Raw genomic sequence first — 72,089 nt, 5'->3', positions numbered from 1 at the left:
TTCCTAATCTTGATCTAACTCCCCCCCCTCCCTGTCTTTGTGTTCTCCTTATGACAACAAAACATGGGTGTCTGTGGGGACGGACAGTGATCCGGGCATGGTCAACATAGAATACAATCGTCTCGTGTGGTGTGGACGAGGAATACCACACACAGCACAACACTCTCTCTTCTGGGATCTGGGTCCCACAGACTCTGCAGGCCCATCACAGGGTGGCAGACTTACTTTTTCCTCACTTCAATGAGGTGTTTGACATCAGGGCTGTAGCAATGCCAAAGGAACACTACCTATGGTTGGCACCACTGAACCACCCAATGCCGCTTGATGTTACTCTGCATTTTGGCTTACAGAAGTATCCAACTTTCCCTATCGCGGAATTAATAGACTGGAAAACAAAACAGGACTTCTCATCTTCCATGGGAGTGTCTTATAACTAGGGGATGGACACAAGGGCTGTCGTTGTCTGTAACGTCCACCCCTATCCTCCTCCCTCCGCTCTGAGTCATCTAAGGGCTCTTTCACACTTGCGTTCTTTTCTTCCGGCATAGAGTTCCGTCGTCGGGGCTCTATGCCGGAAGAATCCTGATCAGTTTTATCCTAATGCATTCTGAATGGAGAGAAATCCGTTCAGGATGCATTAGGATGTCTTCAATTCCGGACCGGAACGTTTTTAGGCCGGAGAAAATACAGCAGCATGCTGCGCTTTTTGCTCCTGCCAAAAATCCTGAACACTTGCCGCAAGGCCGGATCCGGAATTAATGCCCATTGAAAGGCATTAATCTGGATCCGGCGTTAAGCTAAACGTCGTTTCGGCGCATTGCCGGATCCGTTGTTTAGCTTTTTCTGAATGGTTACCATGGCAGCCATGGTAAAGTGTAGTGGGGAGCGGGGGAGCAGTATACTTACCGTCCGTGCGGCTCCCCGGGCGCTCCAGAGTGACGTCAGGGCGCCCCACGCGCATGGGTGACGTGATCACATGGATCACGTCATCCATGCGCATGGGGCGCTCTGATGTCATTCTGGAGCGCCCCGGGAGCCGCACGGACTGTAAGTATACTGCTCCCCCGCTCCCCACTACTACTATGGCAACCAGGACTTTAATAGCGTCCTGGCTGCCATAGTAACACTGAACGCATTTTGAAGACGGATCCGTCTTCAAATGCTTTCAGTTCACTTGCGTTTTTCCGGATCCGGCGGGCACCTCCGGCAAATGGAGTGCACGACGGATCCGGACAACGCAAGTGAGAAAGAGCCCTAAGTCCACCCCCTTCAGTCAGACGCTGTGGTCCCCCTTTTGTCCATCAGTAATGTGGCAGCTATCCATTAGAACAGAGCTCTGATGTTTAGCACAACACTTAACATGTAACACGTAACTTCAAACATTGAAACAAACAGATCTGACAATACAGACATGAACACACAAAGGGCCCATAAAAACTTTTCATTGACTTCGATATAAAAAAATGTACAGCTTGATCAATGCTGTTGGCACCAATAAAAACCCCAAAACTTCCAAGAAAAATAAAATAAAATCCTCAATGCGCATATTATTTAAAAAAAACAAATACCGTACTCCATACGCATTCATATACATTTTCATGTACTCATTTTCATTAACAGCTCATAATCAGTCTTCACACATATTCGCCTCAATTACAACTCAAAGCCACACCCATTCACATTCCACTGAATCATTTATGTCTTCCAACCCACATTGTTTCATCCCAAAACTTGCAGCACAGACAAACACAGCTTTCCTGGAAACAGATAACCACACCACACCCAGAATTGCTGATGGTCTGTCGCTGTAAGACAATATACATGTTATAATCATACAGTCATTTTGTTAAAAGCTGGATTCCCACAGTACACTGCTTGGGAAAGAATAAAGAAGATTATTGAACAATTCTTTGTCTTCTATAATAATATTACACATATAACATCACTTACTCTGCATGATTCCCTGCCCCCATGATTCCCTCCCCCCTTTCCCTGCTCCTCTTATCTCAGGAATGTTTCTGTGTGAAGGTGGGGGGGAAATGAATTTCTCCATTTCACAGTTCCTGACCATCTTTTTGTCCCTCCAGTTGCCATGCCTGTGCTGCACCTAATATAGGAATCTCGTGGTGATCACAGCACTCTATCAATAACTGACTGGTTTGGGTGCACGTCTCGGTGTGTTCCTAGCTCCACCTCTTGGAACGTATAAATCTTCAACAATTTAGACAGCACTCCAAGTTTAGTTAATTGATTTTTATTTTGTTTTAGCCGGACATAGTGGTCCTTTTTTCAGACTGAAGCAACGTTTCGGGCAACAGGTATGCCCTTCATCAGGCAGTAATGTGCTCATACGGGTGTGTGGCCGGCATGGTGTGCTGCACCTAATAATCCTTCATCATTCAGCTTTCCCTGACACTGCTCTGTTTTCTCACTCGTTAAAACTCCCCCTTCAACATCACCGGAGTTCTGATGCCCTCAATCTGTAAGCTCTAACTTCACAGTTTCTTACAGATTTTCATCCCTGTTGCCAGCCGGGCGACTTTCTGTCCGGGGCCACACTTTCTCTAACATTCTTTGTCACATTTTAACTTTCAATTCTCCATATCACATCCTATAATCTTCATCTTTCCTCGCTACTAGCTAGGGGCTGTATTTTCTCCTTCTTCATACACCTGGGACTGGCCCCTCTTAAAACAACAGTATTTCAAACTGACACACACACAAAACAGAGGAGTGATCAGCACATTTAGCCCTTTCTTCCGCAGACAAAGGATTCACCCTCCCCACTGGTTTGCTCAAATCTGACTATCACATGTGACTAGTCAGCTGGGACTCCCCGCACGTCTTCCCCAAAACCAGGGGTCAGGCGGGCTCCGTCACGTCTTCCTGGGGTCAGGTCAGGTAGAGAATATCACCGCAGTCTTCCCCTAGATCAAAAGGTCATGAGAGGTTCTACCGTCTTCTTAGAAAGGTCAGGTCAGGTAGTCTCCGCAGTCTTCCATTAGATCAAAAGGTCATACGGCTCTACGCGTCTTCCTGGTCAGGTCAGCCAGAGTTTCTTTGTCCCACACCTCGGCGCTACAGCGCCCCCTTCCAAACCAGGAGGTTACTGTCCCCTCCCTTTGTCTGTGGTTTTACCATCTGTGCTCAACTCACTCCTCACATAAATCGCAGACACACACAAAACATATACACACCAGAGTAATCTATAATTTCAGACTATTGGTTCAATAGACTCTAAGCTTTCAGCATTACAGCCGACTACTATACTTACATCAGTACCACCCCACAGCGGACTGAGCTATCTGAGCATGACGAAGTAAATAGCAGAAAGGCAGATGAGACAAAGTTTTCTCACCTTTCTTTGAAGTTGCAATCCTCTCCCCTCTGCCGTTTATCAAGCTCAGGGGCCCGTCTTGTCAGCTGTTTGATGCTACATTCGCTCAGAGTCCCATCTGGGGTGCCATTTTGATAAAGACGCCCTAAATTAGGGCATTTTAGATACACTCTGGTGTTCCAGATCAATGTACCCCCCAGGGGTTAATATCCACGCGTGGCTGAGAGACTAGACGCTGACACAGAAGTTGGTCAAAGCAATCTCTAACTTTTATTACATGGGATAAGCCGTATATACATCTTCAGAAGAGGGCAGTCCTCTCTGAGGCTAAAACATTGTTTGATTGGTCAAAAAGGAAGAACAGATAAGAGAGAGGAGATAATAAACCTGCATCTGCGCACTGGGCCCTACTTTGAAATGTGAACTAATGTAAACATCTGGTTACCATTGCCATTTTGTAATGGCTTCTATTCTAACAATAATACTGCATACGTCATATGTGACACTTCAAAGAGGTGCTTCTCTAAAGGCAGTGAATAATATATATCATCAAGTCATATTATTGGCTTACGCAATTCTACCACACTCTATGGGACACCTGTAGAAAGATGAGAAATCAGACACTTCTCACAGCACAGCACTTTGCCCCCCTCTCTCTCCTCTCCAGCCTTGAAACAAAGAGAAGGGTGGGGGGGAGGCACTTGGAGAAGAAAAAGTTTAACTCATTACAGTCCTAGATATACAAAAAATATAGAATAAAATTCACACATCTTTAACAACACTAAATACTACCCTTTCCTTTATGTGCCATGACGGCTACCATACAATTCAGGGAGTGTAGGTCCCACATGCATGCTGGGCCTGCTTTAGTTTTATGGCACATAAAGGGTAGTATTTAGTGTTAGGACAGTGTTTTGTACAAAATGTATTTGCCAAGCATCTCTAATTTATAAGTATAGCATTAGCAATTATTATGCACTTTTGGACTTTATTTGGTTTGCAGAGAGCTGTTGCATTGCATGTTTTGTTTCACAGTGTTGTTTTCAGCCACAGCAATGTGCCCCTGCAAATTGGGATGTGCTGACTGACCCCATTTTTTCTTTGCACATTATCTTCTCAGATGTTAAAGCTGCCCATTCTTCCTGGCAAAAAGCCTCCAGTTCCCCTAAATTCTTGGGCTGTCTTGCATGAACTGCATGTTTGAGGTCTCCCCAGAATGGCTCAATGAAATTGAGGTCTGGAGACTGAGATGGCCACTCCAGAACCTTCACTTTATTTTGCTGTAGCCAATGACAGGTCGAATTGGCCTTGTGTTTTGGATCATTGTCATGTTGGAATGTCCAAGTACGTCCCATGGCAGCTTCCAGGATGATGAGTGCAAATTTCCTCCAGTATTTGTTGATACATTACTGGATTCATATTGCCATCAATTCTGACCAAATTTCCTGTGCCTTTTTTAGCTCACACATCCCCAAAACATCAGCGATCCACCACCATGTTTCACAGTAGGAAGGGCGTACCTTTCACCATAGGCCTTGTTGGCTCCTCTCCAAATGTAGAGTTTATGGTTGTGTCCAAACAGTTCAATTTTAGTCTCAGCACTCCAAATGACTTTGTGCCGGAAGGTTTGAGGCTTGTCTCTGTGCTGTTTGTCATATTGTAAGTGGGATACTTTGTGGAATTTGCGTAGTAATGGCTTTCTCTGGCAACTCGACCATACAGCCCATCTTTCTTCAAGTGCCTTCTTATTGTGCATCTTGAAACAGCCACACCACATTCTTTCAGAGAGTCCACATAGTTATTTGTGGGTTTTTCCTTGCATCCGAAACAATTTTTCTGGCAGTTGTGGCTGAACGATTAGTTGGTCTACCTGACCGTGGTTTGGTTTCAACAGAACCTCTACTTTTCCACTTCTTAATTAAAGTTTGAACACTGCTGATCATTCTCAAGTCCTTTGATATTTTCTTATATCCCTTTCCTGTTTTATACAGTTTAACTACCTTTTCCCACAGATCCTTTGACAATTCTTTTGATTTTCCCATGACTTAGAATCCAAACAACATCAGTGCAAAAGGTCATTGACCTTTTATACACACCCACTAATTACAAGCAAACAGATCACAGGTGAAGATGGTTACCTTTAATAGCCATTGTAACCCTTTTGTGTCAAGTTGTGTGCATGTTATAAGGCCAAATCACCAGGGTATGTAAACTTTTGATCAGGGTCATTTGGGTAGTTTGTGTTGTAATTATGATTTAAAAAGAGCAAACACAGTTGTTTGACAATAAATGGCTTCAGCCAACCACTAACCATGAGTGAAAGAAAAGTTTTTGTGTTATCATTCATGTTCTCTGAACAATGGTTAAGAAATCATAAATTCTGCAAGGGTATGTAAACTTATGAGCACAACTGTATATTAGCAGAAATGGGTCTTCCAATCCCTGAGTGGCCCTCCAGAAAGCAGTAGATGAAATGGAGAGGTGGCCATAAATCCATTTGGCCGTCTTCATTGTAGTTTATGGGTTTAGTGAAACACTTCGCTGTTTCAGCGTATAAACTACAATGGGGACACACTTTCTAAAGTGCAAACTGGGGGAGAAAAGGAACCAATTCTCCCAATAGGTAACAATCCAAGAAGTGAAGCCAGCATGCAGATTTTTTTTATATGCCATAAATGTCTCAGATGGTAATACCTCTGGTTTCTTGTGGCCCTTAGAAGAGCTCAGTCTGAAAATGTGGCCCTCAGACAAGAAAATGTTGTGCTGCATTGCTGTGGCAGATGTATCTTACAATAGATTTAAAATCAGCTAAAAGCAATTGCAGCGATGCAGATCTTTAGTACAATGTCTGGTAGGTCTTGGGAATCCCTTGTATTTTATGTTCCATGCCAGCTCATATTTACATCTGCTAAGTGGCATGTGGCCCACTCACTCTTTGTACTGCCAAATCGAATAGCAGAGATCTGCTAAACAGCCATAGGTTAAGATGGAACTGGCATCAAATAGTTCTTCCAGTGGCAATTAATTGTCATTGTTTACAAACAATAAATAGACAAGAAATGTTACCGCTCGGCCTCCTCCTTTAATCTAGTACAGGGTGTTTTACATTATTGTACATCATTACAGATATTGATATCGTCATATGGCAATACATTGTAGTAATAGAATTGTGCATATAGTATTAGATAACTCTTTATTCGCGAAAAGCTCCAGAGGTAAAGAACTATTTTCCGTTAAACATATCAAGATATAGCTAAAATGTAACACAAAACTGGACAGTAGTATTATTTCCACAATGCAAACATAATCTAATAACTTGGAATTCAAGTAAAACTTTGTTAAAGGGGTTCTCCAAGAGGTTTTCAACACTGGAGATGAGCGAAAAAAAATTTAACACTGGAGAAAAGCTTCTACATCGAATTTGTTACAAATTTTCCTAAAGATTCTAATTTCAGTGAGTTGCTTAAAATGGCAGCCACCACTTTCCAGATCATAAGACAGAGAAAAACACCAAAAAGGTAACATTTTTGGACAATTTTTTTAATAAAAAATAAAATAAAAAATCTGACAATGATTGTTTTGTTTGTTACCATCCATTTACTCATAGAGATATATGTCCCTGTCACTTTGTCATTACTAACACTGTCTTGGTGTTAAAGAGCTTGAAAGGGGTTGGATTCAGTCCTAAGAGAACTTTTCAGGACTATTAGGGCCCTTTTGATTCTGGTTGAATTTCTTTATAGCTATCAAATCTGGCAGCTGATTCGACCGAATTAGACCTGAAATGAGTTTTGGTTAAAATCCAACACCCAAATGAGGTGTGAACCTAACCTAAGACTAGTTGAAAATACCTAGAGGTATAATCTTTATTGAGTAAATAGCATATAAGAAAAGAGTGACTCTTAAAATTTACCTTTATTAAATATTTAAGTGGGTATAGGTATGTATATACCGACAGTGAAAAAACTACAATTACTGAAATTACTCAGTGGGGGAGTAGTGACCCCCAAGACGAAAAACAAACATGGTGACAGGGTAAGCACTCAAATTGATGGGTACGGGGAGACAATTCTAACCCGATGGATTACAGGGTTAGAGACAGGAACCAGCTTCCCCTAGAGGCCCTAGAGGTCTGCTGTGCCCAGGGCGACCCCCTGATGGTGGAGGTTCCCTGTCCCTGAACCTAGTGCTATCCGGTCCCTAGAAATCCCTACATAAAAAATGCTCCAGGATGATACGGTGAAGAGTAAATGGTGCTCTTTATAAATGAGTGTCACCCTTATTCTCTTAAACCAAAGAAATGATTAATAAAAATCCCCGACGCGTTTCACCTAATATTTATCAGGTTCATCAGGGGGTAACATAATGGATGGGTACTGTGTGATACAATTTATGGTACTTAGCTTTGCGGCCAGATATCAAAACCACGATATGTTTTTTGACGGTCCCCAAGAGAAAGAAATAGACCTCTTTATCCCGCTCAAGGTGCCTAAAGATAAGTAAATAAATAAAAGCGTAACTAAAAAAGAGAGGCCTGTCAGTGGAAGGCAAAAAATGCCTAAACGCTGCACAAAAGACACACACAGGTAACTCCGATATGGCCCACAGCATTAAATATATCACATAATTACACAGGCTGGACCATTGAGTTAGACAAGTTGATAAAGAAGTATAACAGTACCAAAGTAAAGCATGCCTACGGACAGTATTTAAAAGTATACGTCGTTTCTAGTGAGGGCCCACAGACTTACATATATAAAGTAATTAGAAAAAGGAAAAACAGTTACACTTACAAGCGGGAGAAGTAGGGGTTTGTCCAAACAAAAAATCCGGCTTTGCAGGTCCAGAGGTGACCATTTGCTATGGAGGAGCTGGCTATTTATAGATCGCGCTATCCTGAGCTAGTTTCCGGACGCTCAGGAGCCAGTTCCGGCTTTTGGAACGCATAATGGAACGCAAATCACTGTAGAAGAGTCACTTCCGGTATCGTGAAACGCAAGGTGAAGCGCACAGCAAAACCGGAAGTGACGCAACGTCAGTTCCTAGTGCCGGGTGGAACGCAGCAATGGAACGCATCATCAGGAGAGATGCTCCCTTGATGCTCACAGTCGCTTCAAAACCCTCTCAGATGGCCCTTCAGCAATTGGGACCATCTAATTAGGTATAGAAACAGCTAATAATGATAATTAATGGCTCTCCACCCTCCAGCAAGGGTCATATTGTAAAAGAAGGAGGGGCAAAGGGACCTCATCAAATCGGTCTTTCTTGCTAGGAAAAATATACAGGATCATGTTTAAAGGAATTGATTAGTAGTCGTTTGTGTCAACCCTTAAATGATAGGTACCAAACAGAGGGAAGGAGATGACACAAAGCTCGATAAAGATGAGGTGATCAGATACTACAGGGTGGGCCATTTATATGGATACACCTTAATAAAATGGGAATGGTTGGCGATATTAACTTCCTGTTTGTTTTTTCAATAGGAAGAGGGTCATGTGACACATCAAACTTATTGGGAATTTCACAAGAAAAACAATGGTTTTAACGTAACTTTATTCTTTCATGAGTTATTTACAAGTTTCTGACTACTTATAAAATGTGTTCAATGTGCTGCCCATTGTGTTGGATTGTCAATGCAACCCTCTTCTCCCACTCTTCACACACTGATAGCAACACCGCAGGAGAAATGCTAGCACAGGCTTCCAGTATCCGTAGTTTCAGGTGCTGCACATCTCGTATCTTCACAGCATAGACGATTGCCTTCAGATGATACGAGATGTGCAGCACCTGAAACTACGGATACTGGAAGCCTGTGCTAGCATTTCTCCTGCGGTGTTGCTATCAGTGTGTGAAGAGTGGGAGAAGAGGGTTGCATTGACAATCCAACACAATGGGCAGCACATTGAACACATTTTATAAGTGGTCAGAAACTTGTAAATAACTCATGAAAGAATAAAGTTACATTAAAACCAAGCACACCATTGTTTTTCTTGTGAAATTCCCAATAAGTTTGATGTGTCACATGACCCTCTTCCTATTGAAAAAACAAAAGTTGGATTCAAAATGGCCGACTTCAAAATGGCCGCCATGGTCACCACCCATCTTGAAAAGTTTCCCCCCTCACATATACTAATGTGCCACAAACAGGAAGTTAATATCACCAACCATTCCCATTTTATTAAGGTGTATCCATATAAATGGCCCACCCTGTAGAATCACCTAAATGAAAGGTTGCTTTACGCATCGATTTTTCCAGTTAAAGGGCTACATACCAAAAGATAATTACAACTTACTACCGACGGAAGAAAAATACTAGAAGGACAGGAAAAAACATTAGATGAAGCATGTAAAATTTAGTCTTTCGTTCAGACCCAATGGAGATTGGGACTGAAACCGATAAATTCAGGAGGCCTCTTTTTTCAGAATCTTTTTGTCCCAATCACCTTTTCTTTCAGGTAATGGGAGTACCTCAAGTACAGAAAAGCGAGCAGAGGCCACATCCCCCCTATGACAATTATTAAAATGATGGGCCACCTGTGTATCTTTTTGTTTTTTAATGTCGTTTATGTGCTCGCAAATCCTTCTTCTGAATTCCCTCTTGGTCTTGCCAATGTAGTCTAAAGGACAGTTACATTGGCAAATGTACGTACACAACACCTTTTGCTCTACAGTTGACAAAGTCCCGGATGACATAGGGACGTTGTGTCACGGAACAAGTTACTATTTTAGAGGTATTAATGAAATTACAGGCTTTGCATGATCCGCACCTAAAAACACCCAGGGGCTTTCGGTCCAGCCAAGTGCCTTCTTTTTTGGGGCCCTCATAGTGGCTATGGACTAGACGGTAAAGTTTTGGTTAAAATCCAACACCCAAATGAGGTGTGAACCTAACCTACCTGTAAGACTAGTTGAAAATACCTAGAGGTATAATCTTTATTGTCAAATGTCAACCAGCCACTAGAGATGAGTGATGATTTGAAAAATTGAATTAGGAGAGTTTGCTTAAATTCCCCAAGAAATTTGATTAGTTCCAAATTAATCTGTCACGAATCTCTATAAATCAGGTATACCCAGGCCAAGGCCTGATCATATTCTTCCCACTTGGTGGCCCAATCTCAGGTGTGAAGGCTTGGAAATTAACCCTTTTCTGACTGCTAACAGTAAATTTACTTCGACAGCCGGGCATTTATAAATGTCGCCGACACTAATGTCCAAAACCTACGGTAATCCTGATCGAGGACTTTTAACCCTTCGGATGCTGTGGTCATCCGGGTGTGCTCCGGCACCCCCCGACAGGGATGGGAGAAGCCCCTGTCCTCCCATGTGAAGGTACCAGAGATGGTTTACAGCATTGAGATGTGAAAAACTTTCACAAAGCTATAAAATTGAGAGATCCACAACATGGATGACCATAATCCCATGTGGATCCCTCCATAAGGTTCAGGATCCCTCGCTACTTTGAACCTAGAGGTATTTTGCTTTTAAAATTATTAGGGTTAAAGAGGACCTTTCACCGATTACACTATGAACTAACTATACAGACATGGAGAGCGGCACCCAGGGATCTCCCTGCACTTACTATTATCCCTGGGTGCCGCTCCGTTCTCCCGCTATGCCCTCCGGTATCTCCGCTCACTAAGTTATAGTAGGCGGAGATTCCAGTCACTAAGTTATGGTAGGCGGAGTCTGCCCTTGTTCTGCTCTAGCGCTGGCCAATCGCAGGCTGTGAGCTCTGCAATGCGATTGGCCAGCGCTACAGAAGAACAAGGACAGACTCCGTCTACCATAACTTAGTGAACGGAGATACCGGAGGGCATAGCAGGAGAACGGAGCGGCGCCCAGGGATAATAGTAAGTGCAGTGAGATCCCCGGGCTCCGCTCTACATGTCTGTATAGTTAGTTCATAGTGTAATAATCGGTGAAAGGTCCTCTTTAAGGCCAGATGGACAAACATGGAGGATAAATGAAACATGGCTGGATTATTGCAGCAACACTGTTCCTAGTGCATGAGCTCTTGCTATGTCTCTCCCTATGCTCAGCTCACAGGACGAAAGCAGAGACTGCCCAGGATTAAGCTTTTAAAGGGCTGTGACATCACAGGGATGGATACAGGTAGATTGGCTGGCTGTACAGCATTATGGGTCATATTGCATTCCTAGGCTTCTTACTTTTTACTTTGTAACATGTGCAGCCGCCATTTTAGAAAAAACTGATTCTGATTCATGTCGAGTCAAATTCTTCCTAAAGTTCAGATCGAACTTCGCTCGGATGATTCGATTTGCTCAACACTACCAGCCACCAAAGCATAGCTTTTACCCCCAAAAGGCCAAAGTTACCACCTCCTGTACGTATATGCTAATTTGCTATGAATGACAATCAAGAGAAAAATGCTACACAAAATAATATTTGTAGTCAACTGCAAAATTGCATGCAAATACAAGAAATGTTTAATGTGATTTTATTGCAATTTCAGATGTTCCCTACTGTTAACCTAAAAGGACTGTTTGTACCTAAAGCAAGATTGTAAGATACAGACCTTTGCCAAGAGGGAAATAAGCACTTTGTGTAAATGTGTGTTATGTTGTAGCAGATCCCAAGAGATAAGTGATGCAAGAAAGGCAATTACATATGAGCGTCAACAGTGAAAGTGATAGATGATATATGAGTCTAATTTGGGGCTCTTATGTGCCCTGGATTCCCAGAACAACCCTAGATTGTATTAGTGCAACTTGTTAACTAGTTATGACTGAATATATTGATAGACCCAAGAATCTGGACACTCATTGACTGAAAAGAAAAAACTCCTATCCCATTCAGTTACATTGCTGAGCTCTATGCACCCAGATAGGAATGTCTCGACAATACAGATGTGTCTCAGGCAGATATGTAAATGATCACAGCTGTGGTCTGATTAGACATTGGGTCTTGCAACAAGAGGGTGTTAAATGCTTTTGCCGCTGCCCTATTAAAAGGCTTTCAGAGGCTATGTTTGGGTGGTTAACCTCTGGGTGAAAAATCATTCACTACTAGACATGCCTCTACAATGTACTTGAAGACTTTTTGCCCAGTTGACAGACTTTGAGAGGGGGGAGCATCATTGGACTGAGAGAACCAGGATGGTCCTTTCCACAAATTAACCGCCATCTAGGTCGTTCTGACCTAGCTGTTAGGAGAAATTGGAAGGTGTGGTTATGTGACAGCACGCAAACATGACAAACGGGATCTGGACGGCCAGACAAACCACCAGCAGAAAGGATTGTTTGATCAACCAACAAGCATGAGCAGCTCACAGTTTTGTTGTTCACCATCCAGACACAGGTGGCACCTTCATTACACACCACTGTCTCTGCCTGGACCATTTTCAGGTGCTTAGCAGAAGGAAATTTAGTGTCACAGTGCCCATTGATAGCCCTGTCACTGATAGCCAGCCAACATCTCCTTCATTTGCAGAAGTGTCAAGAACAAGAATCCTGTACTTCTACAGACTGGAACTGTATCATCTTTAGAATCCAGGAATTATGAAAAATGAGTATTAAGACCTCGTGGTGAGTGCTTCAGTCCTGCCTTTGCTGTGGAGTGACTACTCCCCAACTGCTGGTGTGATGATCTGGGGAGCCATCACATACAACAGTCAGTCACCCTTAGGAGTGATTCGAGGGACACTAACAGCTCAGAGATGTGCAGGACATCCTGCAGCCACATGTGATGCCTCTTAATGGCAGGACAGGCATTTCTCAGCAGGTTAATGCTCTCCCACATACAGCAAGGTTTTTCCAGGAATTACTCCACCAGATTTATTTCCAATTGAGCATTTATGTGAACAGCTGGGGCACCAGCTTCGGCAACCTACAAGTGTGCAGGATCTGCTGGTCAAGCTGCAACATCTGTGTGCAAATGTGCCACCGGATACCATTCAGAACCTTTATGCTTTAACAAACACAGGTCTAGGTTATCTACAGTAACACAGGCTGATACATTTGTAAGGAGGCACAGAAGGGTACTTTATCTAGCATCCCGTTTATGTCGGCATTTAATGACATACGGTAATAAGTATAGTCAGAAAACACTGTTTACAATCTAGTTTTGGCAATATTGAAGAGTTTAAAGTTCCTCCTCTGACGTGTTTTAGACAGGGTCCTAATTTAAAGAGGACCTTTCACCGGTCTTGACATTACAATATAAGTACCTGTCACTGTAGGGCATGTTGAGGAGATGTCCTCCCACTTTTTTTTTTTTTCGATGGGCTGCTCCGTTCCCCCCCTGTGCCCCCCGTTCTGGTTTCCCGCCTGGTATGTAAATTCATACCATTGGTACAGGGAGGAGGAGACAGCCATGTTTCTCCCTATCTGTGACGCTCCTCACTGCAATTGGGCAGCTTATTAGAGCTAGGGAGAAGGAGACGCCCCTTGAGAAATGCGGCCTTCTCCTCCTCCCTGTACCGATAGTATGCATTAACATACCAGGGGGGAAACCAGAACCGAGGGCACAGCGGGGTAACGGAGCAGCCCACAGAAAAAATAATAAGCGATATCAGATGTCATCAATATGCCCTACGCCAATTTGCCAGCTATTTATATGGTAATGTCAGAACCTCTTTAAAGGACCGCCTGATGATAACTGTTTGTACACGGATTACTAAACAAATGTTTCTTAACCCACAGAGTTTTGGGCTCTACTAATTATTCGCTGATGAAAAAAAGGCAGAACGTTTGATCTTACACCCCACTACAGGCAAGGAATTTTGCATTAATCATTATTTGACCTGCTATTCTCATTGGGTTATTTATGTCATATGTCGCGCATCTAATTTACTTTATGTGGGTAAGACAACGTGATATGAAGACGCGCCTCAATAGATATTGCTATAAAATTAGAAAAAGATGTCAAGACCTTCCTGTTCACAAGCACTTCAGTGATTTTAAACATGGTGAAAGACTTGAGGTTCATGGTCATTGACCATATCCCACCACCAGAATGGGTGGCAATGAGGTCATTGTGTTGAAAAAACATTATTTACAATAGATCTATCATTTGAAGCTTTTAAAACCAAAGGGATTAAATGTGGACCTTAAGAGCACAAATGGCATGCTCAGATAGGTTACTTGCCCTGGTTTTTTTATTTATTTATTTATTTTTAGCCTTGGTTGGGGTGTGGCTTTCTATTTTCTATTTTCTATATTATATTTTATATTTCTTGGCGGTGCAAGAACACTTTGCAATGACACTTTGGGAAGAGCATCTAGGCTGAGGCCATTCAGTTGATAAAGGATTACTTATCTGGACTTCCTTGTAACATGCTATCCAAGCAGTTATCTCTATAGCTTGAAGATGTGCTCTGCTATTTTTATTTATGGCAAATGGTAGTGATGAGCAAAGTATGGAAAAATTCAATTCGTTGCTTCACCGAATCTTACTTCATCACAAAGTATATTTCTTTGTAAGTAGTGGGTGCAATGACAGGGAGCTGCGATTGCACTGCCCCCTGTTATTGTACCCCTCAGATGCCACGTTAATAGCGGATTGCAGCATCTCTCATTAACATTAAAGTGTAAAATTAAAAAAAAAAAAATAAAATCATACTTACCGCATCCATTTGATCGCGAAGAGTCGGCCGCCAGCATCTTGATTGAAATCTTACGTGGCCCGTGAGGACGTCATACATCGCCGCACACAGGATTTCGTGTGAGATCTTCAATCAAAATGGCAGCAGCCAGATCTTTGCGCTCAAACGGATGAGGCAAGTATAATTCTTTTAATTTTTACCGCTATTCAAAGAAAGTCTATTCGCTACCACAAAGCAAGAGGAAACTTTACTTCGCGGCGAATCAAATTTTCCTTGAAATTCGGATCGAACTCCACTTTGTGGACTTCAATCCGCTCAACACTAGCAACTGGTGTGGAGGCATACTATTTAGTTTTTTATTATTGCTCTTAAGTACTATGTGACTCACTGTGCTGCAAGGATCCACCCATAATTCGAGGATTCTGTGCAGCGTTCCCTAACCACTGAATGTTGGTCTCCAATCTTCGGTCTGCTGGTCTTCTGTTTATTATTTTGCTTCCCGTCACTGATCTCTAGATGTAGCTTCTGTTTTTATACATATTGTTTTCCCTTAACTAATATGGCTGCTTGGGCAGCGGATGTTTCAGTACACATGCGCTATCCCTGCTGCACTCATCAGAAAAGCTCTCTTTACTCAGATGATTGGTCTCTCGTTGCCTAGTTATGTCTGGAAGTAATATCCTTTATCATCATCAGCCCTTATTGGGTACACATGCTCTAACTGATAATTCATTATGTGACACTCCTGTTTTGAAATATACCTGCCTCCTCCTCCTTAGTGAGTGGTTTCTATTCCTCACCTATGGTCTGTTTTGCATAATTGTGTTTAGATTACACTAGACATTGTAATTAATTTTATTATGTGGATTATATCAACTATGTTGTAATTCATGAAATTATGATGACAATTGTTATTGGTAGAGTTGAGCGAACACCTGGATGTTCGGGTTCGAGAAGTTCGGCCGAACTTCCCGGAAATGTTCGGGTTCGGGATCCGAACCCGAACAGAACTTTGTCCCGAACCCGAACCCCATTGAAGTCAATGGGGACCCGAACTTTTGGGCACTAAAAATGCTGTAAAACAGCCCAGGAAAGAGCTAGAGGGCTGCAAAAGGCAGCAACATGTAGGTAAATCCCCTGCAAACAAATGTGGATAGGGAAATGAATTAAAAAAAAAAAAAAAAAAATGACCCAATATCAATTGGACAGAGGTCCCATAGCAGAGAATCTGGCTTCACGTCAGCAGAGAATCAGTCTTTTCATGCCATAGCAAAGAATCTGGCTTCATGTCAGCACAGAATCAGTCTCTTCATGCCATAGCAGAGAATCTGGCTTCATGTCAGCACAGAATCAGTCTTCATGTCATAGCAGAGAATCAGGCTTCACGTCACCCACCACTGGAACAGGCCACTGTCACACATTTAGGCCCCGGCACCCAGACAGAGGAGAGCGGTCCCGTAACAGAGAATCTGGCCTTATGTCAGCACAGAATCTGTCTTCATGTCATAGCAGAGAATCAGGCTTCACGTCACCCACCACTGGAACAGGCCACTGTCACACATTTAGGCCCCGGCACCCAGACAGAGGAGAGAGGTCCTGTAACAGAGAATCTGGCCTTATGTCAGCACAGAATCTGTCTTCATGTCATAGCAGAGAATCAGGCATCACGTCACCCACCACTGGAACAGGCCACTGTCACACATAGGAGGCCCCGGCACCCAGACAGAGGAGAGAGGTCCTGTAACAGAGAATCTGGCCTTATGTCAGCACAGAATCTGTCTTCATGTCATAGCAGAGAATCAGGCATCACGTCACCCACCACTGGTACAGGCCACTGTCACACATTTAGGCCCAGGCACCCAGGCAGAGGAGAGAGGTCCCGTAACAGAGAATCTGGCCTTATGTCAGCGCAGAATCAGTCTTCATGTCATAGCAGAGAATCAGGCTTCACGTCACCCACCACTGGAACAGGCCACTGTCACACATTTAGGCCCCGGCACCCAGACAGAGGAGAGAGGTCCTGTAACAGAGAATCTGGCCTTATGTCAGCGCAGAATCAGTCTTCATGTCATAGCAGAGAATCAGGCTTCACGTCACCCACCACTGGAACAGGCCACTGTCACACATTTAGGCCCCGGCACCCAGACAGAGGAGAGAGGTCCTGTAACAGAGAATTTGGCCTTATGTCAGCACAGAATCTGTCTTCATGTCATAGCAGAGAATCAGGCATCACGTCACCCACCACTGGAACAGGCCACTGTCACACATTTAGGCCCAGGCACCCAGGCAGAGGAGAGAGGTCCCGTAACAGAGAATCTGGCCTTATGTGAGCGCAGAATCAGTCTTCATGTCATAGCAGAGAATCAGGCTTCACGTCACCCACCACTGGAACAGGCCACTGTCACACATTTAGGCCCAGGCACCCAGGCAGAGGAGAGAGGTCGCGTAACAGAGAATCTGGCCTTATGTCAGCGCAGAATCTGTCTTCATGTCATAGCAGAGAATCAGGCTTCACGTCACCCACCACTGGAACAGGCCACTGTCACACATTTAGGCCCAGGCACCCAGGCAGAGGAGAGAGGTCGCGTAACAGAGAATCTGGCCTTATGTCAGCTCAGAATCTGTCTTCATGTCATAGCAGAGAATCAGGCTTCACGTCACCCACCACTGGAACAGGCCACTGTCACACATTTAGGCCCAGGCACCCAGGCAGAGGAGAGAGGTCGCGTAACAGAGAATCTGGCTTCATGTCAGCACAGAATAAGTCTTCATGTCATAGCAGAGAATCAGGCTTCACGTCACCCACCACTGGAACAGGCCACTGTCACACATTTAGGCCCAGGCACCCAGGCAGAGGAGAGAGGTCCCGTAACAGAGAATCTGGCCTTATGTCAGCGCAGAATCAGTCTTCATGTCATAGCAGAGAATCAGGCTTCACGTCACCCACCACTGGAACAGGCCACTGTCACACATTTAGGCCCCGGCACCCAGACAGAGGAGAGAGGTCCTGTAACAGAGAATCTGGCCTTATGTCAGCACAGAATCTGTCTTCATGTCATAGCAGAGAATCAGGCATCACGTCACCCACCACTGGAACAGGCCACTGTCACACATTTAGGCCCAGGCTCCCAGGCAGAGGAGAGAGGTCCCGTAACAGAGAATCTGGCCTTATGTCAGCGCAGAATCAGTCTTCATGTCATAGCAGAGAATCAGGCTTCACGTCACCCACCACTGGAACAGGCCACTGTCACACATTTAGGCCCAGGCACCCAGGCAGAGGAGAGAGGTCCCGTAACAGAGAATCTGGCCTTATGTCAGCGCAGAATCTGTCTTCATGTCATAGCAGAGAATCAGGCTTCACGTCACCCACCACTGGAACAGGCCACTGTCACACATTTAGGCCCAGGCACCCAGGCAGAGGAGAGAGGTCCCGTAACAGAGAATCTGGCCTGATGTCAGCACAGAATCTGTCTTCATGTCATAGCAGAGAATCAGGCTTCACGTCACCCACCACTGGAACAGGCCACTGTCACACATTTAGGCCCCGGCACCCAGACAGAGGAGAGGTTCATTCAACTTTGGGTTGCCCCGCAATATAATGGTAAAATGAAATTAAAAATAGTATTGAATGAGGAAGTGCCCTGGAGTAGAATAATATGCCTGGTTCATTTTTATGAATGTCAGCTTGTCCACATTGGCTGTAAACAGGCGGCTGCGTTTGTCTGTAATGACGCCCCCTGCCATGCTGAATACACGTTCAGACAAAACGCTGGCCACCGGGCAGGCCAGCACCTCCAAGGCATAAAAGGCTAGCTCTGGCCACGTGGACAATTTGGAGACCCAGAAGTTGAATGGGGCCGAACCATCAGTCAGTACGTGGAGGGGTGTGCACAGGAGGGGTGTGCACCATGTTAGTGAAATGTTGCCTCCTGCTAACACGTTCCGTATCAGGTGGTGGTGCAGTTAGCTGTGGCGTGGTGACAAAACTTTTCCACATCTCTGCCATGCTAACCCTGCCCTCAGAGGAGCTGGCCGTGACACAGCTGCGTTGGCGACCTCTTTCTCCTCCTCTGCCTTCACCTTGGGCTTCCACTGGTTCCCCTGTGACATTTGGGAATGCTCTCAGTAGCGCGTCTACCAACGTGCGCTTGTACTCGCGCATCTTCCTATCACGCTCCAGTGTAGGAAGTAAGGTGGGCACATTGTCTTTGTACCGGGGATCCAGCAGGGTGGCAACCCAGTAGTCCGCACACGTTAAAATGTGGGCAACTCTGCTGTCGTTGCGCAGGCACTGCAGCATGTAGTCGCTCATGTGTGCCAGGCTGCCCAGAGGTAAGGACAAGCTGTCCTCTGTGGGAGGCGTATCGTCATCGTCCTGTGTTTCCCCCCAGCCACGCACCAGTGATGGGCCCGAGCTGCTTTGGGTGCCACCCCGCTGTGAACATGCTTCATCCTCATCCTCCTCCACCTCCTCCTCATCCTCGTCCTCCTCGTCCTCCAGTAGTGGGCCCTGTCTGGCCACATTTGTACCTGGCCTCTGGTGTTGCAAAAAACCTCCCTCTGAGTCACTTCGAAGAGACTGGCCTGAAAGTGCTAAAAATGACCCCTCTTCCTCCTCTTCCTCCTGGGCCACCTCCTCTTCCATCATCGCCCTAAGTGTTTTCTCAAGGAGACATAGAAGTGGTATTGTAACGCTGATAACGGCGTCATCGCCACTGGCCATGTTGGTGGAGTACTCGAAACAACGCAACAGGGCACACAGGTCTCGCATGGAGGCCCAGTCATTGGTGGTGAAGTGTGTCTGATCCACAGTACGACTGACCCGTGCGTGCTGCAGCTGAAACTCCACTATGGCCTGCTGCTGCTCGCACAGTCTGTCCAGCATATGCAAGGTGGAGTTCCACCTGGTGGGTACGTCTCGTATGAGGCGGTGAGCGGGAAGGCCGAAGTTACGCTGTAGCGCAGACAGGCGAGCAGCGGCAGGGTGTGAACGCCGGAAGCGCGAACAGACGGCCCGCACTTTATGCACCACCAAATTCAGCACATGCGCCAGGCAAGGGATGTGCGTCAAACCGGCTAGTCCCAGAGCTGCAACGAGATTTCGCCCATTATCGCACACCATCAGGCCAGGCTTGAGGCTCACCGGCAGCAACCACTCGTCGGTCTGTTGTTCTATACCCCGCCACAACTCCTTTGCGGTGTGGGGCCTGTCCCCCAAACATATGAGTTTCAGAATGGCCTGCTGACGTTTACCCCGTGCTGTGCTGAAGTTGGTTGTGAAGGTGTGTGGCTGACTGGATGAGCAGGTGGAAGAAGAGGAGGAGGAAGCTGAGTAGGAGGAGGAGGAGACAGGAGGCAAAGAATGTTGCCCTGCGATCCTTGGCGGCGGAAGGACGTGCGCCAAACAGCTCTCCGCCTGGGGCCCAGCCGCCACTACATTTACCCAGTGTGCAGTTAGGGAGATATAGCGTCCCTGGCCGTGCTTACTGGTCCACGTATCTGTGGTTAGGTGGACCTTGCCACAGATGGCGTTGCGCAGTGCACACTTGATTTTATCGAAAACTTGTTTGTGCAGGGAAGGCACGGCTCTCTTGGAGAAGTAGTGGCGGCTGGGAACAACATACTGTGGGACAGCAAGCGACATGAGCTGTTTGAAGCTGTGTGTGTCCACCAGCCTAAATGACAGCATTTCATAGGCCAGTAGTTTAGAAATGCTGGCATTCAGGGCCAGGGATCGAGGGTGGCTAGGCGGGAATTTACGCTTTCTCTCAAATGTTTGTGAGATGGAGAGCTGAACGCTGCCGTGTGACATGGTTGAGATGCTTGGGGACGCAGGTGGTGGTGTTGGTGGTACATCCCATGTTTGCTGGGCGGCAGGTGCCAACGTTCCTCCAGAGGCAGAGGAAGAGGCCGAGGCGGCGGCAGCAGCAGCAGAAGAGGCCGAGGCGGCGGCAGCAGCAGAAGAGGCCGAGGCGGCAGCAGCAGAAGTGGCAGCAGGGGGAGCCTGAGTGACTTCCTTGTTTTTAAGGTGTTTACTCCACTGCAGTTCATGCTTTGCATGCAGGTGCCTGGTCATGCAGGTTGTGCTAAGGTTCAGAACGTTAATGCCTCACTTCAGGCTCTGATGGCACAGCGTGCAAACCACTCGGGTCTTGTCGTCAGCACATTGTTTGAAGAAGTGCCATGCCAGGGAAGCTGCCTCTGATTTTGCCCACTGCTCCCTCTTTTGCTACGCTGTTGGCTCGGTCTCACCACTGCCTCTTCCTCCGAACTCTGAAAGTCAGTGGTGTAGTACAGTCGATATGAACCACATGAAGTTTCACCAAATATCCAGTCTGCAGGTTTGCAATAGGGTCATACCAATATACAGGAGCTGAGTGAGCAATGATCACTTGTTAAATATAGTTCCATATATTCATAAGCTGTTAGCAGAGAGTCAGGACATGCTAAATAAACCTCTTCAAATGTGCTATTAGATAACTGAGGAAAGTTTTAACAGACAGAGTCTTTACAGTGGACTCTTCCAGAAAGCCCCCTGTGTATTCTGCTACTTGGTTTGGTCTCCTCAGTGCAGACATTTACTGTGAAGGAGGTAGGATCTCTGTCTAAGTTCTCTAAAGCTAAAGTTCATTTATCTATTGTAAAAAGTTATAATATATACCCATAATAGTTCTGTAGAATGTAAAGAGGTGACTGTATGTTTTTTAGCAGCCTTTAAACCCTGCAGCACATGCTAGGCTGAGTAGATGATGTACAGTTAGAGAGCCATGTGTTCTTCCTAAAATGGCTGCAAGACATGCTGTATTCCAGGTCACCCTGCTGCAATATCTTTGTAAATGATTTTCTCTTGTTCATTTTTCTGTATGCTTTGTTATATCCTGTAACATGTATGTGGGAATGTAATATAATGACTGCCTGTTATGATATAGGTGGGCTGGTGACCTGGCTGTATACCACATAGTGGCAGTGTTTCCCTGTTGTATTACAGGCTCCAGCCAAGTGCACTCCACCTCAATAAAGCTTTAAACCACAGAAGACCTGAGTGTCGTCCCTTAGAGTCCACTTAGAGTTTATGCCTGAAGGAGCTGGTGACCGAGTGAGTGTGAAAGCTGGAGGTGTCGCAGATGGTGCAAGGAAAAGAGGGTTACATTTGGTGCCGTGACCCGGATTCATCATTCTGCTCAAAGTGACCAGTGAAGATACCTAAAGTCACCAGTGTGCGAGTTCTGAGGTGATTGTGCGACGGCGGAGCTGCTAGGCGGCAGATTTGTAGTGTCCCACTAGGTAAAGGTGGGCACTGCACTAATGTGTCTTTATTACATTTAATGTTATGTGTATGCATTTCCCTGTGTTAGCTGGTGTCAGGCCTGTTAGGGTGCAGTTTAGCCTCCCAGACGTTAGAGGGAGCTAGAGAGCCCTAGATATAAATAGGAAGGCCCAGACAGGGGAGTGGTAGTTCATTCCAGGGGACTAGAGGAGTTACTTCGTCCACCTGAAGCTCCTGAGGCTAGGATTAGCTCAGTAGAGACACCCCAGTTGCAGGACAGCACCTCCTGGGAGAAACCCACAGTCAGGATCTTACCAGCAAAGATAAGTAACACTGATGGGCAGATGCTTTAGAAAGAAAAGCAAGGATTTAATACGAGAGTAAGATATATATATATACCAAGGATTTAAGCCACCATTTAGGCATCCGGGCCTTGGGATTGAAGCCAGACAGGAGTTCTAGAAAAGGACAGTGTACGCTATTTCTGAGGAAAGGTACAACCTGATTCTGAGTGCATTGTGGATTTACCCTCTGAGTATCTTGCATAATTACTACCTGCCATCGTGTGGAATAAAGCCTGCTTGTAAAGCTGTGATCTAAAGGACTGTGTTAACATCTGTATGTACAAAGTTGGACTGTTCAGTAAAGCAACGTTTGGTTCACTATACCATCTGTGTACCTCAGTTATTCCAACTATAAATCGGTGTGCCACCGTTACAGGCACTGGCGTCACGAATCCAAAAGGGACCTTGCCCCAGGCACTCAAAATACCTGTAACATCCAGGGCACCTCATCCACCATCAGGCCTGGTCCCTACATACCGAGTGTGCCCCAGAGGAACTGTGTCTACCTCTCCTTCACTGCCGCATGCCTGCCCAGGGTTCTCCAATACAGTGAACAACCCTCGATTGCCCATAACTGTGACCTCGCTTCGCTATACCCTGCAGGTCTGGCGTGCTGCATAAATTGGCGTCACGAACAGGATAACGAACATTCCTGCGCCATTGCGGATATTCAACTGTGTGCTAAAAATTGCCTTAAAGTGACCAAGCCCTATTGTTTTATTCAAAATTGCTGGGCCAAAGAACTGAAAAGAATTAGCGGTGTGAAGATAACGTTTTCTGGACTGTTTGCTGCTTATTTGAGCCACCGCTTGCTGTCAGTGAATAGACAGCGATTTTGCCCCTTAAACCTGAGGTGGATTGCAAGTGCGCCTGGTGAACTGTTTGGCGCGAAAAAGAGGACTTTGGCGCGAAAAGAACCAGGCGGAGTCATCACCCAGCCGGCAAGGAGGAAGAACGCCACCCTGTCTGGAGGAAAAGGTGCCGCCTACCTGAGTCCCGGAGCTACGAGAGGCTGCGCCAACCTGCTGACGCTGTACGCAGGACGTCCGACGCCCGTAGCCTCGCATCTCGCGAGACTTGTAGCGAGCACCACCGGAGTGAGTACCGACTTAAAACTGTTGCCGGCTCTTCTGTTTACCTTACCGGAACATTCCCGACCCCTGCCAGGGCATCGGAGGGAGCCCCGTTAGTAACAAAAGACTTTTCTGTGAAAAAAAAAAAAAAGTTATTACCATTGCCGCTCCGGTCCGCTCCGCTACATTTAAAGGGCCATACCCACCTAGCAACACCATGTCTACACCGGAGGAAATCGGGCAGGTGGCCCCAGTCGTGCCTTCTGGAGTATCCCCAGCCGACCCTAGGGCCCCTGCCGCCGCGGCACCGCCAAGCCTGATGCCGCTAACTATGCCGTATTATTTTGGGGCCCCCTGGTTCCCACGTTATTCAGGGGAAGCCCACAAGTTAAAGGACTTTAGGGAGCAGATACTGGCCTTGTTCCGGCTTTATCCCATAAATGCCGAACAGCAAATGGAGATCCTCCTAGCTCAGTTGGAAGGGGCCGCCCGCAGGGAAGTCATGTCGTGGCCCCGCTCTGAGAAAAGTAGCCTGGAACAGATCTTTGATCGCTTGGGCACCACGTTTGAGGCCAGAACGGTGTCAGAAGTTAAAATGCGTTTCTTCAGCAGAAAGCAGCAGCCTGGAGAGTCGCTCCGCGATTTTGCCCTGTCCTTACAAGAGACACTGAGAGCGGTAGTCCAAGTGGATCCTAAAGAAGCTGAGGACCAGGACCGGACTCTTAGAGAGCAATTCATTGCGGGCGTAAGTAATGAGCATTTAAAAGGCCAGCTACGCATGTTGTCAGCTCAACACCCCCACTGTGCATTTCTGGACTTTAAGGAATTGGCCATCAGTATATTAGGCCAGAACCCTGCTCCAGGGCCAGCAGCCTCCTATGAACCCCAGGCTTGTCAGCCAAAGACTGTTAATGTGGGGTCTGCAGGGGTCAGTCAGGCCACCCAAGCTCCAGTCACAGATGTAGTGGCAGCCCTCATGGAGCAAGTGAACCATCTTACTCTAAGTCTGGAGAAGGTGTGCAAAAAGATAGAGGAATGGGAGAGACCATTGTTACTAGAAGATGAAGGTCCTTTTCCTCCAAGGCTTCCACCTGCATATGGAGACGTATACCCAAAAGAGCCTGATGGGCGACCAAGGTACCGGCCCAGAAGTAGAAAACAGCCTGTCTGCCACCACTGCAAGAAATATGGACATACTGAATCAATGTGCTGGCAGTTAAACGGGCAACCCCTGAGGCAGAGGACCGCCCCTCGGGAGGTAGAACAGTAGGTCCAACGGATCCAAGCTGGATGCCTAAGTATGTAGGATCCCGTCCAAAAGTCAATATATGTATCAACGGGATACCCTTTGAAGCCCTGTTGGACACTGGGTCACAGGTCACCACCATTCAACGGCCTGCCTTTGACAAGTTCTGGGATCCAAGTCTCCTCACCCAGCCACCAGAGTCCTGGCTAGATATTATTGCCAGCAACGGTAAGCCAGTGAAAGTGCATGGGTATTGGGAACCTACCCTTCAGGTGGGAGAAGCCACCCTGCCACAGCAAGGCGTGATTGTGGTACAAGCGGGAGATAAAGGAGGACACCCTGTGATCTTAGGGACTAACGTTCTTAAAAATTGTTACTCTGAAGTGCTTGACGCATTAAATCAAACTATATCTTCAGCCTCACCTGCTTCCAGAAGAGTTATCCAAAAGACTATTAGTGTGCTGAGTGCTCAACAAAAGTTTGCCAACAAGAAAGGAGAAATTTGCACTGTCCGGATCCGGGATAACCGGCCGGTAATTCTGCCTCCAAATTCCCAGATCATCCTATGGTGCCGTGCGGTGTTAGGGATCCAGGGCCAGGACTATCAAGCCCTAGTGGAACCTATTCCCTTTGAAAATCATCCCTTTGTACGGACAGCCAAGAGCATGGTGACTGTGTCTCAAGGTAAAGTGCCTGTCCGTTTAATTAACTTTGGTGATCATCCCGTTACTCTGCTTAAACACTGCCCCGTTGCTCAGATTTTTCAAGTGTCTTTCCAGGATGTGATCCGTCTGCCTGCCACGGAGGCGTTCCAGACCACACAGAGCAGCAGCACCTCTACAACATCCTGGTGGGAAGAACTACATGTGGGGAACGAATCCACCCCAAAGGAGCAGATAGAGGGAGTCCTGAAGCTGGTGAAGGAGCACCACCAGGCTTTCAGCAAGCACTCCACGGACTACGGAGAGGTCAGTGTAATCAAACACACCATACCCACTGGCTCTCATCCTCCTATTAAGGAGAGACACCGACCTATACCACCTAGTACCTATCAGTCCGTGAAAGAGATGATAAAAGAGATGAAAGACTCTAATATAATCCGGGACAGCCATAGTCCCTGGGCTGCGCCCCTAGTTCTTGTCCGAAAAAAAGATGGCAGCATAAGGTTCTGCGTGGATTACAGAAAAATTAATCAAATCACCCACAAAGATGCATACCCATTGCCACGCATTGAAGAGTCCTTGACTGCTCTGGGGTCATCAGCTTATTTCTCTACCTTGGACTTAACCAGTGGGTACTGGCAAGTACCCATGGCCCCAGAAGATCGAGAAAAGACTGCTTTCACTACACCTATGGGCCTGTTTGAATTCAATTATATGCCGTTTGGACTGTGTAACGCTCCAGGAACGTTCCAGAGGCTGATGGAACGTTGTTTAGGCCATAGGAATTTTGAGACTGTACTCTTATATCTGGATGACGTCATTGTATACTCCAAGACGTATGAGGACCATTTAAAGCACCTGGGTGAGGTGTTTCAAATTCTTGCTAAATATGGCCTCAAAATCAAACCATCCAAGTGCCACCTACTGAAACCAGCGGTCAAATACCTTGGGCACGTTGTCAGTGCCGAAGGAATACAGCCTGATCCTGATAAACTTGCTGCTGTCCGCAACTGGCCTACTCCAACGACCGTGAAAGAGGTGAGAAGCTTTCTCAGTTTTGCAGGGTACTACAGGCGTTTCATCCCGCATTTCGCACAAATTGCGGATCCCATCCAGGAACTGTTGAGGGGGCATCCAAAGAAGAGCCCGAAAACCCCTATTCCTGTTGAATGGAACCAAGAATGAGAAATTGCCTTTCAACTCCTAAAGAAGAAGTTGACTGAACCCCCTGTTCTGGGTTACCCAGATTATCAGAAGCCGTTCCTCCTCTACACGGATGCCAGTAAAAGAGGCCTGGGGGCCGTGTTGGCTCAAGTGCAAGACAACAAAGAAAGGGTAATTGCCTACGCCAGCAGATCCCTGAAGGGAGCTGAAAAGAATGACCAGAATTACAGTTCTTTCAAGCTGGAGTTTCTTGCCTTAGTGTGGGCTGTGACTGAAAAGTTCAAAGACTATCTCGCTGCCACACCGTTTGTTGCCTTCACGGACAATAATCCCCTGGCGCATCTGAACACGGCCAAGTTAGGGGCACTGGAGCAAAGATGGGCCTCCCGCCTTGCCAACTATGACTTTACTGTGAAGTATCGGGCAGGCCGCTCCAATGATAATGCTGATGCCCTGTCGCGGCTTCCCACTACGGAGGCCCCAGATGAGCTAAAAGATGCCTGGGAGGAAGTGGAAATGCCCGCATTCTACAATAAATTCGCCCAGCAGGATAATATCCGTACTGAAAATCTCCCTGCTGCTGATCCTTCCTCATCAGATGATCCTGAGTCCAGAGGCGATCAAGAAAGATGGATTAAGCTCCAGTCCGAAAGTAGAGTCCTCGGTGAACTGCTCGACTTCCTTACCAGTGGGAAAATCCCAGAGAGAATCCGCAGGAAGAGTGCAGACCCAGAACTAGTGAGACTGTGGAGACATCGCCACCAACTATTCCTTCAAAGAGGCCTGTTGCTCAGAAGGAGTCTGGATCCAGTGTCCTGTGATAGAGTTTACCAAATTCTCCTGCCACGTCGGGATGCCAGCCTGGTACTGGACATGTACCACAACCAGTCCGGACACTTCGGTGTACAAAAGACTGAGGCTACCATACGGAGGAGATTCTATTGGATTGGGATGAGAGAGGATATCGAAAAATGGTGCCAAGAATGCACTGCCTGTGCTGTGGGGCGGACTGAACGCCATGACCAGAGGGCGCCTCTCCATCCTATTGTAAGTATGGCTCCTCTAGAACTTGTCGCGATTGATCATGTGAAGTTGGAGCCGAGTCGCTCTGGGTATACTTATGCCATGACTATACAGTAGGTGTTTGTGAGATTGTGCTTTTAGCACGACAGCGTCGCGCTGATACTCGGCAACATGGTGCCGAGATCTCGCACTCACTGGAATAGTGACAGCACATCCCAGCAAGCGCGTCATAGAAGCGACGGGAGATCCGACTTGGATTCCCGCCAATTCTACACGTGTGCGGCGTTTGTTATGAATCCTGAGGGGGAAGTCCCCGCCGGATTTTAAATAAAAATCCGGCCTGGGTCCCCCCCTCAGGAGCATACCGGGCCCTTAGGTCTGTTATGGGTTGTAAGGAGAGCCCCCCCTACGCCGAAAAAAACGGCGTAGGGGGTCCCCCTACAATCCATACCAGACCCGTATCCAAAGCACGCTACCCGGCCAGCCAGGAAGGGAGTGGGGACGAGCGAGCGCCCCCCCCCCCCCCCCTCCTGAGCCGTACCAGGCTGCATGCCCTCAACATGGGGGGGTTGGGTGCTCTGGGGCAGGGGGCGCACTGCGGCCCCCCCACCTCAGAGCACCCTGTCCCCATGTTGATGAGGACAGGGCCCCTTCCCGACAACCCTGGCCGTTGGTTGTCGGGGTATGCGGGCGGGAGGCTTATCGGAATCTGGGAGCCCCCTTTAATAAGGGGGCCCCCAGATACCGGCCCCCCACCCTAAGTGAATGAGTATGGGGTACATCGTACCCCTACCCATTCACCTGCAAGAAAAGTGGTAAAAACACAAATAAACCACACAGTGTATTAAAATATTTTATTTTTCTGCTCCGGAGGCCGCCCCCTGTCTTCTTTATTAGCTCTTTTACCAGGGGGGGGCTCTTCTTCTTCCGCTATCCCGACGGGTCTTCTCCGCTATCCTGACGGGTCTTCTCCGCTATCCGGGGGGTCTTCTCAACTCTCCGGGGTTCTCCTTCTGTCTTCTCCGCTATCCGGGGGGTCTTCTCAACTCTCCGGGGTTCTCCTTCTGTCTTCTCCGCTATCCGGGGGGTCTTCTCAACTCTCCGGGGTTCTCCTTCTGTCTTCTCCGCTATCCGGGGGGTCTTCTCAACTCTCCGGGGTTCTCCTTCTGTCTTCTCCGCTATCCGGGGGGGTCTTCTCAACTCTCTGGGGTTCTCCTTCTGTCTTCTCCGCTATCCGGGGGGGTCTTCTCAACTCTCCGGGGTTCTCCTTCTGTCTTCTCCTTCTGTCTTGTTGACTCGGCGCACCCCGGTTCTTCGTCTCGCGAGACTCGGCGCACCCCGGTTCTTCGTCTCGCGAGACGTCTCGCGAGACGAAGAACCGGGGTGCGCCGAGTCAACAAGACAGAAGGAGAAGACAGAAGGAGAACCCCGGAGAGTTGAGAAGACCCCCCCGGATAGCGGAGAAGACAGAAGGAGAACCCCGGAGAGTTGAGAAGACCCCCCCGGATAGCGGAGAAGACAGAAGGAGAACCCCGGAGAGTTGAGAAGACCCCCCGGATAGCGGAGAAGACAGAAGGAGAACCCCGGAGAGTTGAGAAGACCCCCCGGATAGCGGAGAAGACAGAAGGAGAACCCCGGAGAGTTGAGAAGACCCCCCGGATAGCGGAGAAGACAGAAGGAGAACCCCGGAGAGTTGAGAAGACCCCCCGGATAGCGGAGAAGACCCGTCGGGATAGCGGAGAAGACCCGTCGGGATAGCGGAAGAAGAAGAGCCCCCCCCCCTGGTAAAAGAGCTAATAAAGAAGACAGGGGGCGGCCTCCGGAGCAGAAAAATAAAATATTTTAATACACTGTGTGGTTTATTTGTGTTTTTACCACTTTTCTTGCAGGTGAATGGGTAGGGGTACGATGTACCCCATACTCATTCACTTAGGGTGGGGGGCCGGTATCTGGGGGCCCCCTTATTAAAGGGGGCTCCCAGATTCCGATAAGCCTCCCGCCCGCATACCCCGACAACCAACGGCCAGGGTTGTCGGGAAGGGGCCCTGTCCTCATCAACATGGGGACAGGGTGCTCTGAGGTGGGGGGGCCGCAGTGCGCCCCCTGCCCCAGAGCACCCAACCCCCCCATGTTGAGGGCATGCAGCCTGGTACTGCTCAGGAGGGGGGGGGGGGGGGGCGCTCGCTCGTCCCCACTCCCTTCCTGGCTGGCCGGGTAGCGTGCTTTGGATACGGGTCTGGTATGGATTGTAGGGGGACCCCCTACGCCGTTTTTTTCGGCGTAGGGGGGGCTCTCCTTACAACCCATAACAGACCTAAGGGCCCGGTATGCTCCTGAGGGGGGGACCCAGACCGGATTTTTATTTAAAATCCGGCGGGGACTTCCCCCTCAGGATTCATAACAAACGCCGCACACGTGTAGAATTGGCGGGAATCCAAGTCGGATCTCCCGTCGCTTCTATGACGGCTCTGTCTCCATCGCGGCAAGCCAGCTCGGCGCTGGCTCCCGCGATGGGGCTCGTAGGTGCTCAATCTCGCCGAGAAAGAGAGCGAGATTGACACAAAATCGGGTTCACCTACTGTAATTGATCACTTCACCAAGTTTGTCGTAGCAGTGCCTGTGAAAGACCTGACAGCCAAGACCACAGCGGAGGCGTTCTGGAAGCATTTCCTGTTGCCCTACGGCTGCCCAGAGAGGATCCTCACGGACCAAGGGTCTGCGTTTGAGTCACAGCTGTTCCAGGAGATGTGTCTGCTGCACAACTGCCAGAAAGTCCGGACCACCGCCTATCATCCGCAAGGTAACGGACTCTGCGAAAAAATGAATAAGACTCTCATTGAAATGTTGAGAGCAGTACCCCCTGAGACGAGGGGTGATTGGCCTACTCTGTTGCCGCAGCTCATGTACACTTACAACAACACCATCCATTGTTCCACCGGTTACACCCCGTTCTACTTGATGTTTGGCCGACAAAGGAGATTGCCTGCAGATCACTCCCTGGGTGTCCAGGTACCGGATGTAATCAACCCACTGCCCAGGACCGATTGGGTAGTGGAGCATCAAAGGCGTCTCCTCAATGCTAAGGAGATTGTCCAAGAACGGATGGAGATTGTTCGTGAGAGGCAGCAGAAGGACTATGACCAGACTGCCCATGCGGGACCCCTGGCTCTGGGAGACAAGGTATGGTTGAAAAACAACCACCGGACCAGCAAGTTGGACAGCAAATGGGAAAGGATTCCCTACCTTATTACTGCCATACCCAATGCTGCAGCCCACATTTACCAGGTCTCCAGAGAAGGAAAAGGTCCCCAAGTCGTTCACAGGAACCGTCTCAAGTCCTGTATAGAAGGAGAACCAGCGGCGGAGGAGATGGAGCCTGAGCCTTCTGAGGAAGAATTGCCGGCTCCACCTATGGACCCTATGCAGGCTGTGGAGAACTTGATCCACGATAAAGAGCCACTCCACTGGGCCCTCACGCCTTGGCTGAATTTGCTGGTTCCTGCTCCTGTTCCTGTTGGTCTCCCGTCTCAGGAGACCTTACCTCAGAGAGTTCCTGAAGAAGCTCCAGAGGCGGTGAGCTCCCTTGACCTTCCTGAGTCCAGGCAGGAAGAATCTCTGCCACCAAGGAGGTCTACACGTTCTACCAGGGGACACCCACCTGTGAGGTTTGAGGACTACATCATAGGCCCAGGTAGCCCCTCACGGGAAACCCCTGTTTAACCCTGTTGCAAGCCTGGGTACGGACTCATGTGTTCCTTTGAGCCTCCAAGGACTTATGTTTATTTATGTTTTCATGGACTATCCTGGTTATTAATACGCTGCACCAGGTCAGCGCCCCTGTTCCCTTCCATTATCCTGAGAGAAGAGAACGACTCCCCTTTTCACCATTCCTTGCAGTTACATTGTTTGTTAATTTTTATGCTATAGCGTGGTATGTAGTGTCCCACTAGGTAAAGGTGGGCACTGCACTAATGTGTCTTTATTACATTTAATGTTATGTGTATGCATTTCCCTGTGTTAGCTGGTGTCAGGCCTGTTAGGGTGCAGTTTAGCCTCCCAGACGTTAGAGGGAGCTAGAGAGCCCTAGATATAAATAGGAAGGCCCAGACAGGGGAGTGGTAGTTCATTCCAGGGGACTAGAGGAGTTACTTCGTCCACCTGAAGCTCCTGAGGCTAGGATTAGCTCAGTAGAGACACCCCAGTTGCAGGACAGCACCTCCTGGGAGAAACCCACAGTCAGGATCTTACCAGCAAAGATAAGTAACACTGATGGGCAGATGCTTTAGAAAGAAAAGCAAGGATTTAATACGAGAGTAAGATATATATATATACCAAGGATTTAAGCCACCATTTAGGCATCCGGGCCTTGGGATTGAAGCCAGACAGGAGTTCTAGAAAAGGACAGTGTACGCTATTTCTGAGGAAAGGTACAACCTGATTCTGAGTGCATTGTGGATTTACCCTCTGAGTATCTTGCATAATTACTACCTGCCATCGTGTGGAATAAAGCCTGCTTGTAAAGCTGTGATCTAAAGGACTGTGTTAACATCTGTATGTACAAAGTTGGACTGTTCAGTAAAGCAACGTTTGGTTCACTATACCATCTGTGTACCTCAGTTATTCCAACTATAAATCGGTGTGCCACCGTTACAGGCACTGGCGTCACGAATCCAAAAGGGACCTTGCCCCAGGCACTCAAAATACCTGTAACATCCAGGGCACCTCATCCACCATCAGGCCTGGTCCCTACATACCGAGTGTGCCCCAGAGGAACTGTGTCTACCTCTCCTTCACTGCCGCATGCCTGCCCAGGGTTCTCCAATACAGTGAGCAACCCTCGATTGCCCATAACCGTGACCTCGCTTCGCTATACCCTGCAGGTCTGGCGTGCTGCAGATTGACCTTATTAGCGGTTTATATCCTCTCAGGAATAGAAGATGAGTGGACGAGCCAGAGCCCGCGGAAGAGCACGTGCCAGGGGGCAGCCCAGCCAAGGACAGCCTGGACAGGAGTAAGAGGCTCAAGAACCTAGACGCATTGAAAGACCCCAGCAGCCGCCAGCCGAGCCTTTGCTTGTGGGAAGAGGGCGCCAGAGAGGCCCGCCAGTAGTGGAGAGACCTCCGACTGATGTTCTGCAGCTTTCAGCTGGATTTCAGGACATATCACTCGGAGAACGAGGTGGCCGCAGGCGTGACTTCCATGACCTTGGAGTGAACACCCGGTAGACCATTAAATAGAAATGTGAGACCTGTTTTTTTTTTGCACTGTGTGACAGGTTAAGGTTTAATCACAGAATCAGACTTCTATCTGCACGGTAGCGTGTGTCTTAGGTTTTTCTGAATGACACTATCAGTACCTTCAATGTAAGATATCCTTTTTGGGATAGATTTCAAGTAGGCCTCAAATACCAGAAACTAGTTATTTTGAGAATGGCAAATTTGGGAATAGTTTTTCAACCCAGAAAAAAAAATGTGCTTTTACGGTCGCTACAAATAACTTGACCAGCTAAAACAGTACAGATTTGCTTGAATAGAAATGTGAGACCTGTTTTTTTATGCACTGTGTGACAGGTTAAGGTTTAATCTCAGAATCAGACTTCTATCTGCACGGTAGCGTGTGTCTTAGGTTTTTCTGAATGACACTATCAGTACCTTCAATGTAAGATATCCTTTTTGGGATAGATTTCAAGTAGGCCTCAAATACCAGAAACTAGTTATTTTGAGAATGGCAAATTTGGGAATAGTTTTTCAACCCAGAAAAAAAAAAGGGCTTTTACGGTCGCTACAAATAACTTGACCAGCTAAAACAGTACAGATTTGCTTGAATAGAAATGTGAGACCTGTTTTTTTTTGCACTGTGTGACAGGTTAAGGTTTAATCTCAGAATCAGACTTCTATCTGCACGGTAGCGTGTGTCTTAGGTTTTTCTGAATGACACTATCAGTACCTTCAATGTAAGATATCCTTTTTGGGATAGATTTCATGTAGGCCTCAAATACCAGAAACTAGTTATTTTGAGAATGGCAAATTTGTGAATAGTTTTTCAACCCAGAAAAAAAAAAGGGCTTTTACGGTCGCTACAAATAACTTGACCAGCTAAAACAGTACAGATTTGCTTGAATAGAAATGTGAGACCTGTTTTTTTTTTGCACTGTGTGACATGTTAAGGTTTAATCTCAGAATCAGACTTCTATCTGCACGGTAGCGTGTGTCTTAGGTTTTTCTGAATGACACTATCAGTACCTTCAATGTAAGATATCCTTTTTGGGATAGATTTCAAGTAGGCCTCAAATACCAGAAACTAGTTATTTTGAGAATGGCAAATTTGGGAATAGTTTTTCAAACCAGAAAAAAAAGGGCTTTTACGGTCGCTACAAATAACTTGACCAGCTAAAACAGTACAGATTTGCTTGAATAGAAATGTGAGACCTGTTTTTTTTTGCACTGTGTGACAGGTTAAGGTTTAATCTCAGAATCAGACTTCTATCTGCACGGTAGCGTGTGTCTTAGGTTTTTCTGAATGACACTATCAGTACCTTCAATGTAAGATATCCTTTTTGGGATAGATTTCAAGTAGGCCTCAAATACCAGAAACTAGTTATTTTGAGAATGGCAAATTTGGGAATAGTTTTTCAAACCAGAAAAAAAAAAGGGCTTTTACGGTCGCTACAAATAACTTGACCAGCTAAAACAGTACAGATTTGCTTGAATAGAAATGTGAGACCTGTTTTTTTTTGCACTGTGTGACAGGTTAAGGTTTAATCTCAGAATCAGACTTCTATCTGCACGGTAGCGTGTGTCTTAGGTTTTTCTGAATGACACTATCAGTACCTTCAATGTAAGATATCCTTTTTGGGATAGATTTCAAGTAGGCCTCAAATACCAGAAACTAGTTATTTTGAGAATGGCAAATTTGGGAATAGTTTTTCAACCCAGAAAAAAAAATGTGCTTTTACGGTCACTACAAATAACTTGACCAGCTAAAACAGTACAGATTTGCTTGAATAGAAATGTGAGACCTGTTTTTTTTTTGCACTGTGTGACAGGTTAAGGTTTAATCTCAGAATCAGACTTCTATCTGCACGGTAGCGTGTGTCTTAGGTTTTTCTGAATGACACTATCAGTACCTTCAATGTAAGATATCCTTTTTGGGATAGATTTCAAGTAGGCCTCATATACCAGAAACTAGTTATTTTGAGAATGGCAAATTTGGGAATAGTTTTTCAACCCAGAACAAAAAGTGTGCTTTTACGGTCACTACAAATAACTTGACCAGCTAAAACAGTACAGATTTGGTTGAATAGAAATGTCAGGTCTATTTTTTAGGCGCTGGGTGACAGGCTCAACTTGCCCCTGATGTAGTATATGGCCAAAAAATAACCACACTGTTGATGGTTAAATGCACTTGGGTGACACAGGCTCAGCCTGCACCAGATGTAGTATATGGCCAAAAAATAATCAGACTGTTGATGGTTAAATGCACTTCGGAGACACAGGCTCAGCCTGCACCAGATGTAGTATATGGCCAAAAAATAATCAGACTGTTGATGGTTAAATGCACTTCGGTGACACAGGCTCAGCCTGCAGCTGATGTAGGATATAGCACAAAATAACCACACTATTGATGGTTAAATACACTTGGTGATAGCTTGTGCTGGCGCACCACAAGTCACAAAATGGCCGCCGATCACCCCAGAAAAAAAGTGATCTAAAAACGCTCTGGGCAGCCTCAAAAAAGTGAGCAAGTCAATATTAGCACTTCAATGATCCACAGCTGCAGATCGATCACAGAATGAAGTCTTTTGGAGGAGTTAATCTGCCTAATCTCGCCCTAACGTCGCAGCTGCAACCTCTCCCTATGCTTGAATCAGCAGAGTGACGTGCAGCGCTACGTGACCCAAGCTTATATAGAGGCTGGGTCACATGCTGCACTGGCCAATCACAGCCATGCCAATAGTAGGCAAGGCTGTGATGGCCTCTTGGGGCAAGTAGTATGACGCTTGTTGATTGGCTGCTTTGCAGCCTTTCAAAAAGCGCCAAGAAAGCGCCGAACACCGAACCCGAACACGGACTTTTCCGAAAATGTTCGGGTACGGGTCCGTGTCACGGACACCCCAAAATTCGGTACGAACCCGAACTATACAGTTCGGGTTCGCTCATCCCTAGTTATTGGTTATGCAATATATCGTCATTTATCCATTTATCTAGAGTCGTTTATGCATAACTGATCTCGTTATGAGTTCACTTGTTTCTTGGATATATATACACTCACCTAAAGAATTATTAGGAACACCATGCTAATACAGTGTTGGACCCCCTTTTGCCTTCAGAACTGCCTTAATTCTACGTTGCATTGATTCAACAAGGTGCTGATAGCATTCTTTAGAAATGTTGGCCCATATTGATAGGATAGCATCTTGCAGTTGATGGAGATTTGAGGGATGCACATCCAGGGCACGAAGCTCCCGTTCCACCACATCCCAAAGATGCTCTATTGGGTTGAGATCTGGTGACTGTGGGGGCCATTTTAGGACAGTGAACTCATTGTCATGTTCAAGAAACCAATTTGAAATGATTCGAGCTTTGTGACATGGTGCATTATCCTGCTGGAAGTAGCTATCAGAGGATGGATACATGTTCTCATTCTGTTTACGCCAAATTCAGACTCTACCATTTGAATGTCTCAACAGAAATTGAGACTCATCAGACCAGGCAACATTTTTCCAGTCTTCAACAGTCCAATTTTGGTGAACTCGTGCAAATTGTAGCCTCTTTTTCCTATTTGTAGTGGAGATGAGTGGTACCCGGTGGGGTCTTCTGCTGTTGTAGCCCATCCGCCTCAAGGTTGCGTGTGTTGTGGCTTCACAAATGCTTTGCTGCATACCTCGGTTGTAGCGAGTGGTTATTTCAGTCAACGTTGCTCTTCTATCAGCTTGAATAAGTCGGCCCATTCTCCTCTGACCTCTAGCATCCACAAGGCATTTTTACCCACAGGACTGCCGCATACTGGATGTTTTTCCCTTTTCACACCATTCTTTGTAAACCCTAGAAATGGTTGTGCGTGAAAATCCCAGTAACTGAGCAGCTTGTGAAATACTCAGACCGGCCCGTCTGGCACCAACAACCATGCCACGCTCAAAATTGCTTAAATCACCTTTCTTTCCCATTCTGACATTCAGTTTGGAGTTCAGGAGATTGTCTTGACCAGGACCACACCCCTAGATGCATTTAAGCAACTGCCATGTGATTGGTTGACTAGATAATTGCATTAATGAGAAATAGAACAGGTGTTCCTAATAATTCTTTAGGTGAGTGTATATATATTGTAGGGATTTGCTCTGGTAGGCAGGGTAAGCGGACGCAATACAGAGGCAAGAACACGGTTGAAAAAACAAAAGTCCAGTGTTTATTCACACAGAAAAGGCAGAAAAGAAAAACAATGCTTTACAGGGTCCTGGTGTTAGTTCACACAGCAAGTGTTCCCAAAATAACATAAATCCCCTGGTAGCCCACAGCAGGCTTTAGGGCGCCTGACTCCCAGCAGGCAGCTCTCATGCAGCTCTCAACCTTGCAGTATGGTGGATCTCCTCAGCTCCCAAAAACACAGAGCTTACACATCTCCACTATCACTTGGAGGATCATACCACACCAGGGTGAGCTGCTGGCTGGGTTTTTAAACCCCAGCCTAAAACCTGGCCTGGACGTGGGGAACAGGTACACCCACCCTGCTCTTTGGCTGCTCCCAATAAGAACCGGCCTGGAATGACTTTACAGCCACACTAAGTAAAACAGTGTCAGCAAGCACAAGCTGCCGCTGACACACAAAATTACCGGTTATTATCTCACCGAGGCCAGGAACCTCAGTGACACGTACCTTCCATCAATGACGGACCCTTGTGCCTTCCTAAATACCTCCCCCCTTTGTTCAACCCTGAGGGGGTGAACACACACCAGACAGTGTACTCGGGACAAGGCATCTGTGTTTCCCTGTAACCGGCCTGCCCTGTGTTCTACTGTGAACTTAAAGTTTTGCAGAGACAAGAACCACCTGATGACCCGAGCATTCTTCTCTTTGGCCTGACTCATCCACTTGAGAGGGGAGTGGTCGGTCACCAGACAGAACTTCCTCCCCAACAGATAATAGCGGAGAGACTCGAGTGCCTACTTGATGGCCAGGCACTCTCTCTCCACTATACTGTATCGGGTCTCCGCTGGAGTGAGCTTACGGCTGAGGAAGACAACGGGATGCTCCTCCCCATTGACTTCCTGAGACAGTACCGCACCGAGACCTACTTCGGAGGCATCGGTCTGTACCACAAATTCCCTCTTGAAGTCAGGCGTCACCAAAACCGGGGACCCACACAGGGCGGACTTCAAAGCGGAGAAAGCATCTTCCGCCTGGTCATTCCAGCAGACTATCACGGACTTCCGTCCCTTTAAGAGCCCTGTCAACGGAGCCGCTAAAGTGGCAAAATGGGGGACAAACCTCATATAATAGCCCACCATCCCCAGGAACGACTTTACTTGTCTAGAGGTGGCAGGTCGGGGCCAATTCCGTATCGCCTCTATTTTGTTTACTTGGGGTTTGATGACTCCGCGCCCAATGACATACCCAAGGAATTTAGTCTCCTCTAACCCTATTGCACATTTCTTTGGGTTAGCTGTTAGTCCCGCCTTTTGAAGGGAGTCCACTACGGCCTGTACTTTGGGCAGGTGACTTTCCCAGTCGGTACTGTGAATGATAATATCATCCAGGTAAGCCGAGGCGTACCACCGATGTGGACGAAGTACAATATCCATTAGACGTTGAAAAGTGGCGGGGGCGCCATGCAGTCCAAAGGGTAACACCTTATATTGGTACAGCCCCTCTGGTGTGACGAAGGCAGTTTTCTCTTTGGCAGCCTCTGTCAAGGGTACCTGCCAGTACCCTTTGGTGAGGTCCAAAACAGAAAAATACCGGCTTTGCATAACTTCTCAATTAGTTCATCTACGCGAGGCATGGGCTATGCATCGAATTTAGATATTTTGTTCAACTTCCTAAAATCGTTACAAAACCCTAATGACCCATCTGACTTAGGATTGGCGCACTCACTTTTAGATTCCTCAATGACGTCTAGCCGCAGCATGAGCTGCACTTCCTCCGAGATGGCTTTTTGCCGAGCCTCGGGGACCCGGTATGGCTTTAACCGGACTTTTGCTTGAGGCTAAGTGACAATATCATGTTGGATTACAGAAGTGCGTCCAGGGAGGTCTGAGAACACATCCATGTTCCGACTAACGGACTCCCTGGTTTCCTGAGCGCCTGTTTAGAGGAGAGGCTGTCAGCAATTTTTATTGTGGCAACCGCTTCCTTTGCATCAGACAGAGGAGCCAGAACCTCTTGCCCTAGAAAGCCTGGCCATGGGCTGTCTTCTGTACAGGTTTCCCTATCCTTCCAAGGTTTTAGTATATTAACATGGTAAACCTGCTCCGGTTTTCACCTCCCCGGCTGATGTACCTTGTAATTTACCTCTCCAATTTTTTCACGTACCTCATAGGGCCCTTGCCACCTGGCTAGGAACTTACTGTCCACGGTCGGCACCAGAACCAAAACCTGATCACCCTGGTTAAAGATCCGGATTCTGGGCCTGCCGATTATAGATCCGACTCTGGACTCGCTGTGCGGCCTCCATATGCTCCCTGACAAGAGGCAAATCTGTCTCTATCCGCTGTTGCATCTTGGTAACATATTCAAGGACACTTTTATGCGGAGTGGGTTGTTGTTCCCCTGCCTCTTTGGCTATGTCCAACAAACCACAAAGATGTCTGCCATATAACAATTCGAAGGGTGAGATCCCAGTAGAGGCCTGGGGCACCTCTTGCACTGCAAACATGAGATAGGTCAGAAGAAGGTCCCAATCTTTTCCATCTTTGGACACCACCCTTTTTAACATGGTTTTTAGAGTTTTGTTAAACCCTTCAACCAGTCCGTCCGTTTGTGGATGATACACGGATGTCTGTAACTGTTTAATACGCAGTAACTTACAGAGTTCCCTCATGACCTTGGACATAAAAGGGGTCCCCTGGTCAGTCAGGACCTCTTTAGGTAACCCCACTTGGGAGAACATTTCCATTAGCTCTTTAGCTATAAGTCTCGCCGATGTATGTCGCAGTGGCACTGCCTCTGGGTACCGAGTGGCGTAATCAAGGACAACCAAGATGTGTTGATGTCCCCTAGCAGACTTCGGTACTGGGCCTACTAGGTCCATAGCGATTCGCTCAAACGGTACCTCGATGATCGGGAGAGGCACCAAGGGACTGCAAAAAAGGTGCTGGGGGCTAGTTGCCTGGCAGGTCGGGCAAGACTTACAGAACTCGTCCACCTCCTTAAACACACTGGGCCAGTAAAACCGTTGTAATATCCGGTCTTGTGTTTTATGCATTCCCAGATGACCCCCGAGAACATGCTGGTGGGCTAACTCTAACACAAGTTTGTGATAAGCCTGGGGCACCACCAACTGTTCAATGGATTCACCTCGCAGATGATTTACCCGATACAACATATCCTGATGAACCACAAAACGGGGGAACACCGACTCTGCCCCTGGTTGTTGTAGTTCACCATCTACTATTAATACATTTTCCCAGGCTCGGGATAGGGTTGGGTCCCGGTGCTGGGGGGGTACCAAAATTATCCCCGGAGACATTGAGGTCTGCCAGCTCAGGACCCAGTGGCAAGTCCTCCATGTCTCCCACCATCACACTTAGCAGGGTTGTTTCCCCCTACTCCATCGAAGTGGCGGTCACCCCTACCGATGGCCCTTCGGACTCAGGTTCCCAGGGTTCTGGTCTCCCCCCTGAGCCAGGCCATTCTGCTAGGGTTACCCCTGTCTCCTGGGTATCAGTCACTCTCGAAACCGGCCACAGTGCCGGGAAGCCCGGGAAGTCTATCCGTATTATTTCATAGTGTAGGTTGCTTGCGACAGCCACCTCGTGGGTCCACCTGCTGGAAACCATGGAAAGAGACACAATAGCAGTAGGGTAGTCTTTTAAGTCCCCATGTATACACATGACTCCGACCTTACGGCCGGTGTACTCAGTGGAGCGTACCAGGGAAGCCTTTACCAGAGTCACCAGACTCCCTGAGTCCAACAGAGCCTCCGCTGGAGTGTCTCCCACCTCCACCTGGCACAGGTGGTTCAGTGACTCCGGAGCACCCACGGCACACAGTTTCCTGGCTTATAATGATTGACAGAAGCCATAGTTCGTGTCCATGGGTTCCCCCTGCTGTGGACAGTCCGCTCGAACATGGCCTGACTCCAGACACCGCCAGCAGACCATTGGAGCGGGGTCCACAGGGGCCACACCCTGGGCAGGTTTGGTGGGCACCAGTCGCCAGGTCCGGGGCAGAGGGACACAGGATTTGTGTGCCCCCCTCCCAAAATAACCCCCCTGTAAGTTCCGTGTAGCCTCATAGCGCTCCACCAGGTCGACCATCTCCAGCGCATTACCTGGAGAGACCTGGCCAATCCATTGCTGGAGAGGAGGTGGCAGAGCCCTCCAGAACCTGTCTGCTAGCAACCGGTCCAGTATAGCAGTGGGGCTCGGCACGTCAGGTTGTAGCCACTTTTGCAACAGGTTGAGCAGGTTATAATACTGGGGTCTCACGGGCTCAGCCGGGTTGAACTCCCACTGATGCACCTGCTGGGCCCGGACCAGCACATTCACCCCCAGTCTTGCCAAAATCTCCCCTTTACCTTTGGGTATTCGGCCGCTTGATCGTCTGGCAAATCGAAATACACGCGCTGAGACTCTGATGCCAGGAAAGGAGCAACGACCTCAGCCCACTGGTCCGGGGGCAGCCTTTCCCTGCTGGCCACTTTCTCATACATCGCCAGGTATGTTTCGATGTCATCTGCGGGTGTCATCTTAGGGATCGCTGCATGAACTGCTTTCCGGGCATCGTGGACACTTGGGGCTGCTCCTGCTGTTTGCAAAGCCATCACATGTTGTAGCAGCAACTGGTTGGTCTCTTGCTGCTGATTATTAGCCTCGCGTTGCTGCAGGTTGGTCTCTCGCTGCTGCAGATTAGCCTCCATGAAGGCCTTCAAAACAGCCTCCATTTTGTCACGTGACACAGGTTTAAATCTAGCAGGTTTGATAAACGACATACACCCGTGTGCAAACCAAAAATATTTTGGCGATCACGCCAGCCTCACTGCGCTTGCCCGCTCCAAGTCACCAATTGTAGGGATTGGCTCTGGTAGGCAGGGTAAGCAGACGCAATACAGAGGCAAGACCACGGTTGAAAAAAACTAAAGTCCAGTGTTTATTCACACAGAAAAGGCAGAAAAGGCTTTTCAGGGTCCTGGTGTTAGTTCACACAGCAAGAGTTCCCAAAATAACATAAATCACCTGGCAGACCACAGCAGGTTTTAGGGCGCCTGACTCTCAGCAGGCGGCTCTCCTGCAGCTCTCAACCTTGCAGTATGGTGGATCTCCTCAGCTCCCAAAAACACAGAGCTTCCACATCTCCACTATCACTTGGAGGACCATACCACACCCAGCTGAGCTGCTGGCTGGATTTTTAAACCCCAGCCCAAAACCTGGCCTGGACGTGGGGAACAGCCACCCACCCTGCTCTTTGGCTGCTCCCAATAAGAACCGGCCCGGATTCGCCTTACAGCCACACTAAGTAAAACAGTGTCAGCGAGCACTAGCTGCCACTGACACACAAAATTACTGATTCTTATCTCACCGAGGCCAGGAACCTCGGTGACACGTACCTTCCGTCAATGACGGACCCTTGTGCCTTCCTATAATATATATATATATATATATATATATACAGTACAGACCAAAAGTTTGGACACACCTTTTCATTCAAAGAGTTTTCTTTATTTTCATGACTATGAAGGCTTTAAAACTATGAATTAACACATGTGGAATTATATACATAACAAACAAGTGTGAAACAACTGAAAATATGTCATATTCTAGGTTCTTCAAAGTAGCCACCCTTTGCTTTGATTACTGCTTTGCACACTCTTGGCATTCTCTTGATGAGCTTCAAGAGGTAGTCCCCTGAAATGGTCTTCCAACAGTCTTGAAGGAGTTCCCAGAGATGCTTAGCACTTGTTGGCCCTTTTGCCTTCACTCTGTGGTCCAGCTCACCCCAAACCATCTCGATTGGGTTCAGGTCTGGTGACTGTGGATACCAGGTCATCTGGCGCAGCAACCCATCACTCTCCTTCATGGTCAAATAGCCCTTACTTTCAAAGTTTTCCCAATTTTTCGGCTGACTGACTGACCTTCATTTCTTAAAGTAATGATGGCCACTCGTTTTTCTTTACTTAGCTGCTTTTTTCTTGCCATAATACATATTCTAACAGTCTATTCAGTAGGACTATCAGCTGTGTATCCACCTGACTACTCCTCAACGCAACTGATGGTCCCAACCCCATTTATAAGGCAAGAAATCCCACTTATTAAACCTGACAGGGCACACCTGTGAAGTAAAAACCATTTCAGGGGACTACCTCTTGAAGCTCATCAAGAGAATGCCAAGAGTGTGCAAAGCAGTAATCAAAGCAAAAGGTGGCTACTTTGAAGAACCTAGAATATGACATATTTTCAGTTGTTTCACACTTGTTTATTATGTATATAATTCCACATGTGTTAATTCATAGTTTTGATGCCTTCAGTGTGAATTTACAAGTTTCATAGTCATGAAAATAAAGAAAACTCTTTGAATGAGAAGGTGTGTCCAAACTGTTGGTCTGTACTGTATATTGTGACATAGTGATAGGTTTTGTCTGGGAAAACAGGTATTTTCCTCCCAGCATGTGCTGCTGGGCTGATTTACAGGCAGGTGAGGTCAAATACCGGACTGGATTTTAAGCGCCGGTCCGGGTTTTGGCAGCACCTGCCTGTCCTTAAATAGGCAGCTGGGCTCAGAAGCCAGGTCTCTGTGTAGGGATCTGGGAGCCTTGTGTCTGGATGAAGGCTTGCTAGCTGTTTGGCATGAAAACAGGTTGGTGCTGCTATGGTCAAGGGTTTTTTGAGGCAGAATTGCTGCATGGTGTGAATTACCACCAACACCGCAAGGTGACTTTTTGTTTGATTATGACTGCTTTTTTTGTCATTTGCCTAAAGTGTGAATAAAACACTGAACTGTTTGTTCCAAAGAACTTGTTGTTGCCTCTATACTGCGCCCGCTAATCCTGTCTACCAGAGCAAAACCCCACAATATATATATTGTGGGGATTCGCTCTGGTAGTTAGGATAAGCGGGCGCAGTACAGAGGTGAAATACAAGTTCGTAATTCGAACTTCAGTGTTTATTCACACATGATGTCGAAAACAAAACATTCACACATAATGGTAAGTTAATAAAACAAAAGTCACCTTGGTGGCAGTTCTGCCTCAGAAAGTTCAAATATAGGCTTTAGGTGGCCTGTTCCCCTGACACACGGGTCTCTGCTCTCCAGCTAGCACAGGCCTAAGATCCCAGCACACGGATCTCCTGAACTCCACTGTCAGATGGAGGTAATCCTCTCCACCTGGCAGTGCTGGCTAGTTTTTATGCCTGGCAAAACCTGCCTGTAACGTGGGGAGTAGTCACCCACCCAGCACTTTGACTACTCCCAGTAAGAACCGTCCCGGATCATCTATTACAGCCAGTACCAAGGTATCAAACAGCAACTGCTGCTGACACATAAAAACCGGCTCTTACTCCACCGAGGCCAGGAACCTCGGTGACACGTACCTATCATCCACGATGATTCCTTGTATCTTCTTACAATATATATAGGAAACAAAGAGCAGCAGCAGCAGACCAAATGCATGAAGATGGGTGCAATCCCTCATGGGCAACAGGCAACGAAGTCCATAGATAGATTCCAACAAACAAAGGATGAGGCAGCACTCCAACATATGTAAAAGTTGTCAGACCCTTTTATCATCCCTTAGCAACGTTTCAGCCCAACTCAATGGGGCTTTTGTCAAGCAAACAAATGATGTGCAGTGCATCCATAAATACTCACAGTGCTTAGGAACAGCATAATTACATAATTAATTGCCAATATCAAACATGAAGTGAAAAAGCATAAAAGACATGATTCAAAAATTCATAAAATGATTTCTATAATGTTACAACATAATTGGTATCCCATACATTTCATACAGAGTAATTCATAATGTGTGCATTAATACAATAAAGTGCCCAGTGCATAATTGATCAATTTCCACCTAATATGAAATGTGTCTTGTTTGTGTATTAAAGAAAACAGCAACAGCTGTCTTAGATAAAGTAAATTATGAACACTTACTGCATCGTTGGTGGTTCCAGTGTGAGTCATAGCGTCCTTGACGTGCTAGTGTGCATGCCTGGGCGTCCGTTCAGTATACATCCAACACTCCCCGGGACGTGAGCCACATGACCCAGGCGCGATCATGATCACGCAGGCGCTTCCTAGGTAACGCGTCCGTGTCCGGGGGAGGGAGGAGAGAAACTGTCATGCGATCACCTGGCAGCCACAATCACATGATCGGGGCGCATATACACATAAACGCAAGTTTCCACTGAGAATACCAGTATATTTAAAAATGATGTGGCATTACTGGTGCATAAAATAACAATGCGAGGACTGATAAACATAAGTTAAATTGTATACCACCTCAGATTTTAAGTAAATAATTAGAGATGAGCGAATCGAATACCATGAAGTGGAATTCGATCCGAATTTCAGGAATTATTAGATTCGCCTAGAAGCCGAATTTCCTTGTGCTTCGTGTCAGCGAATCGATTAATCCTGAAATTCAAACTTACCGCCTCCATTTGCGCACGAAGGGCCGCTAGCCTCCATCTTGCTTGAAGATCTCGGCCGAAATCCCGTGCGGCGTGAGATTACATCACCACGCTTGCTGGCGTGATGATGCAATCTCGCGCCGCACGTGATTTCAGCCGAGATCTTCAAAAAAGGTGACAGCGGCCGGCCCGTCGCACGCAAATGGAGGCAGAAATTCGGATTGATGCTGCGATCATGTATGAACGTGGCATCTGAGGGGTACAATGACGGGGGCGGCGCTATTGCAGCACCCTGTCATTGCACCTGCTACTTACAAAAAATGCGCTTCGTGGCAAAGTAATTCGTCACGAAACAAAAAATTTTGTGATCAGCCAAATCGAATTTTCAAGAAATTCACTCATTTCTATAAATAATGACTTAGGGTCCATTCACACATCTGCAAAATGGGTCCGCATCCGTTCCGCAATTTTGCGGAATGGGTGCGGACCCAATAATTGTCCAAAAGATGCAGCCAGCAGACTGTGCTGTCCGCATCCGCACTTCTGTTCTGCGGCCCCGGACAAGAAAAGGCATTTCTATTATAGTGCCGGCCATGTGCAGTCCGCAAAATGTGCAATGTACATGGCCGGTGTCCGTGTTTTGCGAATCCGCAATTTGCGGACCGCAAAACTGTTGCGGACGTGTGAATGGACCCTTAAATTAATTGTAGACCAACGGGTTCCATTGAAACTACATACTAGAATCCATTCATAGGAAGAGCAAGTAACAGTAAGGAGAGGGAGAAAACTGACCATGATCAATGCCCTAGTTACTTCCATTAATAATATATATTGTAGACAATGGGATTGGGTATGCAAATTTGCCACTTTACCTGGCCAAATCTACAACACCTATTATGGTCAACTGGAGAAGGGCACAAGTCCATGTCCATCACCAAGCGACCAAATTCTCATCCCAGACTCCTTAATAGTCACATAAGCTTGTCAATACGAAGTGTTGCCACAAATAGGAACCCGATAGAACAAAAAGTCATGATCAAACCATAATTACTATGATTAGAGATGAGCGAATCGAAGCTGACGAAGTGGAATTTGTTACGAATTTCAGGAAAAATTCGATTTGCACCGAATGTGAATTTTATCGGGTTTCGTAGTAACGAAGCGCATTTTTCCTAAAATGGCTGCTGCACGTGTGAGGACATGGAGAAAGGAACTCTGGGAAGGCGGGATCACCCATACTGACATGCATGCAGCCAATCAGCAGCCAGCCAGCCCTGTGATCTCACAGCCCTATAAATACGGCAGCCATCTTAGATTCTGCCATTCACCAGCATGCAGGGAAAGACATGTCTGCAGGCGCTAGGGACATTGATAGAAAAATCATCATTGTGCTAAAAAAAAAAAAAATTACAAGTGCAGGGAAAGATTATTCAAGGTGTAGGGAAAGGATAGGGAAGAATCATTCCACTGCATTTCTGTTGAACAGGGTTCAGTCGGGGAGGTGACAGCCTGGTTAATAGGAACAATCCTATTACACCTTGCTGCACTGACTGGCGATACAAATTGCCATTATACAGCTCTGTAATTCAGCAAATCGTTCTTATTAGGGTGCAAGTGCTGTTTGATACAGCTATTAACAGGGTTTATTACAAGGAAATATTTATATGTTTTATTTGCCCTTGTGCGGTGCAGTTATATGTTCTAAAGCATTTTTTGGCTTGTATTAGTGTGAAAAAAGGGCGTATTAGCCACTGGGTGGTGAAGTGCAAAAATTACAGCCTTTTTGTCGTGTATTAGTGGCAAAAGTAAAATATATTTGCCTCTCAGTGGTGCACTTATCTGTTTTAAAGCCCTTTTTTGCATGTATTAGTGGAAAAATAAAAAATATCTTTGCCGCCTAGCGGTGCAGTTATCTGTTTAAAAGCCCTTTTTTGCGTGTATTAGTGGAAAAATATCTTTGCTGCTCAGATATTTTGCAGCACACTTTGCCATATATTACTGGCGAAATACAAATATATTCACCTTTCAATTTTGCACTTATCTGTAGAAAAGCCTTTTGTGTAAAATCAGAAAAACAATTGGGCATAATTGCCGTTCAGCGATGCAGTGAGATATTTTACAGCCTAGTTTGCCGTGTATTACTGGCGAAATACAAATATATACACCTTTCATTGTTGCATTTATTTGTTGAAAAGCCTTTTGTGTAAAAATAGAACAAAGCTTAGGTCTAATTGCCGTTTAGCGGTGCAGTGAGATATTTTACAGCCCAGTTTGCTGTGTATTACTGGCGAAATACAAATATATACGCCTTTCATTGTTGCACTTATTTGTTGAAAAGCCTTTTGTGTAAAAATAGAAAAAAGCTTAGGTCTAATTGCCGTTCAGCGGTGCAGTGAGATATTTTACAGCCTAGTTTGCTGTGTATTACTGGCGAAATACAAATATATACGCCTTTCATTGTTGCACTTAGGTGTTGAAAAGCCTTTCGTGTAAAAATAGAAAAAAATGAGGGCCTATTTGCCGTTTAGCGGTACAGTGATATATTCTAAAGCCCTGTTTGCTGTGTATTAGTGGTGAAATAAAAAATATTTGATCTAACATTTGGTTATTTGATCTAACAGTATGTCAGACAGAGAAGTGACAGCCCCTGCATAGGGGAGGGGCACAGGCCTTAATGTTTCTGGCGCAGGCAGAGGTCGCAGCAGAGTAAGGGGCCGTGGCAGCAGGGGTCACTTCGAGAAGACTAAGCTCCCAGTGTCAGCTATCGATCGTGTCGTGAACAGCAAACCAGCGGTTCTTGAATGGTTGACTCGATCTTCGACTTCGTCGCAACTTACATCAGACACCCCCAGCCAAGAGTCAGTGGGTTTGTCAGACACAACCCTTAGTTGCCATGACTCGGGAGCAGGCCCTGTGCTCTCACCTGTCCTCAACCTGCCTCTGTCCTTTTCTGTTCCCGCACTGCAAGACGTATTATATGCTGTAGGCTCAGCTACACTTTTCAGCGAGGAAGAGCTACTAGAGGGCAGTCAGCAGCCACTGCTCAGCCAAGATGTGGAGGAGACATCTGCTGCTTCCTCCGCTAGGTGGGCAAATAGTGATGAGGAGAGTGGCGTGGGAGCTGGTGTTGATTTCTGTCAGGGTCCTGACCCAGAGACGGTTGAGGTGGACATCAGTGACGTGCAGAAACTACTCAATGATGATGTAGCTGATCGCACTTGGTAGCCGGGTGACGAAGGGGCTTCATCATCATCGGGAGAAGAGGGTGTCAGCTTGCCCGTGAGCCAGCCGCAGAGCCAGCAAGTCTCTAGCGTGGCCAGGAGTCAGCAGGGTGGCAGCAGTGGGAGGTCGGGAGCCAAACTCGCCCAGGGTAGACCACCCACTTCGTGGAAATCTATCTTCCCGGGAAGTAGCGGTGCAGGGGCTCAAGAAGGCAGCGGCGGTAGCAGTCAGTCAGTGCATAGTCTTGGGGGTAAAATCACCTACTCGGCGGTGTGACAGTTTTATTTAAGCCGCCGGAGGAGCTGAACGTGGCCGTATGTAGAATCTGTGGGCAGAGGGTGAAGCATGGCCAGGGTGGCCAGCATGACCCACTGGCACGCACCCGGTTTCTGGCATTCAAAGCGCCACCACCTCAGCCGAAGGAAGCTGTCTGTCCTTCCCATCATCTGCCGGTCCTGATGCTCCTGATCCTCCTCCTCCTACTTCTCGCCATGCATTCCGTCAGCAATCGATCATCGAAGCGATTGCCAAGAGACAACAGTATGTGCGCACTCATCCAACGGTGCAGAAGCTGAATGTGCTCCTGTCCAAGTTGCTGATGCTGCAGTCACTCCCTTTCCAAGTGGTGGACTCTGCACCTTTCAGAGAACTTATGGCTTGTGCCGAGCCGAGGTGGAGAGTCTCAAGCCATCATTTCTTTGCCAAAAAGGCAGTACCAGCCTCACACACACATGTAGAACAGAAGGTGGGCCAGTCCTTAAGCCTGTCAGTGTCTGCCAAAGTGCACGGCAGCGCCAAAGTGTGGAGCTGTAACTATGGTCAGGGAGAATACATGTCCTTTCCTGGACAGCCACACCAGCAACTTGGCCAGGTGACGCTGCTTCCGCCTCCACATTGCCACGCCGTTAGTCGAGCGACAAAGTCCACCTCTGCCTCCTCATCCTCCACCGTGTCCTCAGCCTCCACTGCAGGGACAATGGACAGTGCCCCCCCAGCTGACCACATGTGCAGGGCACGGCGGTGTCGCACTGTTCTGCACCTCATTTGCCGGGGCGAACGGAGTCACACAAGGGAGGAACAGCTCCATGTTCTTCAGCAAGAAATCGAATCCTGGCTTCCTCTGCGACAACTGAAAATCGCAACCATGGTGACCGACAACGGGAAGAACATTGTTTCGGCTCTGCGTCAAGGAGGGCTGAGCCATGCACCCTGCATGGCACACGTGTTCAATCTGGTTGTCAAGCGGTTCCTGAAGTCTTCCACCCATCTGATTCATATTGACAAAGGTCAGTCTCTCCACATTTTGGGTGGACAGGCGAGTTCTTCTTGGGGTAACTATGGCCCCTGCCACACTAAACACCCACTCTGACGCCACACTACTGGCCGGGCAGGACAGCTTTTCCCGGGCAAACTCGGTCAGTTGCAGCCACAAATCCAGACAATACTGACGAAACATATAATCCCAGGTGGGCGACCACAGCGGACAACAAAAGACCAACAGGGATCCGGAGGGTAATGCTCTGGTACGACAACCAGGAATAACAGCTATACAGATCCAGTGGGTCAGTATAGAAGTCCAAGCAGGAAGCTCTAGATCTGGCAACCAGAGAAGTGGGAGAGGGGAATATAAAGAGGTTGGGAGTGCCGGACAAGAAACAGCTGAGGAGAAGAAGCTACGGATCCCTGAGTGAGACAAAAAGGATTGCAAGGCAAACACAGAAAGCTACCATTAAGTAACAGCGCAATCTTTAGACATAGAGTGCGCAGCCACCCGCTGCAACTTCCTGACCCCGGGTATAACTGAGTCAGACGTGGCTTTTGACACCCTCATGACAGTACCCCCCTTTCCACGAGGGGCCTCCGGACACTCAGGACCAGGTCTCTCAGGATGAGAGGCATGAAAAGCCCGAACTAACCTGTTGGCGTTTACCTCTGATGCTGGAACCCTCATTCTTTCCTCGGGACCGTAACCCCTCCAATGCACCAGATATTGAAGAGAGGGGCGGACCCGACGAGAATCAACAATTTTGGATATTTGAAACTCTAGATTACCATCAACAATAACAGGAGGGGGTGGCAGCGGTGACGGTTCTAGAGGTGGAACATACTTTTCTGAGTAACGACTTATGGAAGACGTTATGGATTTTAGGAGTTTGAGGTAGCTCCAGGCGAAAAGCAACGGGGTTAATGATGGATACTATTTTGTAAGGACCAATGAACCTAGGACCCAGTTTCCGAGAGGGAACCTTTAACTTAATATTCCTAGTAGATAACCACACATAGTCATTCACTCCTAGGTCCGGACCTGGCGACCGTTTCTTATCAGCCATGCATTTATATTTACCTCCCATATTTTTCAAGTTAGCTTGCACTTTCTGCCATACATATGAAAGAGATGACGAAAACCGTTCCTCTTCGGCAACCCCAGAAGACCCCCCCCTCTTTGAAAGTACAGAATTGGGGATGAAAACCATATGCACCAAGAAATGGTGACTTGCCAGTGGATTCCTGACGGCGATTATTTATAGCAAACTCAGCTAACGATAAATATGATGACCACACCTCTTGGGTTTCAGACACAAAACACCTTAGCTATGTCTCAAGGTTTTGGTTGGTACGCTCAGTCTGTTCATTCGACTGAGGATGGAAAGCTGAGGAAAAGGACAAGGGAACAAAAAGCTTTCCAAAACTTAAAAATAAACTGGGTTCCCCGATCCTAAACAACATTGGAAGGGACCCCGTGAAGCTTCACGATTTCACTGATGAATACCTGAGCAAGAGTCTTAGCATTAGGTAGTGCGGGTAACGCAATAAAGTGTACCATTTTGCTAAACCTGTCAACTACTACCAAGATAACTGTTTTACCCGCAGACAAAGGTAAGTCAGTGATGAAACCCATTGACTGATGTGTCCATGGCCTATTGGGAATGACAAGTGGCAATAAAGACCCTGCAGGACGTGTATAAGAGACTTTAGCGCGTGCACAAGTAGGATAAGTAGACACAAAATCCATTACATCCTGACGCAACCTTGGCCACCAAAAACGACGAGACAATAGCTCCAAGGTTGCTTTACTACCCGGGTGCCCAGTAAGTGCCGAATTATGATGTTCCTTTAATAATTCGAGACGCAGGTTTAACAGTACAAACAATTTCTCTGAGGGACAAGAGACTGGGGCGTCCCTCTGGGCCTCTAACACCTTCCCCTCCAGAACAGAGTGTACAGCAGAGACAACCACTCCAGGGAAACTACGAGATAATGCATGCAATGTCTAGGGGTGATACGCTTAGCTGATTTGAGGTAAAGAAGGTTTTTGTGGTCCGTAATCACCGTGACGGGGTGAATTGCAGCGTACTCAAGTTAGGTTTAAAAATGTTCCTGAGTGTTGTAGTGCAATTGTGACACTAACCTGAGACAGCTGACTCTCTGCAAGGGCAAGTGATGATAAGTAATGTTCGTGACGCCAGTGCCAATTAAATGGTGGCACGCCGTTTGCTGATAGCAGGAATAACTGAGGAACCACGTGATGTTAAAACAGAACTCAAACTTTAGTAGTCATCATACATGGACACAGATGGAAGCGCAGTTCCTTTGAAGACAGTTGGTTTCAATACATTTGATGCAGGCAATATATAGCAAGGTGACTTCAGAGTGTTAAACACAGGACTTGCAGTACAGGCGGCTTGCACTCTATTCCTGACTGATCCTGGAACATAGAAACTCTTCTCCAAGGCCCGATGCCCTAGCTCTGGCGTATATCCTTGGTTTTATAATTATCAAGTACCTCCTCTGTTGTCTTTAGTACCTCTTGCTTTTCTGGACTTGCCTCTGTCTCTCTCAGTTTCCTCAGGCTGATTAACGGTGGTGTTCCTGCTTCTGCATATATGAACTCAGGAGGGGAACCTTCTCCTTGGATCTGGAACCCGGTTACAGGGACTGCAATACCCTCTCCTGGTCTGCAGGCTCCAGGCCTGGACTTAACTCAGACATGGTCTAATCTCCAACCTCAGCTCCCACTTCAACTCTTCTTCAACTCCTCTCACTACTCTTCCTTTCCCTCACTGGGCCTTATATAAACTAGGGCTCCCTAGCTCCCTCTAGTGACTAAGAGCTGGAATGACACCCCTAGCAGGCCTGTACATGCACATTTTACAGTAACAGGAAAGTACATAGCATTACATTACATTATATTTTATGAAGATGACTTATACCAACCTCCCCATAAATAAGGGGAAACGACAGCACACAAGTGACCCTTCTGTAGTGACGGGCATTACAGCTCCCGTACACTACAGGATTGCTCCCTCTAAAAAGTGACGCCATTCTTCAAACGCTAGTTTAATAGCTAATAGTTCCCTATTGCCAATATCATAGTTCTTCTCCGCTGCAAATAGTTTTTTAGAAAAGAAAGCGCAAGGACACCATTTTCCAGGAGACGGACACTGAGACAGTACAGCCCCCACTCCCACCTCTGACGCATCTACTTCAATAATAAAAGGCTGGGAGACATCAGGTTGGATTAGTACAGGTGCCAAGGTAAACCTCTCTTTTAGAGAGGAAAATGACATTTTGGCGGCGTCAGACCATATAGAAAAATCTGTCCTCTTCCTAGTCATGTCAGTAAGGGGTTTGACAATCACATAATAATTTTTAATGAATTTTCTATAGAAATTTGCGAAACCCAAGAACCGTTGCAGTGCTTTAAGGTTCTCAGGAAGATCCCAATCTAAAATTGCCTGGACTTTCCTAGGATCCATACGGAAACCTGAAGCAGATAATAGATATCCCAGGAATTGTATTTCCTGAACGGTGAAAACACACTTTCGCATATAATTTATTCGTCCGTAGGACCTGCAGTACCTGTCTGACATGTCCCTCGTGTGTCTTCAGATCAGACGAGTAAATAAAAATATCATCTAGGTATATCACCCAAACCTGCCGATAAGATGACTAAAAATATCATTAACGAAATGTTGGAAGACAGCAGGAACATTGGTCAGACCGAAAGGCATGACTAGATTTTCATAATGCCCCTCCGGGGTGTTAAAGGCTGTCTTCCACTCATCCCCATCCTTGATACGAATCAGATTGTAGGCCCCCCTAAGATCAAGTTTGGAGAACCACCTAACACCCGCAATCTGATTAAACAGGTCAGGAATGAGAGGAAGAGGGTATGGGTCTCGGATGGTTATCCGGTTTAGTTCGCGGAAATCTATGCAAGGGTGCAGTCCCCCATCTTTCTTTTTAACAAAGAAAAACCCTGCAGCCACGGGTGATGAAGAGGGATATAATCTTTCATGGCTTGTCTCTCGGGACCCGAAAGATTATATAACCTGGTCTTGGGTAATTTTGCACCCGGAATCAGGTTAACCGGGCAATCATAAGGACGGTGAGGTGGTAACTTCTGACACCCCTTTTCAGAGAAAAAACATCCTCAAAGTCCGAAACAAATGTAAGTAGAGTAGCTATGGAGGCGACTAAGCAATTGCTATTTAAGCAATTTTCTCTGCCATGCTCACTCCACTCCAATATCTCCCTGGCCTGCCAATCCACCACTGGATTGTGCGCTACCAACCAGGGAAGACCCAATACCACAGGAGAGGGAAGGCCCTCCAGAACATAACATGAAAGACACTCGTGTGTGAGTAAGGCTTCTCTGAGACAGAGGACCAGAGTCGATAGCGAAAATGGGAATAGGTCTCTGTAGCGTACAGAAAGACAAACCCATAGTCTGGGCAAACTGGGCATCTATCAAATTTATTCCTGCTCCACTGTCTAGGAAGAAAGAAATAGTCTCCGTCTTAACACCAAAAACAACAACCGCTGGCAACACAAATTGAGATGTTCATATGGAGGAAACGTATACCCCCCAGCTGACATCCTCCACACAGCCTAGGGTTAGTATTTTTCCAACGGTCTTTTGTTTTTGAGTATGGAAGGACAGACATTAATGAAATGACCCCTCCCCCACAGAAAAAAACAAACCCCACGACTACGGCGAGCCTCAGGAGGACGGACGTAACAAGTAGTTCCTCCTAACTGCATAGACTCGTCTAGGTCCGTACAGACTAGCTGCTGCTTGGGAGGGGTTACTAATTGCTCAGGATCTTTCAATCTGTCCCTAAAACGTCTATCTATTCTGATAGTAAGGGACATAACAGCATCAAGGGAAAAGGGGTTCTTAAACAGCCCAAGCGCATCCTTAACCCTTTCGGATAACCCAGAGCAAAACTGACTCCTGAGAGCCGGATCGTTCCACTGGGTATCTGTAGCCCACCTACGGAACTCTGAGCAATACTCCTCTGCTGGCCGATCTCCCTGTAGGAGTCTCCGTAACTTCGACTCAGCCAGGGCGACTCGGTCAGGGTCATCATATATGAGACCCAAAGCCCCAAAAAATTCCTCCACAGATCGAAGAGCCGGAGAATCGATGGGTAAAGAGAACGAGCAGGATTGCGGGTCCCCCTGAAGCAGGGAAATAACAATCCCCACCCGCTGTTCTTCATTACCAGATGAGTAGGGGCGCAGCCTAAAATATAACTTACAGGCCTCACAGAACGTCACAAATTTGTCCCTTCCCCCAGAAAATCTGTCAGAAAGAACAACCTTGGGTTCCGGAGCAACCTGGTTACCCATAACAACTGCTGGACTTGCGGTCTGCTGCAATTGCTGCAGGACCGACGCCTTCAATCCTGCCACCTCCAAAAACAGGCCTTGAAGTTGCTTTGTCAAAATGGCAATAGGATCCATGCTGGATTCTAAATAGGCAAAAAAAAAAAAGTTTTTAGTTTTTTTATTCTCTACACAAAATAAGGGCCAGATATAATATCACGACCGGCGTGCCGATCACATACGTGATGCAAAGGGAGGGAAAAAGGGAAGGCCCTGTCCAAGGGAGAGGGAAAGATGGTGACCCCTAACTCACCTTGAGGCTGGCACCTGACTGCCCTGACGTCCCTAGACGGGTTTTTCACCCGTACGCCGATCACGTGCCTAAACCCTGGCTTTCTTTAAGATGAGCCCTAAGTAGTGAATAGGGCGGTGGGAACACTAGTCCGCACCACTAACACTAAAGGAAAACACCAGGGAGAGGACAGACAATACTGACGAAACATATAATCCCAGGTGGGCGACAACGGCGGACAACAAAAGACCAACAGGGATCCGGAGGGTAATGCTCTGGTACGACAACCAGGAATAACAGCTACACAGCTCCAGTGGGTCAGTATAGAAGTCCAGGCAGGAAGCTCTATATCTGGCAACCAGAGAAGTGGGAGAGGAGAATATAAAGAGGTTGGGAGTGCTGGACAAGAAACAGCTGAGGAGAAGAAGCTACGGATCCCTGAGTGAGACAAAAAGGATTGCAAGGCAAACACAGAAAGCTACCATTAAGTAACAGTGCGATCTTTAGACATAGAGCGCGCAGCCACCCGCTGCGACTTCCTGACCTCGGGTATAACGGAGTCAGACATGGCTCTTGACACCCTCGTGACACCTCCTGATGCTGCCGCCACCACAACACTATGTCACCTTGCCACTCTGTGGCCTCCTGATGCTGCTGCCACCTCCAGACTCTGTCATTGGGCCACTCTGTGGTCTCCTCATGCTGCTGCCACCTCCACACTGTCACCTTGCCACTCTGTGGCCTTCTCATACTGCTGCCACCTCCACACTTTGTCATTGTGCTACTCTGTGGCATCCTGATGCTGCTGCCACCTCCAGACTCTGTGATTGGGCCACTCTGTGGTCTCCTCATGCTGCTTTCACCTCACCACAATGTCATAGGGCCACTCTGTGGACTTCTCATACTGTTCCCACCCTCCCTAATTTATGACTGGGCCACTATTTAGCCTTTTTGGCTTGGTTGACATCATCATTTATTTGACCCTTCCTCTGATCTGTCAGAAGGAAGGTAAAATGAGATGCACAACGGATTCTGTCTGTGTAGCAGCTGTAAGGCCTGTATGGTCAAATCAGAATTGGCTTGTGATTTGGTAGCCAAAAGCAGGAGTGGGTACAAAACACAGAAGACTTGCAAATATTCTGTTCACGTGTCATCTCTGTTTTTGATCCACTCCTGTTTTTTTTGCCATTAGCAATAGTGATGGATTACTGACCAAATGCTGACCGAGTGAAGGTGGATGCTCCACAGACAGAATCCGTTTTTTGTGGGTTATTGTTCTGACAGATCAGAGGAACGGCAAAATAATCAGTGACATCAACACAAACTTACTGCTGACACCCTCTCCACTCTGTCGGGGGACTTTACTTTTATAAGCGTTTAACCACCTCAGCTCCCCTAGCTTAAACACCCTTAATGACCAGGCCACTTTTTACACTTCTGCACTACCCTACTTTCACCGTTTATTGCTCGGTCATGCAACTTACCACCCAAATGAATTTTACCTCCTTTTCTTCTCACTAATAGAGCTTTCATTTGGTGGTATTTCATTGCTGCTAACATTTTTACTTTTTTGTTTTTATTTGAAATTTAACTAAATTTTTGCAAAAAAATGACATTTTTCACTTTCAGTTGTAAAATTTTTCAAAAAAAACTACATCTATATATACATTTTTCTTAAAAGTTATTGTTCTACATGTCTTTGCTAAAAAAAAAATGTTTGGGTAAAAAAAAAATGGTTTGGGTAAAAGTTATAGCGTTTACAAACTATGGTACAAAAATGTGAATTTCCGTTTTTTGAAGCAGCTCTGACTTTCTGAGCACCTGTCATGTTTCCTGAGGTTCTACAATGCCCAGACAGTAGAAAACCCCCACAAATAACCCCATTTCGGAAAGTAGACACCCTAAGGCATTTGCTGATGGGCATAGTGAGTTCATAGAACTTTTTATTTTTTGTCACAAGTTAGCGGAAAATTATGATTTTTTATTTTTATTTTTTTCCTTACAAAGTCTCATATTCCACTAACATGTGACAAAAAATAAAAACTTCCATGAACTCACTATGCCCATCACGAAATACCTTGGGGTGTCTTCTTTCCAAAATGGGGTCACTTGTGGGGTAGTTATACTGCCCTGGCATTTTAGGGGCCCTAATGTGTGGGAAGTAGTTTGAAATCAAAATGTGTAAAAAATGCCCTGTGAAATCCGAAAGGTGCTCTTTGGAATATGGGCCCATTTGCCCACCTAGGCTGCAAAAAAGTGTCACACATCTGGTATCGCCGTACTCAGGAGAAGTTGGGCAATGTGTTTTGGGGTGTCATTTTACATATACCTATGCTGGGTGAGAGAAATATCTCGGTCAAATGCCAACTTTGTATAAAAAAATGGGAAAAGTTGTCTTTTAGAGAGATATTTCTCTCACCCAGCATGGGTATATTTAAAATGACACCGCAAAACACATTGCCCAACTTCTCCTGAGTACGGCAATACCAGATGTGTGACACTTTTTTGCAGCCTAGGTGGGCAAATGGGCCCACATTCCAAAGAGCACCTTGCGGATTTCACAGGGCCATTTTTACACATTTTGATTTCAAACTACTTCTCACGCATTAGGGCCCCTAAAATGCCAGGGCAGTATAACTACCCCACAAGTGACCCCATTTTGGAAAGAAGACACCCCAAGGTATTTTGTGATGGGCATAGTGAGTTCATGGAAGTTTTTATTTTTTGTCACAAGTTAGTGGAATATGAGACTTTGTAAGAAAAAAAAACAACATAATTTTCCGCTAACTTGTAACAAAAATTAAAAAATTCTAGGAACTCGCCATGCCCCTCACGGAATAACTTGGGGTGTCTTCTTTCCAAAATGGGGTCACTTGTGGGGTATTTATACTGCCCTGGCATTTTAGGGGCCCTAATGTGTGAGAAGTAGTTTGAAATCAAAATGTGTAAAAAATGCCCTGTGAAATCCGGTGCTCTTTGGAATGTGGGCCCATTTGCCCACCTAGGCTGCAAAAAAGTGTCACACATCTGGTATCGCCGTACTCAAAGTTGGCATTTGACCGAGATATTTATCTCACCCAGCATGGGTATATGTAAAATGACACCCCAAAACACATTGCCCAACTTCTCCTGAGTACGGCGATACCACATGTGTGACACTTTTTTGCACCCTAGATGTGCAAAGGGGCCCAAATTCCTTTTAGGAGGGCATTTTTAGACATTTGGATCCCAGACTTCTTCTCACGCTTTAGGGCCCCTAAAATGCCAGTGCAGTATAAATACCCCACATGTGACCCCATTTTGGAAAGAAGACACCCCAAGGTAATGAGGGGCATGGCGAGTTCATAGAATTTTATTTTTTTTGCCACAAGTTAGCGGAAATTGATATTTTTTTTCTTTTTTCTCACAAAGTCTCCCTTTCCGCTAACTTGGGACCAAAATTTCAATCTTTCATGGACCCAATATGCCCCTCAGCGAATACCTTGGGGTGTCTTCTTTCCAAAATGGGGTCATTTATGGGGTGTTTGTACTGCCCTGGCATTTGAGGGTCTCCGCAATCATTACATGTATGGCCAGCATTAGGAGTTTCTGCTATTCTCCTTATATTGAGCATACAGGTAATGAGATTATTTTTTTTTCGTTCAGCCTCTGGGCTGAAAGAAAAAATGAACGGCACAGATTTCTTCATTCGCATCGATCAATGTGAATGAAAAAATGTCTGCCAAAAAAAAAAAAGGACGGGTAAGGCGTCTGCCAGGACATAAGAGCTCCGCCCAACATCCATACCCACTTAGCCCGTATGCCCTGGCAAACCCGATTTCTCCATTCACATTAATCGATGTGGATGAATAAATCTTTGCCGGGATTTATTTTTATATACAAAGTGTTTGCCAAAGCATATGAACACCGCCGCCCCCTCAGCTCATATGCCTCGGCAAACGTATCTTTTACTGCAGAGGAGAAATCTCGTCTTGCAGCGCCGCATACACCGACTTTTGTGTAATCTGACAGCAGCGCAATGCTTCTGTAAGAATGCACATCAGTGCTGCAGCTAGTCGATCGGTTGGTCCACCTGAAAGGTAAAAAAAACTAAAGAAAATAGAAAAAACCAGGCCGCAACGCTATAAATTTATTAACTTTATAATAACATTTGAACGGAACATATAAACTTTAGTTAACTTTTTAAACAGAACGTTAACTTTTTTGCTTACCGGTGATTTTTATATATTTTTTTGTTTGTGTTTTTTTACCTTTATAGGACAAACCTCTCCTTCCCCATGGGACAATGTGCAAAGCGCAAATCACCCAAAGATGTGGCGAAGTACATTATGCATTTTGTCCCAGGTGAAAGGAGAGGTTTGCAGCAGCTGTGAGTGAAAGGGCCCTAATAGCCCTGTGTGCCTGTCCTGTGAGATGCAATCCCTATGCTAAGTGTACCTGTGTGTGGTACTTCCGGAAACACTCCCCTAAGCATAGGGCAGGGTGGTCAGGGCAGTCAGGACAGAAATAGCGGGTGTCATGCCTTATTCCACTCCTGCTACAGACATGACATCTTTTTCGGGGTGACGGTTGGGTTGAGATACCAGCAACGACATTGGGGAAATGTCGCTCGTGTAGACGGCTCACTACACTGGTGATTGGGGCCACGGAACCTTCTGGATACAGGAGGTTCTCGAAGATCTCTTCCTGAAATTTGAGAAAGGATCCTGTTCTCCCAGCCTTACTGTAGAGAACAAAACTATTGTACATCGCCAATTGAATCAAATATACAGACACCTTCTTATACCAGCGTCTGGTGCGTCGGCAAACTAAATAAGGAGCCAACATCTGGTCATTGAAGTCCACCCCTCCCATGAGCGAATTATAGTCGTGGACTGAGAGGGGCTTTTCAATGACACTGGTTGCCCGTTCTATTTGTATTGTCGTGTCTGCGTGAATGGAGGAGAGCATGTAAACGTCACTCTTGTCTCTCCATTTCACCGCGAGCAGTTCTTCGTTACACAAGGCAGCCCTCTCCCCTCTTGCAAGACGGGTGGTAACGAGCCGTTGGGGGAAGCCCCGGCGACTAGGTCGCACGGTGCCACAGCAGCCAATCTGTTCTAGGAACAAATGCCTGAAGAGGGGCACACTTGTGTAGAAATTGTCCACATAAAGATGGTACCCCTTGCCAAATAAGGGTGACACCAAGTCCCAGACTGTCTTCCCACTGCTCCCCAGGTAGTCAGGGGAGCTCCAGGGTCTGACCAGCTCCAGGGTCTGATCTTTACCCTCATAGATCCGAAATTTGTGGGTATAGCCTGTGGCCCTTTCACAGAGCTTATACAATTTGACCCCATACCTTGCTTGGGATGTATTGTTTGAAGCCAAGGCACCCGGTAAAATGTATAAGGGACTCGTCTACGCAGATGTTTTGCTCAGCGGTATACAAATCTGCAAATTTGTTGTTGAAGTGGTCTATGAGAGGCCGAATTTTGTAGAGCCGGTCAAAAGCTGGGTGGCCTCTGGGACGGGAAGTGGTGTTGTCGCTAAAGTGCTGGAAACGCAGGATGGCCTCAAATCGTGCCCTGGACTTAGCAGCAGAGAACATGGGCATGTGATGAATTGGGTTCGTGGACCAATATGACCGCAATTCATGCTTTTTGGTTAGACCCATGTTGAGGAGAAGGCCCAGAAATTTTTTTAATTCAGAAACTTGGACGGGTTTCCATCGGAAAGGCTGGGCATTATAGCTTCCCGGGTTGGCGGCTATAAATTGAGTGGCATACCGATTTGTTTCTGCCACGACTATGTCCAAGAGCTCCACAGTCAAGAACAGCTCAAAAAATCCCAGTGCCGAACCGATCTGAGCTGTCTCAACCTGAACTCCAGACTGGGCGGTGAAAGGGGGAACTACAGGTGCGGCTGAAGTTGGGGACTGCCAATCAGGGTTTTGCCAGCACCTCAGGGACTCTAGGGGCTCTACGGGCCTGTCTGTGCGGTGGCTGCAACGGGGTAACTATTGCACGTGCCACCGTACCAGCTTCAACTGCCATTCTGGTGCTCGCCACTTCACCATGTTGTACGGCAGTGCTGGTACTAGGTCCAGGGTGGGCTGCGCTGCTGGTGTATGCCTCACCACGTAATCCGACAGCGCCAGCCCCACTCTGCTGCCTTTGAAGCGGATACTGCACAACCTGTGGTCTAGCAACAAGGAGCCGGGTACGCCTGGTGCTATCAGGGACCTCAACCTCCTCGCCCGAACTTTGGGTCAGACTGCCACTGCTTTCTACAGGTTCATATTCTGATGGATTCGTCAGATGAGGGTTCCCATTCCTCATCCGACTGGGTCAGAAGCCTGTAGGCCTCTTCAGAAGAATACCCCCTGTTTGACATTTGGACTACAAAATTTAGGGGGTATTCCCTGAGACTACCCAAGAAAAAAAGCAAGCCTGTCTTACAAATGGGAGGCTATTGAAGTACCGGAGGCCGCTGCGATTGATAAAAAATATAAAAACTGATTTTTTTTTATCGCCGCAGCGCTTGTAAAGTGATTGTGCAGTGATAAAAAAAAATTAAAAATGTTGTCACTGCGGCGTGGCGGGCGTGGGTGAATGCACGTGTGGGCGACCGATCAGGCCTGATCAGGCAAACACTGCGTTTTGGGTGGAGGGCGAACTAAGGTGACACTAATACTATTATAGATCTGACTGTGATCAGTTTTGATCACTTACAGATACTATAAAAGTACAAATGCTGATTAGCGATACGCTAATCAGCGAATCAGTGACTGCGGTGCGGTGGGCTGGGTGCTAAACGATCGCTAACTACCTAACCAAGGGGCCTAAACTATCCTAAAACCTAACAGTCAATACCAGTGGAAAGAAAATGTGACAGTTTACACTGATCACTTTTTTCCCTTTCACTAGGTGATTGACAGGGGCGATCAAGGGCGATCAAGGGGTTAATTGGGATGATGGGGGGTGATCTGGGGCTAAGTGTAGTGTTGGTGGGTACTCACAGTGATGTGTGCTCCTCTGCTGGATCCAACCGACCAAAAGGACCAGCAGAGGAGCACAGAAGCCATTTAACACCTTATATTTATAAATATAAGGTGTTATATGGCTTGTGATTCATTTTTTTGAAAATCGCCAGCCTGCCAGCGACGATCATTGGCTGGCAGGCTGGTGATGTAATACCCCTCTAACTTTTGCCGGCCCGTGATGCGCATGCGCGGGCCGGATTTGAGCGAAATCTCGCGTCTCGCGAGATGACGCGCCGATGCGTGACTCTGCCTGAGACTGCCGCCTCCGGAACGCGATCCTGCGTTAGGCGGTCCGGAGGCGGTTAATAGAACAGGTTCTGTAGACATCTATGTGGAATCAGCTGATGATGCTGTAAAAGGAGTGCGCTTCTTCTTGGCGCTAACATCAACCTGTAAGGCTGAGTTCATACTTGAGTTATTTAATCAGTTTTGTCCCCGTGACTGCCAAAATAAGTGAAGTGTGCAGTGATTCTAAGTGCATCTGCATGTCATATGGACTCACAGTATTATTTCACTACCAAAGCAGACTCCCTATCCGTTTTACTGCAAGGCACAGTGTTCTACACCACTATAAAGACTCTGTGCAGCCAGATAATAGCTGTTTTTAACGTAATTCGCCGCAAATTTATTCGGATTGAAACAAATTTTTCCAAAAAATGGTCAGGTGACTGGAGACGTGGCGCCTAGATCTCACGGCCACATGAGCCCTGTGGGAGCAGAACTGGAGGAGGAGGAGGACACTGAAGCACTACCAAAGCAGACTCCCTATGCATTTTACTGCAAGGCACAGTGTTCTACAACACTATAAAGGCTCTGTGCAGCCAGGAAATAGCTGTTTTTTTTTAACATAATTTGCCTCAAATTTATTCGGATTGAAATTAATTTTTCGCCAAAAATTTGGCCAATCGAATTTTTGAAAAATTCGCTCATCTCTAACTATTAATTATATTTAATAAGATATACATTGTTCAAATAGTAATTCCCAGAAGGCCAAATCAGAAAAGTTGTAAACATAAGGACTTAAAATCTGAAAGACGGAACCATCAAGGTGCAGTGGTGACAAAATGACAAAGATAACGTGATTCTGAAAAAGAGAAAAAAATAAATAAGAAAACTGCCACAGACAGTTGGATGGATATCAAAATACCAAGCAACATAATTTATAAATTTCTACAGGTCAAGACGATAAGAAAGTTCAACCACAGTGGACTGTGGCAAATCCCAATTACTCAATCAAAGAGGCTCCATTTGAACTAAGAATTCAGGCCCCTAGGCTTAAGGGTCTGTAATCTGTAAATCCATTGGAGCTCTCTCTGCTTGAGAATTAACTCCCTGTCCCCATCTCTCTTTAATGGCGGAACATGATCCAAGATCCTGAATTTCAAATACTTTTCTTTATGTACAGCTTCAACAAAATGTTTAGGAATGGGTAAATCTTTCCTCTTTTGTCGAATAGTATATCTATAATCTTGTCTTCAAGTGCCAGATCTTTCCAACATAGAGTAGACCACAAGGGCATTGAAGGAGATAAACCACAAACATACTTTTGCAAGTGAGGAAATGACGAATATCATAGTGTGTACCCAGAGAAGAGTGAGTAAAACTATCACCCTTCAACATATATGAACAATTCACACAACTCAAACAGGGATAACAACCCATTCTTTTGGATCCGATATACAGTGAGGAACAGAAGTATTTGAACACCCTGCGATTTTGCAAGTTCTCCCACTTAGAAATCACGGAGGGGTCTGAAATTCACATTGTAGGTGCATTCCCACTCTGAGAGACAGAATAAAAAATAAATAAATCAGGAAATCACATTGTATGATTTTTAAAGAATTTGTCTTGCACTGCTGAACATAAGTATTTGAACACCTGAGAACATCAGTGTAAATATTTGGTACAGAAGCCTTTGTTTGCAATTACAGAGATCAAACGTTTCCTGTAGTTCTTGACCAGGTTTGCACACACTGCAACAGGGATTTTGGCCCACTCCTCCACACAGATCTCCTCTAGATCTGTCAGGTTTCGGGGATGTCGCTGAGCAACACAGAGTTTCAGCTCCCTCCAAAGATGTTCTATTGGATTTAGGTCTGGAGACTGGCTAAGCCACTCCAGAGCTACGGAGCCACTCCTTGGTTTTCCTGGCTGTGTGCTTCGGGTCGTTGTCATGTTGGAATATCCAGCCATGACCCATCTTCAATTCTCTGACAGAGGGAAGGAGGTTGTTGCTCAAAATCTCACAATAAATGGCCCCATTAATCCTCTCCTTAATACAGTGCAGTCGACTTGTTCCCTGCACAGAAAATCACCCCCAAAGCATGATGTTACCACCCTCATGCTTCACAGTAGGGATGGTGTTCTTGGGATGCAACTCATCCTTCTTTTTCCTCCAAACATGACGAGTGAAGTTTAGACCAAAAAGTTCTACTTTGGTCTCATCTGACCACATGACTTTCTCCCATGCCTCTTCTGGATCATCCAGATGGTCATTGGCAAACTTACAGGCCTGGGCATGTGAGGACTTAAACAGGGGAACCTTCCGTGCAATGCATGATTTGAAACCATGACGGCGTAGTGTTCTACCGACAGTGACCTTTGAAAATGTGGTCCCAGCTCTCTTCATATCATTGACCAGCTCCTCCCTTGTAGTTCTGGGCTGATTCCTCACCTTTCTTATAATCAGTGATACCTCACGAGGTGAGATCTTGCATAGAGCCCCAGTCCCAGGGAGACTGGCATTCGTCTTTAGCCTCTTCCATTTTCTAACAATTGCTCCAACAGTTGATCTATTTTCACTAAGCTGCTTCTTAATTGGCCCGTAGACCTTTCCAGCCTTGTGGAGGTCCAAAATTTTGTCTCTGGTGTCTTTTGACAGCTCTTTGGTCTTGCCCATGGTAGTAGTTGGTGTCTGACTCACTGTGGGGTGGACAGGGGTCTTTAAAGAGCTCAGACAGGTAATACTAAGTTAGATTAATGAGTGGAGTAGAGTTGGACTTTTTAAAGGCACAGTAACAGGTCTTTGAGAGCCAGAATTCTTGCTGTTTCTCAGGTGTTCAAATACTTATGTTCAGCAGTGCAAGACAAATATATTATTTAAAAATCATACAATGTGATTTCCTGCATTTTTATTTTTTATTCCGTCTCTCAGAGTGGGAATGCACCTACAATGTGAATTTCAGACCCCTCCATGGTTTCTAAGTGGGAGAACCTGCAAAATAGCAGGGTGTTCAAATACTTCTATTCCTCACTGTATGTCTGTACATTCTTTTTCATGAGTACATCAGCCTTCACAAGTTTATCACGTAAATTCAGAGGGCGTCGGTAAGAAGTGAGTGGAGGAACAGTCAGTTTAATAATGTGTTTTAGATTACTGGTTAAAATGGACCAGTGTTTCCTGATGATGTTACTAATGAGATTACTTTGTTCTGAAAAGGTAGATACAAAAGGAATACGTACCAAAGGGGTTTTATCTCTAGTGGTCACAGACCTATGTGGTTTTAATGTGTTGAATAGATGTTTCTTTATAACTTTAGAGGGGTAACCCCTATTTTTGACTTATTAACCATTTGTTGATACCTAATAGGTCGTTGTTTAGGGTCTTGTACAATAAGTTTGATCCTCAAGAATTGACTATAAGGTAGCACTTCAATCATAGATCTAGGGTGACAGCTCTCATAACTCAATAAGGTATTGCAATCTGTAGGTTTTATATATAGATCAGTGCACAATTTCTCTCCCACCATATACACTGTGGTGTCAAGAAACTGTACCTGCTCTGTTGGATAAATTAAGGTAAAAGTGATGTCAGCATCAATCTGATTCAAGTAGTGATGAAAATCCTGTAATGAGTATACACTTCCTGTCCAAATTAAAAAGATATCGTCAATGTATCGCCACCACCCCAACACTTGGTTGAAGTGGTGGGATACATAGACGTACTCTATATATCTAATATATAAAGCTGAGTATATATATGTGTGTATGTCCGCTAAAGGAATCCGCACCATCGCATTTACAATCACGAAATTTTGCACAGCCGCCTCATGTGACTCGGAGAACATCATCACCCCACGCTTTCCAATTATTTGGCAAAAAATACGCTTAGTAACCTAACCGCCAAACAACAGGAGCCATTGTTGTTGGCTGTTGTGGCAGTTAGCCTGGATATTAATCAGGTTTCATATAGCAACCAATCACAGCTCAGCTCCTATTTTGCTACAGGTCTTTAATTTGAGCTCTGATTGGTTGCTTTAGGCAACAAAGGACATTCTTAGTATAAGACAGCTTATGTGTGAGTTAATATGATTTCGATTGCAATGCTTAGCCAATGTTGTTGTAGAGGCTGATGTAACTCACATGACCTTAAGTGAATACTAATTCTGTGGGGTTTTATATACTGTCAATTAAAGACAATAATGCCCTGCTGTGGAAGTCTTTGTTGGGGGGGGGGGCATGTGGGGTGTTGTGAAGGTCACTGTTAAAGGAGCGGGCTGCTGTGAAGGTCAAAGATAAGGGGGTGGGCTGCTATGGAGGTGACATTTTAAGGAGGCGGGGCACTGTCGGGGGCTGTGGAGGTCACTGTTAAGGGGACGGTCCGCTATGGAGGTCGGTGTTAAAGCGCGGGGTGCTGTAGAGGTCACTGTTAGGGGGCGGGGTGTTGTGGAGGTCACATTTTAAGGGAACAGAGCTCTGTTAAGGGGGCGGGTTTTTGTGGAAATCACTGTTAACGAGATGGGGTACTGTGGAGGCCACTAATAACGAAGCGGCCGCTGTGGAGGTCACTGTTAAAGGGGAGGGCGCTGTGGATGTTACTGTTAAGGGGGCAGACCGCTGTGGAGGTCACTGTTAAAGGGGCAGAGTACTATAGATGTCACTGTTATACTGGATACTGTTGATATCTTTTAATGACACCCACAAACATTAAATTAAATAGATGAAATATACCCGTGTGAAGCCAGGTCTTTCTTCTAAGTACATTGCTTGAAAAAAAAGGTCCATGTGGGAGCTGAAATGTTATGGACACAGGTGAATAAACACATCATTGTTTATTCACTTATATTGGAGTGCCGTGATCTCTTCTCTATCTACATTGGATTCAATATGATATATGATTGGGCATGGAGGCATACAGGTTATATATGATATCCTGTGGCACATTTGTCCACAGATATTGCAGCTTGGTCTGTAGATCCTGCACACTTGTAGGTTGCCAAAGCTAGCGTCCCAGCTGGCCTATAAATGCTCTACTGGAGATAAATCGAGTGACCCGGCAGGCCAAGGAAGTGTTGTAATCTGGCGGACACATTCCTGGGAAACACTTTTTGTGTGTTTGTATGTGAGCACTGTCTTGCTGAAAAATGCCAGTTGGAAGTCCTGCCAAGAGAGACATTACATGTGGCCGCAGGATGTCCTGCACATATCACTACTAGGGGTATATGTGATGGCTCCCCAGATCATCAACAGGGCCGGTGCAAGGATTTTTGCCAACACAAGCGAAGCTACATTTTGGTGCCCCCCTCCCCCCTTGCAACTTACCTGGCCCTGGTCCCGTCTGCAGCAGCTGGCTTCTCCTCTGTGTGATCCTGGTATCTTCTCTCTGCTTCAGACAATCGTTGGTTTGAGGACCGTATTTTTCGCCCTTTTAAGACGCACCGGCCCATAAGACGCACCTAGGTTTTAGAGGAGGATAATAAGAAAAAAATATTTTCCATTACACCTCAGGTCAGACCAGCAATCAGACCCCCAATGTTAATCAGACCTCAGCTCACAGCCCCAATCAGACCCCCAATGTTAATCAGACCTCAGATCAGACCCCCATGTCAGCCATTAGCCCCATCCATCAGCCCCCCATGTCAGCCATCATGCCGCTATTAGCCCCCCATGTCAGCCATCAGCCCCCATCCATCATGCCACCATGTCAGCCATCATGCCCCCATGTCAGCCATCATGCCCCCATGTCACATATCTCCCCCTCCATGTCAAATCACCCCCCTATGTCTCATCAGCCCTCCATGTCACATTTTTCCGCCCTCCCCCGGGGTGCGCCCTAAGGCAGCCGCTTGGTCTGCCTTATTGTAGCACCGGCCCTGATCATCAAACTAGCAGTTGGAGCAATGTGTCGCTCCACAGCAAAGGCAGAATTGAAGCACTCACTAGGAGCCCTCCATACTTAAATTCAATGGGATCCCAAACAGAACCCGGATTCATCACTAAAGACAATACTTTCTAGTCCATAGCAGTCCAGGTTTCTCATTCATGACACAACTGCAAACAAAGGTGATAGTTGTTAATGGCAAGACACAATGGGCACTGTGACACCAAATTTCCTTCTGCTATGTACAGGTGTAGTAGTAAAGTGTATTTAAAATATTGATTCCAACTAAATATTTTTTTAAAAAAATATTAATTCAAAGGAGGTGTCTGAGATTTTGATATTAATGACCCATCCTCAGGATAGGTCATCAATATCAGATCTGCATAGGTCCAAATCCCAGCACCTCCGGTGAGCGCCGCAGCCTCCTACTATGCCAGTAAGGTCACGTTCATCAGTCATATAGCCAAGTGAATGGTGCTGAGCTGCAATACCATGCATGGCCGTTATCCAGTGGACCGTGCCATGGGCGGATTGCCCATAGACCCTACAGGGAATTTTCCTGGTGTGCAGACTCACATAGGGACACCTGGGCCCTCCTCACTGTTACTGGCTGGGTACAGACTACTGGGCAAACTATAGGGGTCATTATTAGAGGTAGACCAGGCAGCATTCTGAAGGTAGGGCTGGCTTGGTGTTGTGGCCCCTGGGTTCATATCTTAATTAGAGCTATGGGGATGCTGGGATTCTGATCCCCGCTGACCTGAGGATAGGTCATCGGTATTAAACACTCGAACAACCCCTTTAATACAAGTTTGAATATAAATATTACATTTTATTTCAAATAATTGATTTGTATTAAACTTAAACTACTAAACAAAATAACATTGTTAAGGCTAGTTTCACACATCACAACCTGCAAGTGTAAGTCTATCGGATTTATGAAACACTGTACAAACATGTCTTTTTGTAGTGGTGTTTTCTTTACTTACTGTCCGGTTTTGGGTGCATGCCTTTAAAAAAAAAAAATGTTATGGCATTTTCCCATAGACATCATGTCAAAAATGTGTGACCAAAAAAAAGTGCAAAAAAAAAGCTTGTAACAAACACATCAATTTAATGGCATTTTTTAGAAGCTCAAAACACTGCCACAGTAAAAAAAAAATGTATGTATGAAGGAGACCTAAGGCCTCTTGCACACGAACATATTTTATTTCCGTTCCGTTCTTGCGGTTTCCGTTTGCGGTCCGTATGCGGAACCATTCATTTAAATAGTTCCGCAAAAAAATCGGAATGTACTCCTTGAGCATTCTGTTTCCGTATTTCCGTATATCCATTCCGCTAAAAGATAGAATTTGTCTTATTATTGTCCACATAACGGACAAGGGTAGTACTGTTCTATTAGGGGCCAGCTGTTCCCTTCTGCAAAATGCGGAATGCACACGGACGTCATCCGTAATTTTTGTGGATCCGTTTTTTGCGGACCGCAAAATACATACGGTCGTGTGTAAGAGGCCTAAGGGTACGGCCACATGCTTAGGTTTTTTAATGCAGTTTTGGAAGCTAAACACAGAAATGAAAATAAAAAAGGGGAGAAGTCGTATTTTTCTTTTATATTTTCACTCCTGATTTTGGCTTCCAAAACTGCATGCATAAACCTGAGGGTGTTGCCACATCTTAAGGTTTTTTTTATGCAGTTTTTTAAGCCAAAACCAGGAGTGGCTTGAAAAAAGTGGAGAATTCTCTCCTGTTATGATCCGCTCCTGATTTTGGCATAAAAAACTGCATCAAAAAGCTGCATAAAAATTCAGCATAATGGCTCTTGCACACGACCGTAGTGCTCCCGTGGCCGTATTGTGGGCCGCATACGGCGGTTCCGCAATACACGGGGCACGTGTGCATTCCACATCACGGATGCAGACCCATTCACTTGAATGGGTCTGCAAATCTGGAGATGCGGTGCGGTGCAGAAGCACAAACTTGTTCTATCTTTTTGCAGAACGGACGGATCGTGGACGCCATTCAAGTGAATGAGTCCACGATCCGCATGCGGCTGCCCCACAGTCGGTGCAATTTGCGGTCCGCAGCACGGGCACGGAGCCTTGCGTTTGTGGGCAAGAGGCCTAAGGGTATGTTTACATGTTTAAAAAGTGCATCAAAAATACTTGAAAAAATGAATAAAGAATTAATGCTTTTTTAGCGAAATTGTGTTTTTTAAAAGTAAATGAAATCAAGTCTTAGATTTCTCCTATGCTGCCATAAGATTTGTCTAATTTGTAAAGAGGTGTGCCCCTCGTCATAAATTCGGTGACTCTATAGCAGTCCGTGTGCCTGGTGTAAAAACGATTCCAGCCCCTGACTGGAGTACTTTTTCGACAACATTTACACGTTAGTAAGTTAGCATGGCCCCCCCACATGCAGCCGTTCCGCCCAACTGCAGAATATGGTGCAAAACCAGCCATGTAACTAAGTATTGTCGCAGTTGAAAAACCCTTAATAAATGACCCCCACCGTGTTTCATTTGTAAAAACTGCATGGTTAATTAGCACATTGATTTAACATGTTTGACCTGTAAAAAATGCAATTGTAGTAAAAACATATACTTTTTAAATGTGTTTTTAAAAGCAACACAAAAGCAATGTGTAAACTTAGCCTAAGGGCTCATGCACATGACTATGTATTTTGCGGTCCGCAAAAAAAACGAAGGACGTCGGTGTGCGGAACGGAACAGCTGACCCCTGATCAGTACTATCCTTATCCGTAATGCGGACAATAGGACATACGGACACCATGGTGATGGATCATGTGACGGACCATGTGATGAGTGCAGTGACGTCACCACAGGTCCTTTACCTCACAGATGAAGACAGAAGAGATGCCGGCTGCGCGAACAAGTGGATTAATGTGAGTTAAATTATTATTATTATATATATTTATTTTTAACCCCTCCAGCCCTATTGTACTATGCATTCTGTATTCAGAATGCTATTATTTTCCCTTATAACCATGTTATAAGGGAAAATAATAATGATCGGGTCTGGGTACCACATTCATTTTTTTATCACGCGCGTGCAAAACACATTGCACCCGCGCAATAAAAACTGAACAGAATGCAATCGCAGTCAAAACTGACTGCAATTGCGTACCTACTCGCGCGGGTTTGCCGCAATACACCTGGGACGCATCCTGAACAAATCTGTCACGCCCTGTGAACCCAGCCTTAAGGGAACTGATTTTAAGTCGCAGAAATTTCTGTAACAAAATCTGACGGCTCTGAAGGTTTCTTAGGCTACCTGTACATGGGTGTGGGTTTTCAAACTGAATTTTAGCGCGGATTTCCATGCGGATTTGCATTTTGCTTTGTTGCAGATATTCATGCA

The sequence above is a fragment of the Bufo bufo genome, chromosome 2 (genome assembly GCF_905171765.1).
Source record: "Bufo bufo chromosome 2, aBufBuf1.1, whole genome shotgun sequence".
In the NCBI taxonomy this organism is placed as follows: Eukaryota; Metazoa; Chordata; class Amphibia; order Anura; family Bufonidae; genus Bufo; species Bufo bufo.
Note: the sequence above shows the minus strand (reverse complement) of the source record.